The 63,508-nt window shown below is 44.2% G+C and overlaps 6 protein-coding genes across 10 annotated transcripts in view; 4 read left to right on the forward strand and 2 right to left on the reverse strand.

Annotated features, from left to right (window-relative positions):
• Positions 1-5,905, reverse strand: part of arih1 (ariadne ubiquitin-conjugating enzyme E2 binding protein homolog 1 (Drosophila)) — a 20,608-nt gene extending 14,703 nt beyond the window's left edge. Inside the window, exons 1-3 of the mRNA XM_031564819.2 lie at positions 5,411-5,905; positions 1,515-1,582; positions 1,130-1,274 (exon numbers count right to left, since the gene is read on the reverse strand). Of these exons, the coding sequence (XP_031420679.1) occupies positions 1,130-1,274; positions 1,515-1,582; positions 5,411-5,692 (495 nt within the window). The 5' untranslated portion in view covers positions 5,693-5,905. The remainder of the gene's footprint in view (positions 1-1,129; positions 1,275-1,514; positions 1,583-5,410) is intronic.
• A 505-nt stretch (positions 5,906-6,410) lies between these two features.
• On the forward strand, positions 6,411-17,216 carry hexa (hexosaminidase A (alpha polypeptide)). The gene is made up of 14 exons (XM_012818694.3): positions 6,411-6,839; positions 7,211-7,321; positions 7,518-7,583; positions 7,795-7,841; positions 7,952-8,062; positions 8,957-9,058; positions 10,047-10,179; positions 10,461-10,641; positions 11,015-11,101; positions 11,831-11,903; positions 14,766-14,946; positions 15,739-15,829; positions 16,242-16,349; positions 16,795-17,216. Exons 1-14 carry the CDS (start codon positions 6,563-6,565, stop codon positions 16,856-16,858), a joined length of 1,632 nt encoding a protein of 543 aa, XP_012674148.1. The 5' UTR covers positions 6,411-6,562; the 3' UTR covers positions 16,859-17,216.
• Positions 17,217-28,606: 11,390 nt separating this feature from the next.
• nr2e3 (nuclear receptor subfamily 2, group E, member 3) lies at positions 28,607-32,963 on the forward strand. The gene is made up of 8 exons (XM_012818737.3): positions 28,607-28,784; positions 29,147-29,297; positions 29,778-29,881; positions 30,380-30,637; positions 31,024-31,205; positions 31,598-31,838; positions 32,024-32,129; positions 32,441-32,963. Exons 1-8 carry the CDS (start codon positions 28,691-28,693, stop codon positions 32,571-32,573), a joined length of 1,269 nt encoding a protein of 422 aa, XP_012674191.2. The 5' UTR covers positions 28,607-28,690; the 3' UTR covers positions 32,574-32,963.
• Positions 32,964-32,966: 3 nt separating this feature from the next.
• On the forward strand, positions 32,967-36,971 carry stoml1 (stomatin (EPB72)-like 1). 4 transcript variants are annotated; one of them, XM_012818686.2, is made up of 7 exons: positions 32,967-33,431; positions 33,540-33,646; positions 33,755-33,904; positions 34,125-34,328; positions 34,776-35,031; positions 35,429-35,647; positions 35,906-36,971. In XM_012818686.2, exons 1-7 carry the CDS (start codon positions 33,254-33,256, stop codon positions 36,151-36,153), a joined length of 1,362 nt encoding a protein of 453 aa, XP_012674140.1. In that variant the 5' UTR covers positions 32,967-33,253; the 3' UTR covers positions 36,154-36,971. The 4 variants fall into 4 exon arrangements, with proteins under 4 accessions (XP_012674140.1, XP_012674143.1, XP_012674142.1 ...); XM_012818689.2 differs by having other exon boundaries at positions 35,933-36,971; XM_012818688.2 differs by having other exon boundaries at positions 35,447-35,647.
• A 969-nt stretch (positions 36,972-37,940) lies between these two features.
• Positions 37,941-47,687, forward strand: LOC105892393 (cholesterol side-chain cleavage enzyme, mitochondrial). Its single transcript, XM_031563038.2, has 9 exons — positions 37,941-38,375; positions 39,518-39,673; positions 40,592-40,791; positions 41,415-41,618; positions 42,557-42,726; positions 43,137-43,303; positions 45,912-45,990; positions 46,246-46,437; positions 47,367-47,687. The coding sequence occupies exons 1-9, from the start codon at positions 38,116-38,118 to the stop codon at positions 47,487-47,489; spliced, it is 1,551 nt and encodes a 516-aa protein (XP_031418898.1). The 5' UTR covers positions 37,941-38,115; the 3' UTR covers positions 47,490-47,687.
• Positions 47,688-48,743: 1,056 nt separating this feature from the next.
• ccdc33 (coiled-coil domain containing 33) lies at positions 48,744-60,675 on the reverse strand. Of its 2 annotated transcripts, none has more exons than XM_031564821.2 (11): positions 60,479-60,675; positions 59,617-59,804; positions 58,710-58,773; positions 53,970-54,165; positions 52,638-52,726; positions 51,741-51,869; positions 51,178-51,265; positions 50,730-50,854; positions 50,102-50,191; positions 49,306-49,422; positions 48,744-49,009 (listed from the first exon to the last, which is right to left on the reverse strand). In XM_031564821.2, the coding sequence occupies exons 1-11, from the start codon at positions 60,509-60,511 to the stop codon at positions 48,947-48,949; spliced, it is 1,182 nt and encodes a 393-aa protein (XP_031420681.1). In that variant the 5' UTR covers positions 60,512-60,675; the 3' UTR covers positions 48,744-48,946. The 2 variants fall into 2 exon arrangements, with proteins under 2 accessions (XP_031420681.1, XP_031420680.1); XM_031564820.2 differs by having other exon boundaries at positions 51,741-51,872.
• Positions 60,676-63,508: the final 2,833 nt, after the last annotated feature.

Below are 63,508 nucleotides of genomic sequence, written 5' to 3' on the forward strand. Positions count from 1 at the left end.
TACAGCAACTCTGACAAGAAGCCGAGATGACTGTCTCTCAGCAACCACACACAATGACAACGAAACTAGATTAGCATCAAACCGGGAAAAAAAAAATCATACAGTTAAATCCCAGACATGTATTAACCTGTATAAAAAGCGAAAGCAGTCCCATGTCAAGCACATATGAACCTCTAACAGAACCTGCCAGTCAGCTGAGCCCCCGCCTGCTTTTTCTACAAATTTAGTAATCCAGTGAAGAGATTAGCAGAGAAAGCAGCTCATTAGAAATCCCCTCTGACGGCCAAGGCTGAGTGGGAGCTAGCAGCTTACACCCATCCCACAATCCCACCCCCACGCTCAGACATGTACACACGGTGTCCATGTTTACCCCTCCGCACTGCCTACCCTCCCATACACACACAGTTCACTCACATGCACCTACGCATTTACACACACACACACACACACACACACACACACACACACACACACACAACTGCTCATGTTCGCATACGCACACACCCACACACAAAAATAAAATTACACATGCAAATGCATTAATACACAACTGCTCATAGGTGTGTACACACACACACACACCCACACTAAAATACAGTGACCCATCTCTGCCTTCCTTCTTATGAGCCACCATTCACCGGCACAGAGCCGGGCAGGCAGTAAACAAGCAGAGCGTGAGCGTGCAGACGATGGGTGCTATCGGGCTACACAGAGCTGATGGGCAGGGGAGCCTGGCCACATCCAAACAGAATCCATCTGACTGGGGGGGGGATTACACTACTGAGTGCAAAGTGCACCAGAGGACAAGCTGAGGGCCAGGCTGATCTGTGAGCTTTCGTGAGGGAACGACAGCGCCACATAGCACGGGGGTGGGGGGGTGGAGAAGAAATCAACTGAGCAGGACAGCAGGAGGGAAAAAAATGTTTATTTCCTCTTCTCAAGAAGAGAGGGAGAGAGAGAGAGAGAGTGTGCCTGTGTGTGTGTGTGTGTGTGTGTGTGTGTGTGTGTGTGTGTGTGTGACAGAGAGAGAGAGAAAATGAAAGACAAAGATCCAAAAGGGAAAGAGGACAACTCAGCGAGAGGAAGAGTGTTGGGAGCGGTGGGAGACAGCATGTAAACAGGCACTGACCGAGTTGGGGTAGTTGAGATAGCAGATCTGGCATGGCATGTCCTGTGCGGACGAGCGCGTGTTCACCGGGCGCGTCCGGGACTTCCTACTGGGGTTGATCACATGGCACTCCGAGAACAGCTTGTCCAGGTTACCATCAAAGTATCTGCAGGGAGGACAGAGGACAGGACACATCGCGGCTGAAGGGTCTCGAGCAGGTGCAGGGGTTTTCTGATGCAATCCTCGTACAACACACACACGCACAGATAAAAAAAAAAACACACACACTCACCGATAATCACACACATACACACACGCACATACATTCACAGATACACACACACACACAGGCACTACCACATACACTCACAGATAAACACACACACACACACACACACACACTTGCCTTTCCATCAGCTTCTCCTTGTCCCAGTTGAAGTGACTAAGAAGTATCCTAGTTATTGTTGCTGGATTCTGCGTGAGAGAAAAAGAACAAGCAGAGCTTTATTTTAATTCACTCATCCACACACACAATGATCAAAAGATTTCAAGTTTTCCTGATGGGGCGTATGCACACTTGTGTATTTCTTTCACTAAAAGCCAGCAGCGACAGTGGAATGCTTCTCTGCAAGGCCTTTTGTATGTGGAGAGGCCATCTTGGGCTGTAAGCAGAGGTAAGAACGCCCAGAAGAAGGCCCATCATGCCTGGCTAACTATTTGAGTTCCTCTGATAACTGTGCCACACTTCATTCACCTGACGCTCTACTCCACATCAGGGAATGGATTTACAAGCAAGATGACTGAACACAAAAATAACAAACAAACCAAAAAAAAAAAAAAACACCTACACACACATCTTTATTTCACAATACTACTCCCACACAGAGCACGAAGGCACCTTTCTTTGCGCAATGTCTTTGGAACGACAAGAGGCAGAGCCGGAACCATTCTCGTCTTGAAAACACAGAATGTGAAGCAGTGGCTGACCACACAAAGCCTGATTAAATGAGGTCACTCTTATCCGTCCTCGTGGACATGAGGCGCACAGAGGAGACACTTGAGGACACGTGAGGACTGGAGAAGAAACATGTCATTATATACCTTAGCATGGTCCTGCTCGACACGACCCCTTAGCACAAGGACAACGCTTAGCGTAAATGAGTCGTATTGTCCAGATCTCAGTTAGGGCATCATACATCCCCACCCTCGTGTCGGCTCAGCTTTATGAACTGTGAATGGAATGTGGTGAACTCCAGTGATATATCAGGACTTAGCGAAAGCAATTAGTCCTCCTTTTGTCCGTTAATGAATTTGATTCCAAGTCCGAGACAAATTGACCAGTGACGTGATGGTCATGAACACTAGTGCAAGAGTATCCCACAGAAGAGACATTTCTTCATCTACTAGACTAGACTATAAAGCCAGAAAACACATCCCTCTGTACACATACGGGAAACAAACATGTGTTGTGTTGGTTTCAGGTTTCTTTCCCCTCCAGTACACAGATCACAGATGTTTCTTCAGGATGATTTAGGCTAGTCATTCTAAGTAACTCTCAGAGTAATGGCCAGTAAGTCAGGAAAAGCTAAATTAATATATTTGTGTGGGCCAACAACTAGCCTAATGATTTGTGGAAGGACTCCCCAACACAGATCCTCTAAGCATAGAGGAATGGCAGAATCCTTCAGCATAAAGTAACGTTCATATCTGGCTGTTTAGGCGATGTGACTTGGCTTTTGCTAGTGTAGGTCTGTTTATTGGCTAATTGTCTTCTTGAATATTTTTTTAAATGGCAGGTCGCCCCAACAGCAATGCTGTAAACTCCCCACCCAGCATTCTGCGTTTGTTTTGAGTCCCGAAATCCCACGCAACACTCATCACTGAGGTCTCCAGGGACTGTCAATCACCAGAGGTTCATTGGCTGCCTCTATAAGCACACTGATAAGACTGCTGACAGCGCAGAAGACACAAAAGAGAGAACACCTACACTAAAAGACCGAAGCACCCTTGTCATGCCAGATGCTGTTTGCTGTCCGAGTTAGGGTGCATGAAATCTAAGCTTGCATTTTTCTTTGGCTTGGTTAAGTCCATAGCATTGATTGCAAATGGAGGTAGGGGCTGTGTGAACTTGAGAAAGGGAGTCAGTGTGGTGGTGGGGACTAGGTTAAGCCTGTTCAGAGGAGCAGGGCACGGCACATGGATAGGAAGCCAGCACACATGCTGATTGCCAGGATCGCTCAAGACAGCTCTGCAACAGCTGCTTCCACCTAGCTCAGCAGGGAGAGGATGGCGATGCAACTAGACACCCACACAGCACTGACAATGGATGGAGGAGGAGGAGGGCATGATCTCTTATACAGGCAGACTTGCCATTTCAATGCTGATAAAGACTCTTTGGTGTCGATATTGATTTGTTGTGATTTGGTTTCTATGGCTGTGATAAGCTACTGTTTGCATCCCCTCCTTCCTGGCATTGTTGTAACTATGAGTCATATCCAAATTCATAAAGCAGCACTAGTTGTGCGACCTACATTGGGAACATAATGAAAATGATCCCGGGGCATCACCAGTTAGGTCTTTTCGGAATATGCGAGTTGAATGCCAAGAGACTCAGCATGCAGGATTATGCAAGCTAGACAATTATTTGGTTGAACAGAATTTGGATTTTAGTAAGGGTGGTGGGGCATTTAAACTATTTGGGGGGGGGGGGGGGGGGGGCGGGGGCTTATATAATAAGAGAGAACAGGACAGGCTAACTGAACTGCAGTGGAGCTGCAAGCTAACTGAAGAAGGCCATCGGCATATGTCTCTGGCCAGAGCCCGACAGTTGACACTTATCTGTTCTTCACACTCTTGGCGGCTTTCTTTCCTTACAAAGCTTCTCTGACCAGCACAGTCGAGATGATTCAAAGTACAGGCTTGCCTGACAAGCAACCGGTCTTAATGAGTCATTTCCTCATCAGAAAGGATGGCTAGCTACTAAAGTGACCAAGACAACGATTTGCGGGTGTGTGCAATATTACTACGGTTTCGAAATTAAACAGTTCCTGGCTCAGAGGTGCACAACCCAGATATGTATCCCAAGCATAATTCCATATTTGGTACTAAAACCCTGACGGAAAAACCTTCTAGCCGAGTAGCCACAGCTTAAGGGTAGATGTCAAAGTTCCAGTCTGTCTAAATACACCAACAGACGACAGCAGCATGATCAGTTGACTGGACTACACATTTTAACAGGGTTGACAGCATCTGTATCAGGTCACTGGGTCATGAGGTTGCTAAAATTGATCACAAACTAATTTTGTAGATAGCATTACATGTCAGCTACCTAGCTTGACTATTAGCATAGCTGGCTAGCTAGCTGATGTTCACACTGCCCTTAGTTATGTGGTTGGTTGTTGAAGAGGTGCATCAAAATATATTTCTGATTAATACAACCAAATCTGATATAAACTACAAACTTTGAATTGTTTGCCACCTAAGAAATAGCGCAAACATCCATGATGAGGTTTTAGTTCCGCCATGTTGTTGAGAAGACAGGGCAGTCAGCTATCTAGGTTATCTAACATTATCACTTCGCTAATCATAACGTCGTGAAGTATATAGTTTCTGAATAACACCACCATACGCTATATATGGCTAAAAGCTATAATCGTAATCGTGGCAAAAAAAATTAAATAAATTGCTAAGCAAGCATACGATTGAAGGAGGTACCTAGCTGCCATGTTTTCATTATTGTCCCGCACTACTATGAACGGCTTGTCAATTTGATTCGAAAATGTAACTTGCTAGCAAGCTATTCTACAGGGTTGCCAAGCAAACGAACGAGAAAACAGGCTAGCTATCGCTAGCGAGATTATTTAAGTGCCGTTGACCATTTAGCTATCTATGTGTGTGTGCATCGTGCTGTTGCTCTAACTGATAGGCGAACTTGTAAAATAGCTTGCTAGCACTTTGAAGTTTGGCAGGTAGCTATCGGTGGCCTAATTATGCGCACAGCTGATGCATCACCGCGACATTAGCGAGATACTAATCTTGCCTGCTAGTTCGACGACATGTTTGAAATTTCTACTCATAAGACTATTTAAGATGGATAACCTGCGCTTTACTGACCAGCTAAGTTAGCCAAGTTTTTAATGCTAGCTTTAAGTGAACAAGGATAGCCCTGACCCCATTTTACAAATTCCTCACTTAGCCACCAGAGGCAAAAAATCAGTTTGCAATTCATTTCAAATACGTGGCTTGATAACTTTTTTGCATCCGTGGTCATACAAACTACTTATCTATCCCATACCCACTTACCTGTATGACCTCGTTGACCTCCCTGATACACTCCACCATATGTTGGAGGATCTGTTCGGCAGTGAGTACTTCGAATCGGTAGTCCTCTTCATCTTGACCAGGCCCGAGGCCGCTTCCCCCAGTTTCTCCACATTCATCTCGTTCACCACCGGCCACAACTGGATCGACTAGCTCCACATCCCCCAGCTCCAGGTTGTCGTCTTCAAGATCCTCTTCGGCGCTATCCTCGCTACATTCCTCGTCGTCGTCGTATTCATAGTTATAACCCTCGTCCGAGTCCATTACTAGGCTAACTTCGGATTATGACAAGCCGAGTTATAGTTGTTTGGTAGGTTAAAGCCCGATACAATGAGGTAACAAAACAAAACAAAACAGTAAAACTGTTTCGCTGAGTAGCCAGTACTTCAGCTTTTCAGCTGCAGAGAAAATAACAACACAAGCGTCTCTGCTGCTGAGCCAACAAAGAGACGCAGCGTCATGAACTGACGGCGCGACTACGTCATATGAGTGAAAATGTAGTTCAGCCAATGTTATCAACGGAGTTTAAAAACAGCAGATTGAAAACACATCTTTGCGCATGTTAATTTCTGTATTTGGTGAACGTATGTATAAAATAGAATTGGTTTGAGTCCAAGAAGATTACATTATTTCAGTAAAGGCTTTAACATAATTTACTTTGAAACGTTTTTCATTTTTGACAGAATAAATAAATCACCTATCTCTTTGTCACCATACCCCTCGCAATTGGCTTCATTTACAAAATAAATAGACTTGCTACTGTTATGAATGGCACTGTTTCGGTTATAAACTGGTAAAATTCTGTTGAGTGTCACTAGCGAACAAGATATTCATTCCAATGTCATAGATCAACAAGACCACATATGTGTAAAAGATGTAGCGTAATAGCCTACTATGATGATCTCATTGTATATTCTAGTACATACATTCTCATGCGCGCTTTCGCTTTTATCACTGATCGTGGGTCATTTTTTTATCTGTTTTTGGTCTATTCATAACCAGCGTTTTTTGTGTACTTCAGTCACGTGCTCTGTTGGCTGTTTGGATAATTGTAGGTCATATGACTATAATACACTTGCCTCAGCACTATTTCCGTGTTCTTCACGTTCAGCAGCAGTCCGAGCAACTTAAATCATGCTTCTTTGCTGTCTGTGTAAATCAAGGGAGTCTGTTCTGAATAAGCAACACATTTGGTTGTTTTTTTTCATAGCTGTCAACACCGTTTCAGTGAATGGAATATGGCCAATGCCTCAGAAGATAAGCAGTTCCATTGAGCGATACTGTGTCAAACCACAGTCTTTCGAATTTCAATACACGAATCTTTCGGTAGTAAAACCAGGATGTTCAGTTCTAGACGCAGCTTTCAAGAGATACTTCAAGCTCATCTTTCCCGACCTCCTCAAAGATCCAGGTAGGCTTCATGCCAATCGAACTGAACATTGAAGTCAATGGAAGTTCTCAACTTCTCATGCATGGGTCAAGCAATTTCAGGAAGTATAATATGTAAGCTTACCCCTCTCAAAGCTATACTGATATATATATATATATATATATATATGCTAGCCATAACACATTAGAAGTTAGAGCCAACACAGACCGAAATGTCCATGTTTTCCTAACATACTCAGGGCTTTGGAGGTAGGACCGTTCGTTTGAAGGCTTTCTCGGGCTTGAGGATGCAGCAGCAAATTGTCATTAAAAGTAGTCTTGGTTGTCATTATATTTCCCAATGTATACTGTGTGAGGTGTTTTGATGGTGATAATGTCTGTTGTGGTTTGCAGGTGAAAGACAGAGCGGCTATGACAGGCCCTTGGTGAAACCATTTACATTACAGGTGGGAGTGTCCGAGGGCGACTGCGATGGCTATCCCAGCGAGAGTTCCAGAGAGAGCTGTGAGTACTGCTGCGTCTTCCTCTTGATAGCTTGTTGTTCTCATATGTCCGCTCCACTCACATTCCAGGCTATTACCACAACCAACAAACACTCCACTTTGTCTCTGATGCGGCTGTCAATGTTATCGGTGTGTGGGAGTGTGGCTTAGGTGTGTGTATGTGTTGTGTGACCTTCGTTAACTGGTTTGTGTAACAGACAGGCTGAGTGTGGCATCTGGACAGGCGGTTCTGAGGGCAGAGACCGTGTGGGGAGCTCTGAGAGGTACGGTAGGCATGTGTCTCTGCTAATAAATAAAACTATATTAATACTATATATAGCTAATAGCTATTATTAGCTATTGTACTAACTAATAATACAACCACGTCCACTACATAGCTGGAGCTTTGATTTACTTACTGAAGTTGTTATTGATGCTGATTTTATCAGTTGTTATTGATGCTGATTTGATCAGTTGTTCAATTGATTATTTCAGGTTTGGAGTCTTTCAGTCAGCTAGTGTACCAAGATGGTTACGGAGCTGTAAGTACTGCATTATTCATTGCAGACAATTTTACGACTTTTATTTATTTTATGATTACTTGTTTTCTTAAGCATGGTAGTTTACAGTGTTGTTTTTTTGTCTTTCACAGCATTACATCAACAAAACCGAAATTGAGGACTTTCCCAGGTTTGCGTTTCGGGGGCTTTTATTGGATACCTCTCGACACTACTTACCTGTGAATGTCATCTTGGAAACTCTGGTAATGAAACATATAGCATACTTAAAGAAAGTTGTTGGCAAAAGCAGACTTTTTTTCCAGTAGTGTTTTTATTCACCCTGTCCTGCACCTGGGATGTGCACATTCACGTCCTCCTTTTTATTATGGTTATAATGTTTTAACTTAAATATCAATAGTGCAAATATGTAAAGGTGAAGTAAAGCATCGATAAAGTTCGATGAAGACTGCTGAAAGTCATTCCCCATGTTTTAGGAACAGATAATATCAATCAAGTAAAGTCATTGTGGGGGGCACTGTGGCGCAAGCAGTAGCCCCGACCATATACGGGCTTGAATGCCACGGGGACACGGGTTCGAATCCGACCCCTGTCATTTCCCGATCCCACTCCCTACCTCTTCTCTCCATCTCATTTCCTGTCCAAAACTGTCACTGTCCTATCTGATTAAAGGCAAAAAGCCCAAAAACAAATCTAAAAAAAAAAAAAAAAGTAGTCATTATGAAACGTTAGCACAGATTAGGAGCATACATACTTTTTTCTGATTGACCGAACATGGGGAACGTGGGGGTGTGATGTTGATTGGTAAGAGAGGAAAAGAGAATAACAATAGTTAGGTGTTGGCCATTCATGCCCACAATTTAGATATGAATTTACATGGAGGGGCACTTGGCTTGGCCTGTAGAGACTTCAAAAAGTGATTCATAGTTATAGTTTAGGATTAGTTTAAGAAGTGTATAATTGTTCTTTTTCAATTACATGAAGACCTGTCTTAAAACCTGCCTTTTCCTGGAGTAGTAGCACCTGGTGGTCTTCTCCTCTCATACCGGCCTGTAATTGTAAATGTTGTGTTTGATCATAGTGCATATCATGGTGTTATTAACTGTAACATGTCACAAATGATGTCCCCCCCCCCCCAGGATGCCATGTCATACACTAAGCTCAACGTGTTTCACTGGCACATTGTGGACGACCCGTCTTTCCCGTACCAAAGCAAGTTCTTCCCTGATCTGAGCAACAAGGTAGAGTCCTCCTCAACACTGATGTGGGGTATTACTGCATGTGGATACCTCCCAGATACCACTTGACTCTGGAGTGAATGCCTGATCTGGCCTCATCGCACTCTTCGTAGTGCTTGCTTGGCAGCCTTAAAGGAAAACAAAAACCTTATAAGTGAAAGCAGGTGAGGTGGGGACTGCAGCTGGAGGCTGATCTAAATAACTACTAAGGGACTACAATAAATCAAGGGAAGTATGTCAGGGAAGGGGTTATTCATTTCTATTCAAGTGCCAATCAGGGTAACCTTGACTACATAGCTCCAACAGAACCTACCAAGTAAGTCTAGATGCTATAAAAGACTCAATACAACCTTGAAAGTCATTATACCGACATCAAGTAGTAGAACAACATCAATCAGAATCGCATGGAAAAATAGCTGCCTTCTTATCTGACCAGAGTAGTCATGGCAACATCAAGTTGTGAAAAAGCAATTTTCTTCTCCCCCAATTATTGTGTATGCAAGAAGGTCTGCTATTGTGTGACAAAAGACCTGAGAAATGGGCATTGTTTGACAAAAGGCACTAAGTTGTATGTATGGATAGACTCCTGACCTTAACATGTCGCTTTCTTCAGTGTATTCATTTGATTATTGATTATTCAAACATGATCTGGCAGTATTTGTATTTCAGAAGAAAGAAAGCAGCCACCACAGTTGTGCTCAGGGCATTCTTTAACGAGTGTGCTTCGAGTGCCAGTGTGTACACAGCCTGCTAAGCAAGCATAGGCATATGGCTCACTCATGCCAATAATCACATTTTGTTCCTTTCTTTGCAAACATTAAAAAACAACTTGTTTGTGTTCATGCACATCTGTGGATGAGATTTTCTTTTTTTAACTATTGTTGATATCAAAGAAATCGGATTAATTGATCTGCACTTGGGGTTGGGGTTGCTATCAATCAGATTAGGAGATTGCCCTGAATTGCAGGATGCTGCTCTCTGATTGGTTTAGGGGGCGTTCCACCCGATGACCCACGTGTATACCCAGACCGATGTGAGGAGGGTGATCGAGCACGCCAGGCTACGGGGGATCCGCGTGGTGCCGGAGTTTGACTCCCCGGGGCACACCCAGTCCTGGGGTAAAGGTACGGCACACACACACCTGGGCAAGTCACAGCACACACACACACCTGGGCAAGCCACAGCACACACACACCTGGGCAAGCCACAGCACACGCAGCCAACTCCCAAAACACAGGCTGCCGCGTGTGTGTGCACTCAGTTTTGACCGTGATTGCTTTGTGTGTGTGTTCTGCTCCATGTTAATTTCTATCACTCCTAAACAAAAACACAAAGTAGGAAGCGGCAGGTGTAAACCTTAGGAGAAGGTCAGGTGCTAGCCAGTGCTTTTGCTTCTCTCTCCCAGGGCAGCCTGACCTCTTGACCCCTTGTTACCGTGGCCCTGTACCCTCTGGAACTTTTGGGCCTGTGAACCCCACTCTGCGCTCCAGTTACACGTTCATGGCCAAGCTATTCAAGGAAGTGACATCAGTCTTTCCTGACTCCTTCCTGCATCTGGGGGGGGATGAAGTCGACTTCACCTGCTGGTAATAAGTCACCTCTCAGTGTGTGTGTGTGTGTGTGTGTGTGTGCTGTGCTGTGCTCTTGACAAGCCATTGATTTCAAGGTTATTTGTACTTGACACATTCATGTAGAAATAATGTATTGGTTCAAGTCTTAATTGATTTTAAGCTTTTAAATTCAGTTGTAATTTGATTTAATAAAGGTACACCTTAATGAAATTACTAGTGAGGAGTGGTTCATTAAGTTGTCAAGAATATTAAGTGAAATATAGCATAAATTAAAGTACATCTGAAAAGGTGACATTTTCTTTGAGAAAAGCACACAGAAATATTTGCTTCAAAAGCTTTGTGTCATTCCCCAGACAAACCAAAGCATGTCCGCCTCTCTGTTGTACAGGAAGTCAAACCCAGATGTGAGGTCCTTCATGAAGCAGAAGGGTTTTGGCACAGACTTCTACAAACTGGAGGCGCTCTACGTGGAGAAGTAAGAACCGTGCCTTACTAGATTTAGCTCTAACACAATATAGAATCCACGTATAGATTAAGCTCTAACACAATATAGGATTCACGTATAGATTTAGCTCTAACACATTATAGGTGCCACATATAGATTTAGCTCTAACACAATATAGAATCCACATATAGATTTAGCTCTAACACAATATAGGATTCACGTATAGATTTAGCTCTAACACATTATAGGTGCCACATATAGATTTAGCTCTAACACAATATAGAATCCACGTATAGATTTAGCTCTAACACATTATAGGTGCCACGTATAGATTTAGCTCTAACACAATATAGGATCCACGTATAGATTTAGCACATCTCTCAGTTGTTAAACCTTTGATGGGCATGAGTGTGGTCACAGTGCCGAGGACAAGAAAGGCTTATTAAACTGTGTGTAACATGCAGCTCTTTTGAGATGATGGAAACCAAATGGACCGTTTCTGAAAGTGACAGGGAAAGTGACAAGTGCTCAGCATCCCCATCTAAAATGTCCGCTCTACAGCGACAGACACAGCCCTGCGTGTAGAAGCAGCCAGAGTGTTTATAAAAGTGTTTATAGACACCCCTTAGTGTAGGCGAGGCGAGGTGAGGTGATTATTCATAGGGTACCTATGTTGAATATCTGCCCAGCCTGCACTGAGGAAGCATGCTGTGGTGCTTTGACCGTTGACCTTTGACCTTCTCTCGTCCTCTCCCTCAGTATAGTGAACATCACCAGCGCACTCAACAGGACCTCCATTGTGTGGCAGGACGTGTTTGACTACCACGAGAAAGTAAGACCTGTCTGCACCATACGACACTGATTAAGAGCTCCATGGTGTTAACTAGCCTTTGTTGTCTTTGCTGACCTTTCAAACACACACACACAGACACGGTCTCTCTCTCTGTTCCTCTCTCTCTCTCTCACTCACTCATTCATACACTCTCTCTCTCTCTCTCTCTCTCTCTCTCTCTCTCTCTCTCCTCCACACACATACCTATACTAGTCTGATGGCAAAGAGATACCTGTGTGTTGCAGCACAGGCCTAACTATGTGGTGGAGGTGTGGAAGATGGAATGCTACCGGTGTAAGATGCGTAAGGTGACCAAAGCTGGCCTTAGGGCCATTCTGGCAGCACCTTGGTACCTGGACCTTCCCGGACCCACCCACGAATGGGCACGTTACTACAACGTTCAGCCCCTTGCCTTCAAGGGTCAGAGCTGGTGTTGAGTGAACTGATTGCCGTGATGCTGTGTGTGTGTGTGTGTGTGTGTGTGTGTGTGTGTGTGTGTGTGTGCGCCGTGATAAGGGGGGGCCCTGCACCACGCCGTCCTTGCCAAATGTTCTTGACTCCACCCATTTTACATGTGCAGGGAGATATTCTCTAATCCAGTGGCATCCGGCAGAGAGGGTGTTTAAGGTTAACGCTGTTAAAATGCAGAGCAATGGGGAACTGTCATAACAGCCCTATTTGACTGTTTGATTCCAAGGAGAATGCAAGGAGACTTTCTAAAGCAGTGCACTGCCTTGGGACTTCCCTCTGTCGTTGTAGTGACGTATTTTACCGCTAGATGGCAGCGCACACCATTCTGTTGCAGGAGTGAGCAGGATGTTAAGCCCATCATCATCTCATGAAGACTTCTTTGTGACATAGAAGATGCTAGAAATTATGAATAATAATAAGTGTATAAAGTAATGTGATATTTTTATATAGAAAAAATCTCTACAGCCAACAACAACGTTAAATGTAATTCAAAACACACAACTATACCAACAACCACGATCATATAAATGTATATATATGTACAGGTGCATCTCAATAAATTAGAATATCATCAAAAAGTTGATTTATTTCAGTAATTCTATTCAAAAAGTGAAACTCATATATTACATAGATTCATTACACACAGACTGATATATTTCAAGTGTTTATTTATTTTAATTTTGATGATTATAACTGACAGCTAAAGAAAACTCAAAATTCAGTATCTCAGAAAATTAGAATATTACATAAGACCAATAAAAAAAAAGGATTTTTAATGCAGAAATGTTGGACTACTGAAAAGTATGAACATGTACAGCACTCAATACTTGGTCGGGGCTCCTTTTGCATGAATTACTGCAGCAATGCGGCGTGGCATGGAGGCGATCAGTCTGTGGCACTGCTGAGGTGTTATGGAAGCCCAGGTTGCTCTGATAGCGGCCTTCAGCTCTTCTGCGTTGTTGGGTCGGGTGTCTCGCATCTTCCTCTTCACAATACTCCATAGATTGTGTATGGGTTTTAGGTCAGGCGAGTTTGCTGGCCAATCAAGCACAGGGATACCATGGTCCTTAAACCAGGTACTGGTACCTTTGGCAGTGTGTGCAGGTGCCAAGTCCTGCTGGTAAATGAAATCCGCATCTCCATAAACCTGGTCAGCAGAGGGAAGCATGAAGTGCTCTAAAACTTCCTGGTAGATGGCTGCGCTGACCTTGGACCTGAGAAAACACAGTTGACCAACACCAGCAGATGACATGGCACCCCAAACCATCACTGACTGTGGAAACTTTACATTGGACCTCAAGCAAATTGGATTCTGTGCCTCTCCTCTCTTCCTCCAGACTCTTGGACCTTGATTTTCAAAGGAAATGCAAAATGTACTTTCATCTGAGAAGAGAACTTTGGACCACTGAGAAACAGTCCAGTCCTTTTTGTCCTTATCCCAGGTAAGATGCCTCTGATGTTGTCTCTGGTTCAAGAGTGGCTTGACACAAGGAATGCGACAGTTGAAGCCCATGTCCTGGACACGTCTGTGCGTGGTGGCTCTTGAAGCACTGACTCCAGCTGCAGTCCACTCCTTGTGAATCTCCCCCAAATTCTTGAATGGGCTTCGTTTCACAATCCTCTCAAGGCTGCAGTTATCCCTGTTGCTTGTGCACCTTTTTCTACCACATTTTTTCTTTCCATTCAACTTTCCAAACGTTCTGCTTGGATATAGCACTCTGTGAACAGCCAACTTCTTTAGCAATGACCTTTTGTGTCTTACCCTCCTTGTGCATGGTGTCAATGATCGTCTTCTGGACAATCGACAAGTCAGCAGTCTTCCCCATGATTGTGTAGCCTACTGAACCAGACTGAGAGACCATTTAAAGGCTCAGGACACCTTTGAAGGTGTTTTGAGTTAATTAGCTGATTAGAGTGAGACACCATGAGTCTTCAATATTGAACTTTTTCACAATATTCTAATTTTCTGAGATACTGAATTTGGGGTTTTCATTAGCTGTCAGTTATAATCATCAAAATTACAAGAAATGAACACTTGAAATATATCAGTCTGTGTGTAATGAATCTATATAATATATGAGTTTCACTTTTTGAATCGAATTACTGAAAAAAATCAACTTTTTGATGATATTCTAATTTATTGAGATGCACCTGTATATATTTAGCAAAACACGGTTTTAAATGGCACCTTTTAAAACAAGCCGTAAATATAGCAAGCTTAGCTTGTTTAAGAGCAGGCATATTTTCAGACAGACCCCTGGGACAGACAGACAGAGGGACGGACGGAGGGAGGGAGGGAGGGTTGATGCCGGTGCCAGTGGTGGTTGATGGCGGTGCCAGTGGTGGTCACGGCTTGTGTTGTGCCTGCTGTTCCTTTGTGCCCCTGGCCAGATCCCTAAGGACGCGGTTGTGGAGATCTGGAAGGGGCTTCCCCCAGCTTACGCCCAGGAGCTGAGCAGCATCACCAAGGCAGGGCACAGAGCCCTGCTGTCCGCCCCCTGGTACATCAACCACATCCGCTACGGCCAGGACTGGCGAGACTCCTACATGGTGAAGCCGCTGAACTTCTCCGGTGTGTGGAGCGGGCGGGCGGTCTCTGCTGAGTACACAGGAATGCTTATAGGCACTGAAGTGTTACTGTAAAGTGTTACTGACTGCTCTCTCTAGTGTGTGGTCTCACCACTGGACAGCCACATTGATGGACAATCACAGTGTCACAGGAAGCACACTTTCCAGTCAGTCAGGATAATTTTATTTTTAATCTATAGACTGTTCAATAATGAAATTGTTTTGTAGCTAGGTGGTATGAGTGAAAAACTTAATGTTGAATTCAGTGGTAACAATTTGATCATCAACTCTCTACTATTCAGTGGGTGTTTGGGTTTGTGAAAGCCTGCGTTGGAGTTTGCTGTGAGGTTGCTGTGTTGCTGTGGTGTGAGGTGCAGTAAGGAAATAGAATAGAATAGAAAAGCCTTTATTGTCATTGTATTTGCATACAACGACATTTGGAAACACCCAACTGGAGAGCAAGGAGCCGCTGCACCCGTGTGCGCCGCCATCTTGGATCAACTATGCAAATGAGGCCTCACAATGCAAAGTTATTATTATCTCAATTTATAGCATTTATGAACTGTAATTAGTAACATTATAGTGTAAGTCATTGCATTATATTGGTATTTAAAGCCTTTAAAATTTTAAAACATACTTACCTAACATTCATCACACTGTGAAAGTCACTATTCTCATTGTTCAGGATGTAGTTTGACCTGTCTCTCGGCATAAGACAAGGACAGGAAACTCCTCCTTATTTGGTTATGACAGTTTGAGATCTTGCCCATGCGCTGATTGGTTGTTTTTTGTGCAGGCACGGAGGAGCAGAAGAAGCTGGTGATTGGTGGAGAGGTGTGCATGTGGGGGGAGTATGTAGACGCCACCAACCTCAGTCCCCGCCTGTGGTAAGAGCACCCCATCAGTGCAGCATGTAGCCTCTAGCACTGCGTACCAGTTTAACTACCTGTAGAACCTGCCATTTAGATGCATGTGTGCGTACTGTATGTCAGTGTATATGCATCTGTTTACACATGTGTTGGATATAAATGTGTACTCACAAGTGTGTGTGTGTGTTGGTTGTAAATGAAACACGTGTGTGTGTGTGTGTGTGTGTTTTTATGTACATGCATATACATGTGTGTGTGTTTTGGATGTAAATACATATACGTGTGTGTGTGTATGTTGGATGTAAATGCACATACGTGTGTGTGTGTGTGTGTGTGTGTGTGTGTGTGTGTGTGTGTGTGTGTGTGTGTGTGTGTGTGGGATGTAAATGTATATACGTGTGTGTGTATGTGTGTGTGTGTGTGTGTGTAGGCCCCGAGCCTGTGCTGCTGCAGAGCGTCTGTGGAGCGATGAAGAACAGACCCTCAGCACAGATGCAGCTCTTCCTCGCCTGACGGACTTCCGCTGTCGCCTTCTGAGGTACTGCAGCGTCGACACAACGGAGTTTTTCCCATAATGCTTTACTTTAAAATGTTTTAGGCCCATAAAAGTAGTTTTTTCCCATAATGCTTTACTTTAAAAAATGTTAGGCCCATAAAAGTAGTTTTTCCCATAATGCTTTACTTTTAAATGTTTTAGGACCATAAAAGTAGTTTTTCCCATAATGCTTTACTTTTAGGCCCATAAAGTTGTTTTTCTCATAAATACAATACTTTTCAATCTATAAGTGCACATTGCCCTGAAAAGTCCCAGTGATTTGCTCTTTTTTCCTGAATTCATCATCCATCCTATGTACTGTCTTTTCTCTTGCTTGTTTGCCCTTATTTACTCTTGTTTACCATTGATTTGATCTCCATGCCTTTGCCTCCATTTCTTCTGTTCATTTGATCTCTCTCAAACCTCTGCTCTCTGTCCCTCTCTCCAGGCGTGGTATTCGGGCAGAGCCTCTGGATGTGGGCTACTGTCCGCATGAGTTCCAGGGCGTATGAGAGGTTGCGTGAGAAGATGATTTTGGTGCACTGGATGTTTCTCCTTTAAAAGAGATTTAATATAGAGTTAGCAAATAAAATTATATTTTTATACGAGAGTCATTCCATGTCAAGTGGGACAATGGCTCCCACTCGCCCGTCTCACTCCCCCCTAAAACATCTTTTTGTGACAAAACTATTGCGAGTAGAGAGCTAATATTTGGGACTATAACTATTAAGAAGTGTATGAACAACCTTGAATTTTTTCAGCCAAATCTGAGACGATCGAGTGGGAGCCATTGTCACACTTGCTCACAAGCCAAATGTGTGACAATTTACAATTTAACATGAATCAAATAAAGCATTTTGTGCAGTTTAAGCTCTGTGTCATAAACTTACCTTTGTTACCATTTTACTATGCTTCCATAGGCCATTGAATGCTGGCCGTGTACAAGAATCCCATATTTTCAAAAAAATCACCATCACACATTTTTTATATGTTAAGAACAAATATCTAATCTTTCTAAAACAATTTGTTTCATGTTGATAAATGCTGTCATTATTTTGCTATAGCATGCCAAAAATTGCACAAAATGGGTTTTCATCCATTTTCAAGCTTTAATATCTTCCAGACCATTCATCAAATAGGGACAGTTTTTTAATACAATATACATAGGAAGGTATGTGTATAATATCAAGTCTATAGCTTTAACATTGAGCTTTCCACAGGCCCAAAATTTTCGAGCAAATTCAAGCACCCCGAATACTATGATAGACCCAAGCCACACCCTTGGAAGTCCATATTCTTCAAGTAATGATATCATATTTTAAGCTTAGAAAGTTTGAAGGAGCTAGCTTAAATACTTTTCTAGTAATAGCAATTTGAAAATGGCTCTTCAGAAAATGCTGCTAAAAAAGCGTCTTAAGTACAGGCACCTCCTCCCCCCTAAAACAGCTTTTTGTGAAAAAACTATTGGGAGTAGAGAGCTAATATTTGGGACTATACCTTTTAAGAACTGTATGAACAACCTTGAATTCTTTCAGCCAAATCTGAGACGGTCGAGTGGGGACATTTCCTTTAATTGTCACGTTTGGCGTGGAATGACTCACGACTGAATACTGATTAGAATAGTTCCATTGGTTGACTAATGGTGCCCCACCAATCTAACCCTCATCTGTAATAACTATATCAGCTGTATAGTGGTTTTATGTCATTTAACCCTCATCTGTAAAAATGATATCAGCTGTGTAGTGGTTTAATGTCATTTTACATTTCGTCTCATCTGAGACAGATTCAAAGTGTATGAAGGGCAGCATGAGGCTTCCAAAGAGCAGAGGTCCAAGTTCTCCTTTCTCCATTGGACGGGACACGTTGGCGTAGAGAAAATCTCCATCAGCTCGCTTGCGCTGAGATTGTTGAAATCATTCCAAGACTCGTTCACTTGGGCTGTGTCCCAGTATTACCCCCATCTTCCAACAAGTCAGTGCCTACACACGCCTGTGAGCGGGTGTGAGGAGGATTGGCGACCTGCACGCTCCTGTGTAAGAACGTCCACGTTTAATGAAACACAAACACACTGTCACACACACACACACCCTGGTTGCTAGGCCAATCCTGTCTCACCGGGCGCATCATGGCAGATCCTATTATCTCCCAGGGGTTTTCTACCTGAGCTCCCCAGACAAAGCAGCACGGACATCAAGATGATACGGCCCTGACCTGGGGATAAAGCTGAAGGTTCAGGTGTCTGTTACACGTCCACAGAGCCGCGCTCTTCATTAAACTAATGAGTTGATTTGCTGTAGTCAGTATTTCAGCACGAAAGCACTGCTGTGATTCATGTCTTAAACAACATCATTTCAAAATATTCAATTTATTTTTAATGGATTTATTTGAATAAAATGATGAATGGCTGAAGAAGCCATTTTTAAATATGCATTTTATTTATGAATTAATTTGTATCTATTTGCACATTTTCTGTGAACCTACTTGAATCTTGAATCGAATTGTTTGTTTGTAAGATCACCAATAAATAGTTCGTTCTGCACTGATTGAAATCTTTCTGATATGTTCCTCCACGTCTCCAGCACAAATCACCCATAAATCCATGATGTGTCTGTTCAGCAGCTTCTCCCTGGTCCACACAATGGAAGGCCTTGTTCAGCAGTTACATGGGCCTTTAACTCCAATCTGACCAATGTTTAATTGTTGAAATGAGCTTACGTGTCTTTGATATTGACTTAGACAATTGATTTTTCTCATTGCTGGGATTACTGTGCTGGCAGCAGATGGTAGTGGATGGATAATCTCTGGAGGCACTAGTGGTGGTACCCCAACACACACACACACACACACACACACACACACACACACACACACACACTTCTACTCGTGCCTCTGTCCATTCTTGGAAGTGAAGGGGGCAGTGTGTTGACCAGTCTGGAAGCCCCCACTAGAGCAGGTAATGCCAGCTCAGCAATCACAGGGGCCAGGGAAGGGGGGTGACCTCTTAGTGACCCATGTGTTTGTGTCTGTGTGTGCACGAATGCTTTTAGCTGTAGGTGTGTGTGTGTGTGTGTGTGTGCTCGCGGAAATGTACACAAGTGTGTGAGAGACGTGGGGCAAAAATGAGGAAAGGGGACGTGTGTGTTCCCTTTCTTTTTGACTTGTTCTGGTGCCACAGAACAAGGGGACTGTTAGACATTTCTCTAGCATCTGTACCCAGCAGCTCCACCATTTTGTGTCTGTCTGTTCTAGAAAAAAAAACAATCTTGTAAGATAAAAAAAATAAATTGGGCACGCCTTAGCTACTTTTAACTCCATCAAGCATCATATGAAATACAGATAAAATGGGATTCAGGGTTTCACCTGTAAATCTTCCTGGCAAAGCAGGCGCCTTATTCTTCTTCTTTTTTTAATACCACATACTGATCATAAAGTGAGGGCGGGGGAGATAATGATCTAATTGGTTTTGCATACTTGCCAAGAGGATGGTGTTGTTATTCCACTGACCTGTGTTAAAGATAGCTTAATCCACACATATGATACCTTATGTGCTGGGAGGCTGCTAATCCAAAACACACAGATGCATAATACTGCGTTACCCATTATTCATGGAAGCATTCGACTGCCATCTGGTTCCCAACCGCATAATTAACTATTAGTACACAGATTACAGCAAGAGCTAATTAAAGTTTAAATCGTAGTGCCAGGGAGCAGATGATCGACAAAACAGATGATTCAGTTGAATTTCATTGATGATGATTGCTCTTCTCAATCATAAATCTACTTATTTTCTTTTTGGAACACTCAGTTATTGCCGCCCTAACTGAAATGAGCGGAATGGTATAAGCAAGAAGACTATAACATACTAGCCTTTAGGGAAGCACATAAAATATATGAAATGTATTTATATAAATATAATATAAATAAATATGTATTGGTTCATTGTAATGCTTAAATATCCATGTTGAGAATATTAAATAAAGTAAATAAATTACTATATTGACAACAATGAGATATGGTCCAATACACGGTTTCTAAATACATATTTTATTTCCGTCTGAAACGGTCATAATGATAAAATATAAACACATATTTCTGCACGGTAGCACAATAAAAATATAAAGCACATTTTAATCTGCGGTTGTTTTGAAGTTCTCCATATTTCCACGCAGCTCACCATGTGTCTGTGCTCCTCCTGAGCACGAGGGAAGCAACCTGCAACGCATCTTAAAAAGTTAATCTCACTCTTTGACAATAGCTGACATTCAAAGAGATTATACAGAAAGAGGCTTAGGGCCGCTGCTGCACGGAGATGTGAACTTATGGCAACGTGCCTTCAAGGACATCTCAACGTCGACACAATTCTTTCATTGTTTTTCTGTATGCTGTATAAAAGTATGTTTTACTTTCGTTTGTATTTTTCGGCGATGGTGCTGATTTTACATTCTATTTATGAATACCATACGGTTATGCATGATACATTTTTTTCTTCCCCAATCGCTTACACACTATAACTGTGCCTGTCATCTAAACATCCCAAAACATGACGCCATCTACCAAAAGACAGATACATTTCCCACAATTACATACATTTACATTTTTAATACTTATAAAATACTTTGTGCAAAACTCTACTCACAAATCCCTTCATAAATCACTGGCTGTACCATGTGTAAGCACTGAGATTCAATATTATTAACTCAAGTCATCAATGCTCAAACCCAACTAACACACAGTTCCTCAGGTGGAAATACTAAGAGTGAAAACTGGTTACACACCAATCAGAACTTCAGAATAGACAGATAAAAGGTCCATGGGTCAGTTCACTTGTTTTGGAACAAGGGATGCACAAAGACCTTTCTTTAAGTACAAACAGTTTTTTAGGTTTATATTGGTAAATACACAGAGATTTTTTTATTGTATTGTATTACATATTTTTACAGGACATTTACATTTTCTATACATTTCCGTTTCTTTTACCACAGTACGCTGAGGAATTAGCTGTGTTTTAAAATGTATATATATATATATCTGTTGTGTATATAGCGTTCATCATGTAAAGAGGTTGGTTTGGGGGAAAACCATGAGCGCTGTTACTCATTGCATTGATCTCACCCGTGTGTAGTGGCTATTTTGTAGTGTATTTGATGGCTTTTGTGGGGTGTCTGAAGGCAACGGTTTGGATGTAAGATCACATGGTTTTAAGTGGAGAGTTTGGTTTTGCCATGGAAGTTTGAAGTGTGCAACGATGAGAGTGCAGTTATGCATTTGTGTTTAGAGTTTTGGGAAATGGAGCATCATTACAAGAACTGTGTCTTGGCAATCAGGAAAAATCATAATTGTGACAAGATATTTTTGTAGGTATTGTTCTCACAGAAAGCCTATAGCTGTGTTTAATCTCCATTGATAGTTTTCTTCCCTGGCCCTCTCCCACTCTCTCCCTCTCTTAGATCACTTTAACTTGTGGAAAGCTAATATCCTTAGTGGACCTGTGTCTGACCTGAAAAATTTCGATTGACTAGACACACCGAGGTGTGCTTTAATTGTGCCACTTGTGGTGGCTGCCGTATTGTGTGTGTTTGTGTTTGTGTGTGTTTGTGTGTGTTTGTGTGCGTGGGTGTGTGTGTGATACCTGGGATCTCCTAAACAATCTTATGCCCAATGAGTCCCGTCAAGAGACTCAAGAGAGGAGCAATCTGACACTTATCCTCCCCGCCCTGCCCCCCCCTCCACCCGAGCCCCACCCTCCCTACACACATTCTGCTGATGGAAGCACCACTTCAGCCGGGGCAGCACCTGTTTACTATCAGAGATCTAGGTCAGGGTGTGGCAGAGAGGGGAGGGTGTGTGTGTGTGTGTGTGTGTGTGTGTGTGTGTGTGTGTGTGTGTGTATGTGCGTGTGCGGGGAGAGGATGAGTAGGAGTGAGGAGAGGCATGAGGGATGAATGATGTGTGTACGTGTGTGTGTGTGTGTGTGTGTGTGTGTGTGTGTGCGTGTGTGGAGAGGATGAGCAGGAGTGAGGAGAAACAGGAGGGGTGATGTGTGTGTGTGTGTGTGTGTGTGTGTGTGTGTGTGTGTGTGTGTGTGTGTGTGTGTGTGTGTGTGTGTGTGTGTGTGTGTGTGTGTGTGTGTAGAGGATGAGTGGTGGAAGATGAGTGTGTGGAAAGACAGGAGGCATGGCGCGTGCTGCTTTTACACCCCATGGGGACTCAAGACTATGGGCACAACTTACACACTTGGGATTTCAGTTTCAATTTCAATCCAGTTCGTTCTGCAAAAACTGAAAAATCATCACACAGAACATTAGAACTAAATTAAAAAACTTTTAAAATCAGTTTTCTATATTTAAAATCAGTCAAGCGTTTTAACAGGATGATTCTCAGTGACTCTCTACTCACCCATCCTCTTTGTGCTCCAAAGTCTCTCCCTATCTCAACACATCCCTCTCTCTACGTTCAATATTCTTCATACCTACATTACTTTCACACTGGACTGTTACTCCATGGCTTTCACATATACAGTATATGGAAACTTTAATGTTGATTAACATTGATCATCGTGTTCCTGTTAAATGCATGGACCTCTGGACGGACGGACAGACAGAACACTTGGGGGAGACATGCTTCCAAACACTTGGGGGAGAGTAGGCCCACGCCTAATCTATGTCCCCTCCTGGGGGAGAGTAGGCCCACGCCTAATCTATGTCCCCTCCTGGGGGAGAGTAGGCCCAGACCTAATCTATGTCCCCTCCTGGGGGGCTTTTTGCCTGAGGATGTGAGTGCTGGTGAGGCATCATGCGGGGGCTGGCATCAACAGCATCTCGAGCTGACGTGGGGGCTGCTGTAAGAGGCTAATCCCGGTTGCTGCTGCTGGTGGCTCTCTGGCGTGGCCGTGCTAAGAGGGCCGGCTTTAGCGCGGCTGGTTATGTAACACAGGCTGAAGAGGAAGCCTCAGGGCTACCCAGTCAGCACTGCACAGATCAGAGCCTAAACACCTTAGGGCCTCTTTTCGTCTGGGAGGTATTGGAGGAGGGTGGGGGGTGGGGGCTGAGGAGGGTGGAGCGGTTGTGCCTTCAAAGCATCAGGTTGATGATTATACTGTATATTGACATATCACTAGTAATGAAATATATTTCCAATATATCCAATATCCATTTCCAATAAGTTTTATGACTGTCTAAACCTCACCACCACCCGGAGGACACTGAAAAATGTTTTATAAACCTGAAAGATTCTGTTTTGCATTGGAAACATAAGGACCATAGGAAGGACCCCGCATCAAGTAATGCCCGACTAACTAATTAAATTCACCCCTCCCTTCCTTCCCTCTGCCCAGTCCATCTTTCTTCTTGCAAACATCAAGATTTTCAAGAGGCATAAGTGGCCAATAATGAATATCTGATGGGAAGCTGCTGCTGTTCTCACACACACACACACACTCTTCATGAAGAGTTCCCCTGTCTGAGCCTATGCACCTTATATACGCAGATTCCCTGGGTGTGCAGAGGACCAAGGTGTTTGCCAGAGGTGGATCAAGAATATTCACAGAAAGGACTTTGTTCCCAATAACAACCATACTCTTGAATACCTATAAAGAAGAACGGAACACTGAGTCACTACAACTTGCCACCTCAGTAATGGCAGTGTCGCAAGATGGCAGAACACACAAATTGGTCGCCCTTTCAGGTTTCATCTTTTAAATGTACGTTTAACTTCATAACTTCCTGTTCCTCTTTACAATTGTCCCTTACTTATTAGGTTAATATGGACATTTAACATCTGGTGAGCATGTATAATCATTCTAATTCCAGGGCAAACCCCCACTTCTAATCTCATTGTTTCGCCATAATCTCTGCCCTGCCGCTCTAAGCAAGTCTTGTCCTAAAAATGCAGTGGGGACATTATGCATCAGAGCCACCTGCCTGTTACATAAACGCAGGTAATACACACCTGATCTGCCTGTCACCAAGCTAAATAACAGGTGAGCTGTGATAGGTGGCACTTACACAGTGCAGCCATTAGGGGTGCTTCTTCTGCCAGAGTACCTGATGCAGATTGCCTAAGGTCACACAATTATCACGACTCCCATACATCTATCGATGTATCATGTCTGATTTAAATGACTCTGTATTTCCTCAGAATCACAAAACGAGAGCAGGCGTATTAGTTTGAAAACAGAGAAAAGAAGAAGGGAAGAAAGAATGAAAAGAAAAAAACTCATGTCCGTCAGTTCATTCCCGGCAGACAGTGCTATTGCCTGCACATAGCTTTCAAACAATCACAAAACAGTATTTTCAGTTCTTCATAGACTTTTTATATCTATATCATAGACTTTTTTATTTATTTTAATTTTCCTGGCGTTCCTGCAAGAACCTAAAATGAAATTAGTTAAATGAGTGAATGAATAAGTATACCATTTTTTCCAATCAGCTTTTAGGTCAAATATATGCAGATTCTCATGAATTCCTGGGGTTCACAAACCTGCTAGCATCAGTGTACTTGGAAACTGAAGTCGAATTAGTTTTAGCTTTAATATGATACTTTTGTTTTGCATTATACCTATGGTTTACTTCACGCAATGTTGTTTTTACTCTATTTCTATAAGTGGCTTTGGACGAGTGTCTGCTAAATACCTTAACTGTAACTGTAAAATATCAGTGTTATTGTGACCATTCCTGTCCAGTGGTTCTGTAATTAAATCAACATGCTGACAAAAGCATGCTTTGAGTGTCGTCAATGTATGGGAAAAAAGCGGAGGGATATCTTCACTCCTTCCCTTCCCAATTAGAAGCAGAGATTAGCGTGTGTGTGTGTGTGTGTGTGTGTGTGTGTGTGTGTGTGTGAGGACCCAGGCCTCTGGGAACCCGCCGTTCAGTTCAGGTCCCTGCGTGGAGCCTTAGGGTTGCGGAGCTGCTAATGCGGGCCTCCAGTTCAGAGTTCAAATGACTGTCTGCCAAACCAGACGCCCCCCCCACCCTCCCAAACCCACCCCCCACTAAAACCACTAGAAGCACCAGCAGCAACTCCCTCTTAAGCAGGATTTCTAATCTTTTTACACACCAGTTTAGGCCAACAGAGAGGGGTCTGTTAAAGGCACTAAGCACCAAGAGATACAATGAAGCGAGTATTAACAGGGGGTCGGGGGGAAGAGCGGTGAATGCCTGAGTCTCAAGGCAAACTAAACCAGCGACTGAAGGTTTGACTTGGTGACGAGCAAACCGGTGGATGTTTGACTACAGACTGCAAAAGGCAATCATCACGAGTACAACCAAAACTATAAACCCCTGGCCATCTATGAAAGCGTTATGGGTTAGCTCCAACCCTCTGTGACACAGTGGCGTTAGTGACGTTATTTGTCGATGTTTTGAGACCAGAGTCAAAGTTTGACACGAGGCACCATAGCATCACCCTGACCAGAGAGGAGAGCACAGTGAGGTGGGGGTGGGGTGGGGGGGTGGGGGGGTACAGAAGGCATGTGTTGCTGTCTGGCTTTTGTGTGTGACTTGGCACTGCATAAGTTCCTAATAGGATAGAAGCACGAATCAAAAGAAAAAAGCAAATCACTGACTTCAGCCCTCTAATTACCAGTGAATCACACAGAGGTCACTAATTAGGCAGCCTGAGATCTCTAACCCGAGACAGCAGCAGCCACCATATGGCTCGGTGGGGGGGGGGCCCTTGGTGCTCTCTCCAGCCCGTGGCTAATTGTTTTTCTTGCCCCTCCTCCTTCCCTGACCCCCCCCCCACTATCATCCAAGTGCTCCTGGACTCTTTGTTAACTTAGCAGAACACATTTTGTGGCAACCTAAGCCTATTAGCTGATTGGAGATGGTTGTTGTTTTTTTTGCCCCTGTCTTTTCAGTGCCTAAGAGGAACAAGGGTATTTACCCACAGGCACTGAAAAGACATCTTTCCATTGTTTTAACACCTAGGAGAAGATGGGAATAAAGACAAAAGCAAAGGATAACCACAATGACAATGTCCAGAAAAATGCTTAGACTGTAGCATGCATTCAATGCAGTGAGCAAATAATTTCATTAGGAAGCTGTTAGCATAAGGCAGGTGAATGTGACACACAGGGCAGAGTTTGAATACTCTATCCATTTGCAGTAGAGTTGATGTAGATTAGCATGACTCATAGCATCCTCTGGCCGCTCCAGCGGATTAAACAATGATGAAATAGGAGAAAGAAGGCTCAACATGTGAATGGAATCTAAAGTTAGCACGACATGGTTAGCACGACACTGTTAGCACTGCAGACAATGTTGTGATTGGAATAAGACTACAAAAGTAATGTCAGTTTAAGAGCAAATATTTATAAAACTAAATCATAATGCACTGGAAATGTCTTTACTTTTGTCATTTGTCTTAGTCACTTTAGTACATTTCTCAGATCAGAACTGAAATTACACAGAACTACTTGTTGTCTGGGGTTGTGTGTGTCTGTATGTGTGTGTGTGTGTGTGTGTGTGTGGGTTTGGGACTAGAGGGATGATGAGGACATAAAGATAGATAGATAGATAGAGAGAGAGAGTGAGAGAGATAGATAGATAGAAGAGAAGAAAAATAATAATAAAATAAAAAAGATTTATGAGAAAAAGCCCAGGAAGAAGTGTTCTACACTCTACTAAAAATATCATATTTTTATATTCGTAAAACACACTTTTAGAAGGATATGAAGAATTCCAGGGGGACATTTATATGCCAAGAAGAAAGTATCAAAGTAATAGTTCCCGTTCCAGATTGAAAAACTAAAAGCCATCAGCTCAGAACTGGCAGAAACCAGTGTAACTAGGGATTACATGAAGAGACAAAAGGAATCAAGACAGTCTGAATCCACCAAAGAACTGTGGCTAATTCTCCAAAAAACCTTGAAACAACCTACCTGTCTAAGTCCTTTAAAAAACGACTTTACCTTTAGCCATGCCATTTTGAAGACAAAGTGAGGTCTTCAAAATATTGATTTGATTTTGTTTTGTTTTATGTTCTTTTGCTTTACTACACTTTGTTTGTTGTACATTTAATGAGTAAAAACTAGTTAAGCCACTATTTTTGAAAGCATTCTCTTACTACAGCACTTTTCCAAAAGTGCCTAAAACATTTGCACCGTATTGTGTATCGAAGTATTTAGTTGCTACTACTACAGAGGTGCAGCATGTAAACTAATTTTACATTTCTATAGATGTATCTATGTCTATGGATGAATCTATGTCTATGGATGTATCTATTTCTATGGATGTATCTATATCTATGGATATTATGCATGCAAGCATCTGTTCATCTTCACGGCTTCCTCTTAAGAGAGCATTGAGGTTATCCAGTCAACCTGACATAAAAGCATTTGCCATAGAATTTTTTAACAAACGTTTGATTGTTCGACATTTTGCTGGTGTTTAAGACTGAGATCACTGTCAGAAATTACTCTTTGTTTGTTGATGTGGTTTTTGGCCTTCAGAGACAAGGAGTCAAAATATACCTACATATCTTTTTCTTTGTGCTTTGTATGTAAAAATAAATATAAAAAAATATATAAAACATACATGGGCCTAATCATTGTTTGCCCTCAGAAAGTAATGAGACATCTGATGAGCACACAGAGCCTTCTCCATTACCCCACCCCACCCCACCTATCCTCTATTCGTTAGCTCCTCTGTTTTTCCACTTGTTGAGGATGTGGCCTAGCTGTGTGTGTGTGTGTGTGTGTGTGTGTGTGTGTGTGTGTGTGTGTGTGTGTGTGTGTGTGTGTGTGACTGATTGATCCACCCCTAGATGGACAGTAAAGATTAAGAGGATGACAAATAGGCATGTGCTTACACAGCGTTTGGTGCTAATCTCCTTGTCTTCCTCCTTTAGGGAGCCCCAACCAGTCTCAGCCTCTCAGACTCACTCGGACATCACAGGGCACAGGACCCCCTCCACCACAACACAAGAGAACACAACACACCAGACTCAGCCTCTCAGACTCACTCGGACATCATACGGCACCAGGGACCCAGAGGACAGCCGCCGGCCAGGAGCCCACAACAGGGATACAAGTCTACATCGGACCTCGGGTAGCTGCTGTCAGGACCCCCAACTTTACCGAACCGACTGATGAACTTGTCTTTTTTTCAGAGAAGCAAAGCACTGTTGCACTCGGACTCCTTTTCCCTAGTTTGTGTTCTTCGTCTGGATGGGCAATAGTTTTGCGAACGAACTGTGAAGACAAAAAAGGATTTTTTTTTGTTAAGTTTGCAACTGAAGAGGAGACCAAGATATACACACGAGATCGTTGGCTTCATAGCTTTAGCAGGACGGCTGAAAAGAGCTTCCAGAGCTATCTGCCAGAAATCAACATTCTCCTCCAGATGATGGATGAGCACATGTCCAAGATCGCCATGGTGCAGTCTACCTCCCCAGGAGACTCCCCTCGGAGCTGCCTAACGGACGACAGCCTGCGAGGTGAGACGAACACAAGGCGTATGCACTAGGGAGCACGCTGGTCAAACTAATATGTATCATTACCATATTTATTTGTGTTGCAGTTGTTTGTTTACTTTAGGCAAAGAAAGATGTTGGAAATTGACATGTGAGATGTTTAACGACTTTCAGATGTTTTGTGGTGATTCAAAAAATGTTAACCTAGACATTTAAAGTTTAAAACACCTCACTGATAACTTCTCATGTTTAGTATTTTTTAAAGGATGATCATATTCTAGACCTCTAGACAACTGAGGGCATGTCTAGCCGACTGTCTGTGACGATCACTACTAGACTTGGTGGTTCATTGCCATGTCTCTAATGCCTTCCCACCTGTGTTACAGGTAAGAGTCCAGCGCCAGGTAAAGTCCTGAGCTCAGGCCTCATGTGTAAAGTGTGCGCCGACACCAGCAGTGGGAAACACTACGGCATCTACGCCTGCAACGGCTGCAGCGGCTTCTTCAAGCGCAGCGTCAGGAGGAAGCTCATCTACAGGTGAGGAGGACGAGTTTGGTGCAAATCTTTTTCACCAGGAGGTGGCAGTGGAGTCATTTCTGACAGAAAAAAGAGCTTCTATCTTGTTAAAAAATCCTCAGCTTTAACAAAGCAATTATGTATTCTTTGATTTGTCCGTGTGGATTTCTTAAAAGTAGCATGTCTTGAATAAACTACAAAGTCTTGAATTCATGGTGCATAATCCCTTCAAATACAGTGTCATCTTCCCACACATATGCATGTTGGTCAAACTGTTGCTCCAGAACACAACATCTGCATATGTATACATGTGAACATAAACAGATTTGACTGAGAGTGTGTTATGACAATTTGCAGCCACTGATGGCTCAATGAGATCAAGGTCATTATGTGCTTCAGGGGGTTCCAAACAGCTTTGAATCAGAGCTTATGTTAGCCTTCTCTTCCACTGCATGAAGCACATTGCTGGTTATGTCACCGTGTCCTTGTTCACCCTTGCAGATGTCAGGCGGGTACAGGTATGTGCCCTGTGGACAAAGCCCACCGCAACCAGTGCCAAGCCTGCCGCCTAAAGAAGTGCCTCCAGGCTGGAATGAACAAGGATGGTGAGTTTTTTGGCAAAATTATTTCTTTCTTCCCTCTCTGTCCTCTTCTCCCCATCTCCACCCATGCAGGCTTTGGTTTGGGTTTGAGTCTCAGCTATTTCCCAAGAGGTCAAATAATGAAATCTCGGAAATGCATAAAGTTACAAAACTCTTCTACTCATCTATACTATACTATCCGCTCTACTAATAATCTACCCATCTATACTATACTATCCGCTCTACTAATAATCTACTCATCTATACTATACTATCCTGTCTACTAATAATCTACGCACCTATACTATACTATCCGCTCTACTAATAATCTACTCATCTATACTATACTATCCGCTCTACTAATAATCTCGCTTCCTTACTTGCGTGCTCTCAATTATACATTTATTGTTTGTTCTCCATGACTGACTCTCCTGTTCTCTCTCTCTCTCCGTCCTTCTCTCTCTCTCTCTCCTGTTCTCTCTCTCTCTCTCCTGTTGTCTCTCTCCGTCCTCTCCGCCTCAGCTGTGCAGAACGAGCGGCAGCCACGCAGCACGGCTCAGGTGCGTCTGGACTCGCTGGACGTGGACCCGGAGAAGGAGCACCTGGCCACCACGCGCGAGCCCACCTCCGCCTGCTCCGTCATCAGCCGGGCACACCTGCCCTCCTCGGGCATCAGCGCCACCGTGCCCACCCAGCGATGCCCCAGTCCCCCGAACGGGCACCGCTTCATGGCCAGCCTCATGACCGCCGAGACCTGCGCCAAGCTGGAGCCGGAGGACGGTGAGGAGAGGGGACAGGAAGGGATTGGAGGGGAGGGAGAGGGCCTTGACAAGCTCATGTGGCTGGAGTTAAAAAGAAAAGGGGTTAAAAAGAAAGTCTATGTTTATCTTCACTGCATTGTTGTTTATAGAGGGATTGCGCTGTCAAAGGAATTCATGCTTATGTGAATGCTTGTTTGTGTAAACACACATAAAACTATTGACTTGATGACTTCATTATCAACGGCTACAACAGATTTATTTTTTATTTGCTCTGAAGGGGAAATATTAAGAACCATGTAAATAATATCATAGTAATGAAATAATTTGCTAGCACCCTGTATCATCAATTTAAAAACAAGAAAGAACAATATTTATTCTTGTTCTAACCTGTTCATATTTCCACAGTGGATGAGAACATTGATGTGACCAGCGACGAGCCTGAGAGGAGCTCCCCGGACTACAACAGCTCCCTGTACCCCTCCAGCAGCCCTGAGAGTGTGTACGAGACCTCGGCCCGGCTGCTCTTCATGTCCGTCAAGTGGGCCAAGAACCTTCCGGTCTTCTCTCACCTTCCTTTCAGAGACCAGGTGAGATGGCATCAGCGTTTATAATCAGAGCTCAGTGCACTGCCATTAGCCACATGAACCCTATACACATGAAGCAGAATGTCTTCTTTAATCATAATCTCTGCACTTTGTTAATAAATACATAATTTTCTATATAATAGTTAGTAATACGTCTTTTACATTAGAGCATGTGTTACACTGGGTGGATCTATTTTTTAATTTTAATTTATACCCCTCAGTACTGAGTTCCCCTTCGTGACTCATGACTCATCTGTATACAGTCTGGACAACTAGGTAGCCATTGATTTGGAGACCATGAACGATGAATGTATACATAAGTGGAGACGATGACCAATGAATGTATACATAAGTGGATTAACCTGAGCCTGGTCTCATCTCTCCTATGGTCTTAGGTGATCCTATTGGAGGAGGCGTGGAGCGAGCTCTTCCTGCTGTGTGCCATCCAGTGGTCCATGCCTCTGGACACCTGCCCCCTGCTCTCCCTGCCCGACCTGTCCTCCCCCCAGCAGGGCAAGACCAGCCCCTCAGCCTCCGACCTCAGGGTGCTGCAGGAGGTCTTCACCCGCTTCAAGAACCTGGCCGTGGACCCCACAGAGTTCGCCTGCCTCAAGGCTATCGTCCTCTTCAAACCAGGTGTGTGTGTGTGTGTGTGTGTGTACATATGTGTGTGTGTGTTTATTTGTGTGCACATATGCATTTGTGTATATGTGTGTGTCTGTTTTAGTGAACAAGTGTGTTTGTGCTTTGTCTATGGAGCTTATGTCGTTGTTGCACACATCTAACCTTTTGTGTTCTTGCTGAATCTCTCTGGTATCCAGAGACCAGAGGACTGAAAGACCCAGAGCAGGTGGAGAACCTGCAGGACCAGGCTCAGGTGATGCTGGGGCAGCACATCCACACTCTCTACCCCAACCAGGCAGCCAGGTGAGTGGGGTGTTAGAGACAGATGAACCCACTGAAGGCAGACAAAACCCTTTAGATAAGAGATCATATATGACTGCTTGGTATAGAGTATAAATTAGTGGTAAAAGCAAAAATGTCTAATATTAAGATTTAAATTCCTGCTCGTTGTTGTATTTGAAAAATATAAAAAAAACATTCAAAAATATATAACAACACTAAAACAACACTTTTATACTAAATGAATAAAAAATGTTCTTCTGTGATGTTCTATCATGAATTGCAAAGATATGAAAAGATTGTAATTTTTCTTTTGCGTCCGTTTATCTGTGCAGGTTTGGGAGACTGCTGCTCCTCCTGCCTGCTCTGCACTTTGTGAGCTCGGAGCGGATTGAGCTGCTCTTCTTCCACCGCACCATCGGAAACACACCCATGGAGAAACTCCTCTGTGACATGTTCAAGAACTGAAGAGGACACAGTCTGAGAGAGACACGTCTCTCTTTCATGGACATCACTACGAATGAAGATGGACAAGGAACAGAGTCGGGACATTTTGACGAGGGAGTGAATACAATGTGACATTTGAATGTTGGATTTGTTCATTTAGTTGATTTTGTTTATCTTTTTGTCTAAAAAAACTGGGAGAAACAGCAGTATTGGCCAAATTATTGCTTGCTTAATGCAAATAAGTATAGACTGTGAGTAGCTATTGTACAGTATAATTAATATATTTTATAGAAAATACAAATATTACTTTTCATTTGCCTTTACATTTGATACTTTTTGCTATTGAAGAAAAATCTGCACAGCAGCATGCTTATTCATTTTCTGTAAATAACAATAAAAACCTTTATCGTGCGTTTTGAATGTTGTGAGTTATTAAGAGGTACAACATTATAGGTACAAAACGGTATAACATCATTTCAATGACACCATGTTGCGACTGCAGGTAAAACAAAGTATTGCTGCAATAAGTCGCCGATCCGGTAGATGGCAGTCATGAATTACCTCTTTGCGGGTATGTTTGCGGACTCGTTTCAAAACACGGAAGTGAGACAAGTCAAGGCAACGCACATAACGACGAGTTTTATTTTGGAAATATGTCGGGGACATAAACATTGGATAACTGACTCTCAAACCCGACAATTATGTTTGGGAATTCATCTCGATATGAGTACAACGCTCTTCCTCAGAAAGACTCGGCTCATGTAACATTAACAGGACCTGGTTTGTTCGCATCGTCAAGTAACCTCGAGCGAACCCACTATGGCCAAAAGGGTCACTCTTTTGATTACGTTCCCAGAGTTACTGACAATGACTTCACAGGTAATAATCCGCAATATTTTGGCCATGTAATATAATAATACCTTGAGCTATAACGCAAATACGAATACACATCTGACATTAATTACCATGTAATGTGTTGTTCTACAGACAGAAGTCAAGGATGCTTGTCTCGAATATGTCACTTGATTGTCATTTTCCTGGTGTCATTGTTGACCTTCATAACCTTTCCTGTGTCGGGATGGTTTATCTTTAAAGTAAGTTGAAATCCTTCATTCTCACCTGCCACGAGTGCTTTGTAACGACATTCTACAAATTCCAAAGTCCGAAGGGGTGGTTACCTTTTCATGCAACTCTATGCGTAGGTAGTGCCCAACTACGAGAGGATTGTTTTCTTCCGTCTGGGTCGAATTCGCGCCCCCAAAGGTCCCGGTGTAGTTCTGATTCTGCCTCTGATTGATCAGTGGCGACGGGTAGACCTGCGAACCAGAGCATTCAACATACCGCCATGCAAGGTGCGTCCTCTCTTTACTGCCACGCTCGTCCCAGTTTAGTTCCTAGTGTAATCTGAAATAAATAACTCATGAATTAGGACAGGAAAGGACGTGTTTGCAGTTAGGGTAAAAGTAATAGAACTTGTAACTGCATTCATCTTGTGAAAACTACAATGTAGTAACTTATTAATGACAGGGTATTGAGTGACCTGATGTGAGCCCCACCTTCTGCCTTTGTCAGGTAAGTACTAAAGATGGAGGACTGGTGTCAGTGGGTGCTGACATCCAGTTTCGAATCTGGAGTCCCGTCATGTCCGTAGTGGCGGTGCAGGACCTGAACTCCTCCACCCGGCTCACAGCGCAGAACGCCATGATGCAGAGCCTCAGCAAGAAGACGGTCAGGGAGGTCCAGACTGAGAGGGTCAAGCTGGGGGACTACCTCGGGGTGAGTTAGAACCGGCCTGCCTGCATGTGACCTCCAGACACAAACAGGCAACTTCCTTTCTCGATCGACGGAGAAAATATACTTCTGAAATTTCTCAATGAAGATTTAAAAAAAAAAAAATCTGAAGTTTTGATAAGGAAGTGTATGCCCACTGGTTTTCTTGTGTGAATTACGGTGGGACGTCACTTTTTAGAGTCTTTGCTGTAAACTGCTGACTACTCTCAGAGCACTCAGGTCAGTCCACTCTTCACAGCCATGGGGTACTTTCAGAGAAGCACTCGGTGCTCTCACCATAGCCATGGGGTTAGATTAAGGAGTTTATGGCCAGACAGTGAAGTCCTGTGGAAATAAAGTTCTATGAATACCACGAAATATCTAAATCAACATAAATACAAACATGAATAGTCTCTTGTGTTAATCCCCTCTCTATCATCTCTCATTTCACAGATGGACATCAATGAGATGACAAAGCCATGGGGCCTGGAGGTGGACCGCGTGGAGCTCACGCTGGAGGCTGTGCTGAAAGGCCCAGATGGGGTTACCCTCCCAGGCCCCCCCTCAGCTCCTTCCCCTGCTGCTGTGCCAGGGCTGGAGGGCTTCGCTGGGCTGGAGGGCATCGCTGGGCTGGAGGGCATCGCTGGGCCCATGCAGCAGCTAGCCATGCACTTCCTAGGCAACATGAAGACGGCCCAGTCCCACACAGGTAACCCCCTCTACATGCACAGGGTAAAGGGCAGGTATTTAGCGGACGGTTTTATCCAAAGAGACTTCCAGACAACCTGGTCACTGGCAAAGCAGCGACACTAACCACTGCTCCACCACGCCCTCATGTGGACGAGAAGCATTTAGCTGATCTGTTTCATCGGTCACTGTGCAGGAAGATTATACACGGTCCTTCATTCTCATATCTACTGTTGTATCTATTCAGTTGAGTAGGTCTCTCTACCACTGGGATGGGTAAACGTCTGCTGAAGGAACAGCCCCCAGGGACTCGTGCAGCGTGGTTATAACATCCAGCGGCATTTTCTGCTGTATTGGAGAGGTTTTTAACCAGATGAATCCCATTGTAAAAAGTAGCTGAATGTGCTAATATGCCTTAGTCCCTGTGTATTCATCAGGCAGTACAGTTACCGTGGTGGATGAGGTGGCGTCGTCTGAGCACCTTGCTCTGGGGCAGGTGACCAGTGGCGAGGAGCTGCTGTCCGCTATGAAGCCGGTGCTGTGTGAGAGACTGGTCCATGCGGTGGGGGCCCACTACCAGTTTAACATCACCGCTCACAGCGGCCACACCAGCACCTACTACCTGGACCTGAGCCAAGGTGAGACCTGAGAGAGCAACCCTCGTGGAGGTGTGGAATGAAGGGTTTGGAATTGAAACACACGAGAGTTCACCCATAGTTCTCTCTGACAGGGGGAAATGTCTTTTAAGTTCACCCATAGTTTTCTCTGAAAATGGGAATTGGATTGTTGATATTCTTGACTTTTCTATTTAAATCAACCAAAGCTGTAATAGATGTGAAAACATACTGTATTTCCTGTACGGTCTGTGTAGTGCAGTTGACATCCTTCCTCACTAGATGGCGCTGTTCCTCGGTCCTGTGCAGGCAGTGGTGCGTGCGGAGCGGGTTCGTTGGCACAGGCGGCAGATGTCACCCTCACCCTCAGCGAGGCGGACCTGCTGGCCATGTTCCAGGGCAGCCTGAAGCCCATGGCAGCCTACGCCTGCGGGAGGCTGAGGGTGGAGGGCGACTTGAACGTGGCCATGAGGCTGGAGGAGCTCGTCAAAGCCGTGAGAGGAGAGACACCATCAGCCCCACACAGCTGAGGAACATCCAGCCTGATTACACACAGGAGAAACACATCAATAATGTGTGGGAATTAATCATAATAATAATAATAATAATAATAATAAAACAGTCCTAGGATTATCAATTTATTTATATTAGCACCTTTCTGGCAAAGTTCCCAAGGTGTCTGGATATCACGACATTGAGCACCTTTGGAGTATCGGTGTGTAATTCCATGTGAGCAGCACACTCTCTCTCCCAGACAGATTGTTCTCATGCATAATCAACAGGAATGTGGTTTGTATGTGTTGCCTAAGGACTTTGAGCACCTATTATGGCCAAAAGGTCAATACACTCCAGAGAGTCTCAGTGGTTTATCAAATCTACCATGGAGGCTGAAGCTGATAAAATATCTGTTGAACTTTGACAGCATCAGCTACTTCAGATCAGAGGGTGCAGATATTCTCTGACTTCTCAGCATCTTCAGGCTGTAAATTATATCAAATGAGTGGGAACATCAGGATGCTGAGGTCCTCCAGAGTAGCTGAGCTGAAAGGGCTTCTGCTTCAGTTGTTGAAGGGGAAGAGACGGTTCCGAGACTCCGAGTGCCTCTCAGTTAGTTAGAAGGTATTACAGGCATAATGCGCAATGCATTTTCAATTTCCTGACAGCGTTCTTTTAGTCTATATTGTGTTTCAGTGTCAGTGTTGTCCTTGACTGATTTGTGTGTGTATTTATTGATTACGACTAATGTAGCCTTCACTCTGGGCACCTTGCTTTTGTACTGCGCTGTTTTACATGTGAGTGTTCTCTGTCTATTTTAATGATTTTAATAAAAAAAAAATACTGAAAAGAACAGCAATGAGTGAGATATCTCTGTTCATAATCGCTAGAGCATTTTAGTTTTTAACATTGAGAGTCATAAATACAGAACTGGGGTGTCGTGCTTAGTGACCTTTGCTTGTTGGAAAGCAACCGGCCTTAGAGATAAGCCATCATCAGCCCCCCCCCCCCCCCCCACTTCATAAACCTTGAGCTAGTTTTCATAACCCTTGGACACATGGAAAACATTCATCAGCGAAGGAGGTGTCCTAAATGTGGCCCGTAATAAAGTGTTTTAAGAACTTAACCAGCTGCAGAAGACATGACGTGAGTAGCCTTGAGTGAGTAGCCTTGAGGCTGAATGTGCTGGGTTTCATGTCGACAGCATCAGAAGTAGAGTGGACGTTTAGTGTAGTGATAGAATCGAAATGAGCACGCCAAAGTTGAAGAACGGATCGGAAGACGCAGTTATGATTTCTGGAGTTTATTTCAGCGTGGAGACCCCCTCTAAGCTGGTGCTCAGACAATGGCCTCCCTCATTGTATGGCATTTATACCATTCAGTCAGGTAGAATACAGGAGGGGAGGGGAGACCACACCCTATAGGTGATGGCAGGAAGGGGAGGGAAGAGCACACCCTACAGGTGATGGCAGGAAGGGAGGGGAGACCCTATAGGTGATGGCAGGAAGGGGAGACAGTGGGGTGGAGAGCTTCACATCTCCACAGAGCCCCTTACTTTACACCTTAAATTATCCTTAAAAACTAGGCATAAAGTGAGAGAATGAACAAGAATTAGGCGTTGAAACCAATTTTCTGTGTTGATATGTCATAAAACTTCCAATAATATGCCTGTACATGCACGTTTAAAATCATACCTATGTTTACTTTTGTCATTGTACCAGTAAATCAGGCAACATATTTCCATTGAATTCTTCACCACCCCACCCCACCCCACCCCAAATTTAAATATTCAAATCCAAATGTTGTCACTCCCTTTAGTTGGTGATGATGCTGGCCGACTGGGGTGGCGAACAGATCAGCTAAAAACTCAGGACTGTCAGACAGACAAGAAAAGTAGAGTTCGACAGCAGGGGAGAGAGAGGGAGAGAGTGTTCCAAAACATTCATGCCAATAAAGCTTCTTTGATCTTGAACTTGAGAGGTGAGAGGAGTTTGCCAATGGCCCGGTGGAGTGTGTGTTTGCGGGCACGGTCGCTCGTGGAGAGTGCCAGGGTGAGGGCATGCCACAGCGGCAGCATGCCAGCGGCCAGGGAGGCGGCGTACCCCCAGCTCACCTCCGCCATCAGGCCCTTCAAGGAAATCCCCGGCTCCTGGAAGAATGAGGTGGCCACCCTGTACAACTTTTGGAAACAGGATGGCTTCAAGAACATCCATAACATAATGGTTAACAACTTTAATACTTTTGGGCCCATATACAGGTATGTACGCTGCTTGTTGTTTCTTTTTGGGAAAAAAACAAACAAACTAAATAACACGTTTGCTGGCAGCTGCTAGGGGACTGTTCAAGTCGGTTCAAGTAAATCAGGTCATTTTCATCAATCTCATATTACATTTTGTGCCGGTTGTTTCTCATAAATGACAGTAAAAGTAAAATAAAAAAGAGTAAAATATGAGAAAGGGTGAAAATAAATAGCAACATTTTGCCTTGAATTAACACACATATCACAGGCTACACATTTTTATCTAATTTTATTCTCATCAAAGATGTATCTATGTGTGTATATGTTATGAGGTAATGAGTGGTCTTAATGTATCTGTTAAAATCATCTCACCAAACCAAATCATGACTGCATAATGCTTTTCAGTTATGCACCGTGCTATGTTTGTATTTGGTCTAACTTGGTGGAATATAGGACAAAAGATTTTTTATAAAACTATTTCTCGAGTTGTGACTTACTTCCAGTCTTTTTTTTCTCTGCATCGCTGGTGTATGAGGTTATCTTGGCTCCAAGCTAACCTAATCAAAATTACACGTATTTTAAGATTTAGCTTCTTTTAAATGCAGTTTGCTTGAGGACATGTTCATCGGGCTTCTTTAGGCCAAGGCGAGTAATAAGCACCCGATGTTCTGAAACATCCATCCTCAAAACGGCGATAACATCATTTATTTAGCGATAGTTAAAAGCCGAACAATGGCAGAAAACACGTTCCAGTGCGATTTCAATATATGATGGCTAGATCGATATTACAATACCACTGAGTCATACTCTTTATTTGCTAATTAAGTCACAAGTGGCAATTGTTGCCAAGATAAGCCATGCATTTCACCCACAGTGCCATAGAAGTTGGTTCAAAGTGTGGGAGACGTAAAAATACGTGGATTTAATTGAAAACCGAGCCATTTGTATGGACCTGACGCTCAAGACTTAGAACTGAAAATTCACTTCTCAAAAAAGTAATGAAGTGAAAACATACCTTGAATTCATTGAATCCTTCATTCATTGACTCCAGCCTTAACCAAAAAGGTCTCATAAGCATGTCTGTGTTTTGTCTTATGTTTGCTTACTTCTCAAGACATCTTTCTTTTAGGAAATGCTGACTCTTCTTCCCATTTATTCAGGGAGAAAATTGGTTACTATGACAGTGTAAACATTATCAATCCGGAGGATGCAGCCATTTTGTTCAAAGCTGAAGGCCATTATCCAGAGAGGTTTCGAGTTGAGCCCTGGATAGCCTACAGAGACTTCAGGCATCGTGAACGTGGAGTTCTATTGAAGTATGTGGCTTATTACCATTCTCTACAGTCAAACCAGGTCCATGTCTGTGTGCTGTATTTTTGTTTTCAGTCTTTTATAATAGCAAATACAATCTTGTGACATGGAATAAATACATAATATTAAGTTGCCTGTATTTCCAAAGTATTGAAAAACATGTATGGTTATACTATCTACACACCCTCTGTCATAACACTGACATAACCACCTTAAAACATGTCATGTTATGTCATGTCATTGTACATCATAAAGTTAATGGCCAAACAGTGTAATTTGGTAATTTGCATGATCGCTTAAACGTCGCTTAAGTACTAAAAAGCTGTTATTGCATACAAATTTGTGAGAGCTGTTATGACAAAAAACAATAATAATGATGCTTCTCACTGAAAAAAGCTGTCAGGAAAACCACGGGTAAGGGAGAGTGGGGGTTAAATGAGGGTTTTTTCACTATAAGCCTTAATAATCCCCCATTCTGCTCATTTTATTGGGGTTCATTGAACAAATATTACAACCAATATGTCTACAGTTTTGACACCTGAAGATGGTTTGCCAGGTCTCTAGAACTAAGAAATAGACATGGAAGTTTAAAATGTAATTAAACCATTATTCTTTTGAGGAACATCCACAGATGCAATGTTTGGCAAAATAACAAACTTTTTAGCCTATAAACATAGCATAACTACTAACATGTCACATAATGTGTTGAATATCCGTACCATCGCAAAATTTGACAGGCAAAAAATATGCTTATCACTTCATCCACATGGTACCCAAATCTAGGGTCACATGACAAAAAGGTCAACATACCCACTGGCTCGTCTCACCAACTCTCCCCGAGTATAAAACGTCTGTCATGAAATGTTTTAGGCGTGTTTACGGTTTTGTTAGCCTTCTGATTGGAGCACCATGTTTGTGTCCAGGGATGGAGAAGACTGGCGATCCAACAGGGTGGTGCTGAACAAGGAAGTGATCGCTCCGAGGGTTCAGGGCAACTTTGTGCCGCTTCTGGACGAGGTTGGCCAGGACTTTGTGGCCCGTATCTATAAAAAGATTGAGAGGAGTGGACAGAACAAATGGACCGTAGACCTGCACCAAGAACTCTTCAAATACGCACTTGAATGTAAGGTCTGGCACTGGATGTCTCCATCAGTTCATATATATTGTAGAGTGACTGAGGTCTCCAAAGTGACTGTACTGAATTCTAGTCATTTTTATTTTTACAATATGGAAATAAATAGCAGCATTCGTGGTTTCACTTCTGGGGACAAGCTATTCACTAAATAATGTAAGCATAATGAAATATAATCTAAAATAATAATAATAATAATATACTAATAAGCTTATATGTATAAGTATCAGTGGTGGACGAAGTACCTAAATCTTGTCCTTTAGTTAAAGTCCTCCATTTTTATTTCCACAAGTATGGAAATTATTATTAACTCATATTTATTATGGCTCCAATGTAATATTATAATAATAGTCCCTCAAAATGGAAACACTTAAAAACAGATTACATTTACGTATTTACTGTCGACCACTGAGAAATATACATATGTCAACATGTAGAATATAGTATAGTACACATATAGTACATATCTGAAAATGTAAATATGAAAGATTAGATGAGAAGCCTGTGTGAATACTTCCCTATAATGGGAGTTCAGTGTGAATGAGTGTCTGGTTCTGTGTTGGTACCAGCTGTGGGCTCGTGTGAATGAGTGTCTGGTTCTGTGTTGGTACCAGCTGTGGGCTCGGTGCTGTACGGTGAGCGTTTCGGGCTGCTGCAGGACCACATCGACCCGGATGCCCAGCGCTTCATCGACTCCATCACGGTTATGTTCAAGACCACCACGCCCATGCTGTACATCCCGCCCGCCCTGCTGCGCCGCCTGGGCTCCAGGGTGTGGAGGGATCATATGGAGGCCTGGGACGTCATCTTCAACCAGGGTAAGACCCGCACGCTGGGGTTGGGACGTCATCTTCAACCAGGGTAAGACCCGCACGCTGGGGTTGGGACGTCATGTTCAACCAGGGTAAGACCCGCACGCTGGGGTTGGGACGTCATGTTCAACCAGGGTAAGACCCGCACGGTGGGGTTGGGACGTCATGTTCAACCAGGGTAAGACCCGCACGGTGGGGTTGGGACGTCATGTTCAACCAGGGTGAGGCCCACTGGGATAGTTCACAAGAGCCTACCAGGAAAACAGCACACCAACATTTTTACACCGCCATTTTCCTTACATGTATTTAAAATTCGGCAGGAGCCTTCATTAGATCAACGAAGAGAAGTGATTGACAGTTCACACAGAGTATAATAGGGCTGGTGCCATGGGTGGGGCGGGGTCGTCATCTTCAGGCAGGGTAGGGCCCACTCAGGGGGGTAGGGCCCACTCACGGGGGTAGCCCAGAAACGTGCAGAGTGCTGGTCTAACGTGGTGGCCATCGGGGACGGAGCAGGTCCTCAACTAAACCCCTTACCCCCTAATGCCTGAAGAGGCAGATGAAGATGAGTCTTAGAATCCTTCTAAACATGCCCGGCCTCCTAGTCTTAGAACGCTTTTAAACATGCCTGCCTCCCAGGAAGAGTCTTAGAACCCTTGTCCCGCCCCGAGTCCAGTGCAAGTCCTCATGTGCTTCCTACCATGCAGGTTACAGGCCTGCAGAAAACATGGCTATGGTATAGAGATAAGTTCTCTTTATTTGTCTCGTATTTTCTTAAGAGAAAATAGAGCTTTATTTAGTAAGAATCGAGCCGTACTGACGCAGTGTGTGTTTGGGTCTCTCTCTAGTAAGAATCGAGCCGTACTGACGCAATGTGTGTTTGGGTCTCTCTCTAGTGAGAATCGAGCCGTACTGACGCAGTGTGTGTTTGGGTCTCTCTCTAGCGGACCGCTGCATCCAGAACATCTACAGACAGCTGAGGGCGGGGAAGGAGGACACTCTGGACCAGAACAAATACCCCGGAGTTCTGGCCAACCTGCTCATGCTGGATAAGCTGTCCATTGAGGACATCAAGGCCAGTGTCACAGAACTCATGGCTGGAGGGGTGGACACAGTAAGACTCAGAGTTTTATACAGGTTATAACTCCTTCCCTTTGAGGCGAAGGAGAACATGTGTGTGTGTGTGTGTGTGTGTGTGTGTGTGTGTGTGTGTGTCTGTGTGTGTGTGTGTGTGTGTGTGTGTGTGTGTGTGTGTGTGTGTGGCGCACTTCAAAGTGTACACATTCATCACATTCATACAAACTCACAAATTCACATATGCAGCATGCAGTCAGACATACATACTTTTAACAAAAATGAGTTCATTATGTTGTGTGTATATGTTGTGATATGGTATATTTGTGTGTATGTGTGTGTATGTGTGTGTGTGTGTGTGTGTGTGTGTGTGTTGTGATATGGTGTATGTGTGCATGTGTGTGTGTGTGTGTGTGTGTGTGTGTGTGTGTGTATGTGTGTGTGTATCAGACGTCCACCACGCTGCTATGGACACTGTATGAGTTGTCCAGGAACCCCGACCTCCAGGAGGAGCTGAGGGCTGAGGTGTTATCAGCACAGCAGACATCGCAGGGAGACATCCTTCTCATGCTCAAGAGCTTGCCCCTGCTCAAAGCAGCCATCAAGGAAACACTCAGGTAGAGGACACACAAACACACACACACAAACACGCACGCGCATGCACACGTGCTGTTGATCTTGCAGTTTTGTGCCAAAGAGCAAGCAAGGTTTTTTTTTTTCTTTGACACTGTCCATAGAGGTAGATGTCCTTGTTGTCTGAGCTGTCATAGGAACGACAATTTCCATCGACAACCCCTGTGCCAAATCAGAAGCAGAATCAGAACCATCTGTTTTGCACAGCTGTGTAAGAAGCGCACTGCACGGCTCCCTGACACGTAAGCCTGCCGGGCCCAGCATAGTTTACAGGTAGTAAAGCTGCACATGAAAGCCTGGGATTATGATTATGATTAGCTTTTAGTTGGTCAAAGATTTTCCTGCATCCTTTTCCATCTTTTTGAAGCCTGACAATCAGATTTCTCAATTCCTCTGACATTTCCTTTCGGTGTGGAGCCATGATGCTGACGTGCAGATAGACACAGACCATAGGTCCAAAATTACGAATTTTCTGGTGTCATTTTCTAATCATGTTCATGCAATTATTGATGGGAAATCATAGGTGTCATTTTGTTTCAGTGATCACACGTTTTGTTACTTGTGTGTCAGTGATCACACGTTTTGTTACTTGTGTGTCATTGGTCACACGTTTTGTTACTTGTGTGTCATTGGTCACAGGTGTTTTCACTTTTGATGCAATGAGTTTCTACTTTGTGGCCTGTATTTTCAGTATAGTCTCACTGAAGTAGAAAATACTCTACTTCAGAATAATGCAATTATTGAGAGGCGATACAATTTTGAATCATTTGACATTTAAGTAATATTGCACTGGTGTGTACTCACTTCTGTTATACAGTGTACGAACAGGCACAGCAAATTGTCTGGATCCTTTACATGTAGAGTTCTACCCATCGAAATAGTGATTTACTTTTCTATTAAAGAGTAACAAAGATGTTCTGACATTCTCACACAGACGTTATTGCAGTGTGGATGTGTGAACGTGTGATACTGGCTTGTCTACTCGCTAGCACGCACGCCTCCCACGCTGGAGGTGTGCAGGTGCTGGACTGACTTGTCCACACAACGCAAGTTAAACACACACATCTTTGGTGATAAGGAGCCAAATGTATGAGGATGTTTTCCTCTCAGATGCTTCCAACTTGGCTAATCTCATGATGACCAGGTGTTCAAAATGAGTCACAAAATTACAATAGGGTAAAATGCAATGGTTGAGAATCATGGCAGTTGTGCCTCGGGCAGGCTGAACCACACTGGGATTCAGGGAGGCTTTCTTCAGTGAATTCCTCAGACCTCAGAATGCCTCAGACCGCACGCACGCACACACACACACACGGTGCACAAAACCCTGCCCATATATGAGAAGGTGCCGAAATAGTGATTTACTTTTCTATTAAAGAGTAACAAAGATCTTCTGACATTCTCACGCAGACGTTATTGCAGTGTGGATGTGTGGACGTGTGATACTGGCTTGCCTTAGCTGAGCTAGTCGTACTGACTTGTCCACACAACGCAACGCAAGTGTTTAACACACACATCTTTGGTGATAGGGAGCCAAATGTATGAGGATGTTTTTCTCTCAGATGCATCCAACTTGGCTAATCGGATGATGACCAGGTGTTCAAAATGAGTCACAAAATTACAATAGGGTGATTGCAATGGTTGCGTTGGAAATACTTGAGTTTGCTCAAGAGGAGATAGGCAAACATCGGTGCAGCCAACAGGAATTCACAATATTCACCGGCAGGCTTGGCTTTGAGAATCATGGCAGTTGTGCCTCGGGCAGGCTGAACCACACTGGGATTCAGGGAGGGTTTCTTCAGTGAAGAAAAACGCCCCGACTCTGTCTTGTGTTTAAAGGGGTGCCAGTGAGTGCATCTTTGGCCTCTTCATCCCAGATCTTCAAAATGAGGGTAAATCATAGAGCACTCAAAGCGCTTCACAAATGAATGCCTCAGACCTCAGAATACCTCAGGCCTCAGAATGTCTCAGACCTCAGAATGCCTCAGACCTCAGAATGCCTCAGACCTCAGAATGTCTCAGGCCTCAGAATGCCTCAGACCTCAGAATGCCTCAGACCTCAGAATGCCTCACACCTCAGAATGCCTCAGACTTTAGAATGCCTCACACCTCAGAATGCCTCACACCTCAGAATGCCTCACACCTCAGAATGCCTCAGACCCTCAGAATGCCTCTGAACCACTATTGCCCTGAACGAGACCAAATGATGGGATGGATATGCTGAATATGACGGCCTACAGGATCTCAGCTGGAATGCCACCTAGGTCGGGAGCTTTGTTTTTCCGCATCCATAAGATGGCAAGACAGACGTGTGTGTGTGTGTGTGTGTGTGTGTGTACACACACGTGCACACGCACGCACACACACACACACACATGGTGCACAAGACCCTGCCCATATATGAGAATGTGCCATCTGCTGCAGCTATATTCATATCATATAGAGTAAGTGATTTGTTTAGAAGCATGACGATGGCGTGAACATGACAAATACATTTAATAAAGACCCTTATTGCTTGTGAGACACCAGTTACTTAATGGTAAAAACCTTTTAACATTAAGGCCCAGTAAAACATGCCTTTTATTCTTGTAGGTTACACCCTGTTGCAGTGAGCCTGCAGAGATACATCACAGAAGATACCGTGATGCAGAACTACCAGATTCCTGCTGGGGTATGTGAAGTGCTTCAAGCTCACATACGCACGCACACAAATATATTCACTAATTAAACATTTGCACACAGATGGAACAATCCGCAAATCAATCTACTAACTATCCAACAATCTTTCTACAGTCTATCTATCCCTGAAGAAGTGTATGTGTATACTAGAATAAATGGTTCTCCCTGTATGCACACATAAACATAGATTTTTATTTACATAGATATTTATGACTGTGTGTGTGTGCACGCGTGTGTGTTTCATCAGACTCTGGTCCAGTTGGGCCTATACGCCATGGGCCGGAACCACCGGATCTTCCCTCATCCGGAGACGTACCAGCCGTCTCGCTGGCTCAAGAGAGACACGGCGTACTTCAAGAGCCTGGGCTTTGGGTTCGGACCGCGCCAGTGTCTGGGTCGGCGCATCGCTGAGACGGAGATGCAGCTCTTCCTCATCCACGTAAGAACCAGAACCAGAACCGGAACCAGAGACAGGTCCAGTTCACCACACTATCATAGGGACATTGTATAGAGACAGGTCCAGTTCACCACACTATCACTATCATTGGGACATCGTATAGAGACAGTTAAATGCTAGTCAGTGTCCTCTTCCACCTGCCCATTACTCCCAGGCCACTGTTAGCTTGACTCACATGAAGGGACCATGTGATTGGTTAGACCAGGCCACTGTTAGCTTGGCTCACATGAAGGGACAGTGTGTCTGGTTAGACCAGGCCACTGTTAGCTTGACTCTGATGAAGGGACTGTGTGTCTGGTTAGACCAGGCCACTGTTAGCTTGACTCTGATGAAGGGACTGTGTGTCTGGTTAGACCAGGCCACTGTTAGCTTGGCTCACATGAAGGGACTATGTGATTGGTTAGACCAGGCCACTGTTAGCTTGGCTCACATGAAGGGACTATGTGATTGGTTAGACCAGGCCACTGTTAGCTTGGCTCACATGAAGGGACTTTGTGATTGGTTAGACCAGGCCACTGTTAGCTTGGCTCACATGAAGGGACTATGTGATTGGTTAGACCAGGCCACTGTTAGCTTGGCTCACATGAAGGGACTTTGTGATTGGTTAGACCGGGCCACTGTTAGCTTGACTAACATGAAGGGGCTGTGTGTCTGGTCAGACCAGGCCACTGTTAGCTTGACTACCATGAAGGGACTATGTGATGGGTTAGACCAGGCCACTGAAAATCACTCGTACCTTCAATCCAATCAGTATCGATTTGAATGAAGAGAGTAAAGCAGAGAGCAAAACACTGGAGATGCAAAGTGGATGAGACGTGCTTGGATATAACACATCTTTCTGTGTAAAGCATTCTTCCTTTCTTAGTCTGCAACGAGAAGTTGGAGTGAAACTTGTGTCTTGTTGTCCACAGATGCTGCAAAACTTCCGCATAGAGAGGCAGAACAAGGTGAAGGTGAAGAGTAAGTTTGAGCTGATCCTAGTGCCAGATAAGCCCATAGTGCTGACCATTAGACCTCTGAGCAGTGGTCAATAACAACAACACAACATACCACAGCACCACACAGAGTAGTAGTCAATAACAACACAACATACCACAGCACCACACAGAGAGTAGTAGTCAATAACAACACATACCACAGCACCACACGGAGAGTAGTAGTCAATAACAACACAACATACCACAGCACCACACAGAGAGTAGTAGTCAATAACAACACAACATACCACAGCACCACACAGAGAGTAGTAGTCAATAACAACACAACATACCACAGCACCACACAGAGAGTAGTAGTCAATAACAACACAACATACCACAGCACCACACAGAGTAGTAGTCAATAACAACAACACAACATACCACAGCACAACAGAGAGTAGTAGTCAATAACAACACAACATACCACAGCACAACAGAGAGTAGTAGTCAATAACAACACAACATACCACAGCACAACAGAGAGTAGTAGTCAATAACAACAACACAACATACCACAGCACCACACAGAGAGTAGTAGTCAATAACAACACATACCACAGCACCACACAGAGAGTAGTAGTCAATAACAACAACACAACATACCACAGCACAACAGAGAGTAGTAGTCAATAACAACACAACATACAACAGCACCACACAGAGTAGTAGTCAATAACAACACAACATACCACAGCACAACAGAGAGTAGTAGTCAATAACAACACAACATACCACAGCACCACAGAGTAGTAGTCAATAACAACAACACAACATACCACAGCACAACAGAGAGTAGTAGTCAATAACAACAACACAACATACCACAGCACCACACAGAGAGTAGTAGTCAATAACAACACAACATACCACAGAGAGTAGTAGTCAATAACAACACAACATACAACAGCACCACACTGGGGGGGCTGGGAGGTGGGACTGCTGTGTATCCTGAGTACTATGGCTGAAACACAAAACACACACACACTAAGACTTGTGGAAGTACTCAGGCAAATCTCCATTTCCACGTGTTCATTGGGCAAAGGCGTTCATCCAGAGCAACTCCCAAGGAATGCAAAAAGCAAAGCAAGCCTTCTGCCAGCCCAAACTCACCCAGCCCTTAGCTCATCCAGCACATAGCTCACACAAGTTCATAACCAATCCAGACCAAATGTCAAGTCATTGGCTTGCAGGTGCTGGACAGCTGGTTGAGATCAGATAGTGAGCAACGTTCTACTATTCTGGTCAAATACCATTCTATATATTTGCCAGTAAAAATGGCTGATTAAATAAATACAAATTTTAATTCAAAATGTTTTACCGTTTATTTTTCAAATGTATTGCCATATTTTCAATGGAAAATAAACAAACAAACAACCCCATAAACAATGACTAGCATGTTTGATGTGTGAAGGAAATAAACTCCTGATTGGTTCTTGTGCATTTATTTATGAATGGTTCATTGCAGAGATGAACTGCCTCTAAACCAGTCCGTGTGTTGATGACAGGGCGGCTCATTTGAGAGGGTCCAGCTGCCTGTGTCTGATACGGCCAAGCACAGACTCCGTCACACTGCTCTGCAAGAAGCACACAAGGAAACACAAAAAAAGTCACCGTAACAAGTTACTCAAATACTAAAACAGGGAAGTTCTTCATGGGATTAAAGTTGCAAGGTGATTTGAGTGGAGTGATTAGTGATTAGTGAAGCGCTGGAATGATTTGAGGATCATAGCTATCAACACGGAAATAATGGCATCGCTTAGCTTGCAGAATTCCAACTTTCATTCCACTGGCCTTCATTTGCTCTATGGTTGCATTCAAATGGCCTTCATGTGCTCTATGGTTGTTTGTTTTGATGGCGGTGCACACTGACCGTGGGGAGGTCGTGGAGGATCATGGTTGATGTGCGAGTGAAACCTTGCTCATGCTCAGCGAGTTTGGTGGTCAAGGCCTGCTTCTCTCTTCCCCACTCTCTGCAGTTAGCCTTCAGCTAAGAGACAACACATGCTGACATTTAGATACACACACACACACACACACACATTTGAGAGGCCGTCAAGGCCATTATTCATGTGTGTGTGTTCTTACACATGTCTATAATCTGTGTGAACTAAATGTACAGAGTTTATTTACATAACTACATATGACTACATAACTACAGAACTGACCGTATGAATGTATTGGGAAGGCTATATAAATAATAATAATGTATTTAATTTATAGCGCACTCTACATTCAGCTGAATCTCAGAGTGCCACAGTACATAGTAAGAACATAGTTAAAACAAACTATAATAAAATAAATGTAAAAAACAAACTAGTAAAAGAAATAGCTGACAGCGATTTAACATAATGTAAGAAACGCCTTCCTGAATAGAAAAGTTTTTAGGCCAGTCTTAAAAGAGTCCAGTGTCTGTGTTGCCCTTAGGCAGTCAGGGAGGCTGTTCCATAGGTGCGGCGCTGCCGAGCAAAAGGCCCGGTCGCCCATGGTGCGGAGCTTGGTGTTGGGGACCCGGAGGAGTGAGCTGTCTATGTCTATAAGGCTGTAGTGGTTCCGGTACCTGGTTCTCCAGTGTGTGTATGTCTATAAGGCTGTAGTGGTTCTGGTCAGCTAGAGGTACCTGGTTCTCCAGTGTGTATATGTCTATGAGGCTGTAGTGGTTCTGGTACCTGGTTCTCCAGTGAGCGTATGCGGGCCTCTGCCCTCTCCAGTTGACTCAACAAGCTGAGCTTCTCTCTGTCAGCAAAGAGTTGGAGAGTCTATGGGGAGGGATCACACACAGGACCACACACAGGAACACACAGGAACACACACACACACACACACACACAGGAACACACACACACACACACACAGATTAGTAAGTGCACAGATGAATGGGTGTGTGTCTATTCTGTGTGTGTGTGTGTGTGTGTGTGTGTGTGTGTGTGTGTGTGTGTGTGTGTGTGTGTGTAACTTATACGAGTTATAAGGTGTTTGTAAATAAATGTTTTTGTGAGTATATGTGATGATGACAGGAGGGGGCTGTGTGTGTGTGTGAGATGCATCAGATGCACCTGTGCTTTTTGCTGGATGATAACAGGAGGGGGCTGTGTGTGTGTGTGTGTGTGTGTGTGTGTGTGTGTGTGTGTGTGTGTGTGTGTGTGAGATGCATCAGATGCACCCGTGCTTTTTGCTGGATGATGACAGGAGGGGCTGTGTGTGTGTGTGTGTGTGTGTGTGTGTGTGTGTGAGAGATGCACCTGTGCTTTTTGCTGGATGATGACAGGAGGGGCTGTGTGTGTGTGTGAGATGCACCTGTGCTTTTTGCTGGATGATGACAGGAGGGGGCTGATGTCTCATCTTCTCCAGCTCCTCTCTAAGACGAGCATTCTCAGCAGCCAGGACACATTCAATCTCTTTCCTTCTGCTCTCTGCCTCATCTACACACACACACACACACACACAGACGCACGCACGCACGCACGCACGCACACACACACACACACACACACACACACACACACACACACACACACACACACACACACACACACACACACACACACACACACACACACACACACACACATAGTATGTGCATACACACAGAGGCAGTGGAAGATGCATATGTGCTAACAGAAGCATGTGTTGTTTTATACTTTAGCGGGTATACACGGTACCTATGGTTTGATAGTGTGTTTTTGGGAGGCCTTCTCTTGTGTGTTGTGTTGTGTGTGTGTGTGTGTGTGGGTGTGTTGTGTACCTTTGTCATTCAGCTTCTTCCTCTCAGTATTTTCCTTATTTCTTTCTCTAAGCTTTGTGTCCAGGACCTTCTCCATCTTCTCAATAACCTAAGGGAGAAAACACCACTTACCAATGTTGCACAAACGTTGTACACAGACACACACACGCATGCACATGCACAAACACATACACACACACACACACAATTACCAATGTTGCGTTGCACAAACGTTGTACACACACGCACGCACACACACACACACACTCACACACACGCACACAATTACCAACATTGTACATTGTACGAATGTTGTTTTCACCTGTGTAACAGATTTACACAGACATAATCTCGTTCTAGGCTGCATGCAATCAGAGTATACACACATACTGAGAAGGACAATTATACTCCAGGCAATAGAAACTTCTCTTTCGATTGCATGATGGATATGTACATGCACTACAAAAGATAACTTTGTGAGGCACCATGTGCTGATGTCACTGCATGTCAGCATTATTCAATGAAACTGACACTGTATGATGACACTGTGAGTGGTATGGCTGCCATTTTGGATCAAAGCTCACCTTCTCTTGCTGGCGCACTGTGGACTCCAGGCCGGCCATTTTGGCCCCGTGGCTCTGGTAGCGCTGCAGCACAGCCTGCTGCTGCTGGTGGGCTCTCCTCAGTCTCTCCAGCTCCTTCTCACTGTCGTTCTTCTGACCAGGGACAACACAGCACAGAGTATCTCACATGCAACTGGGCCTGACCTCCATGTGACTTTGGGAAGAGGGGGGGTGAGCAGTAGCTGACTGCGAGGGAAACGTCTTCCATGTGGTGCCGTGCCACACCAGGGCTGGATGCGCTACAGACTCAGTCATCCTCAGTGATGGCAGAAGTGTCAGATGAACAGGGCAGGGCTGTGGGTATTCCTGCTGCTCTCTTTGAACTTCAAATGGCAGTGGACTTATCACATGTAAGGACATTATACTGGTCCACTGTAGTGGATCAATCACTTGATCACTCTAATTGAGTCTAATATGAAGTATGTGATGTGTGTGGCAGGGGACTGATAACGTGATGATGAAGACAGGTAGTTCATGTTTGCTACTGTGCTAAGGAAGACAAGTTTATAGGTACTAATTACCCTAATTAGCTCATTCTGAAGACTAGTTTAAGGGGCTAACCGCCCTAATTAGCTCATTCTGAAGACTAGTTTAAGGGACTGATTAGCTAATTAGCTTATTCTGAAGACTAGTTTAAGGGGCTAATTGCACTAATTAGCTCATTCTGAAGACTAGTTTAAGGGGCTAGCTGCCCCAATCAACTCATTCTGGAAACTAGTTTAAGGGGCTAATTGCCCTAATTAGCTCATTCTGAAGACTAGTTTAAGGAGCTAATTACCCTAATTAGCTCATTCTGAAAACTAGTTGAAGGGGCTTACCCTAATTAGCTCTTTCTGAAAACTAGTTGAAGGGGCTTACCCTAATTAGCTCATTCTGAAGCTGCTGAAGTTTGTCTCGTTGTGATGCCGCTTTGTTGGTCTCACTGGCCAGCTTGACCTTTAGGGAGGCTGTTAGAGAAACACAACAAGGACCTCAGAGAGTTTATTCACTATTAGTGAAATTACCTTTTTTGATAAAGCTTTTAAAACACAACAAGCAGCTCAGAGAGTTTATTCACTATTAGTGAAACAACCTTTTTTGATAAAGCTTTTAAAACACATGGACTTAAAAAGACCTGATGCTACAACCAACAAGTACCACTTAACCAGGTCTCAGAAACGAACCAGTTCTCAACAACAACTTGTATCAACTGGAAACTTCTTCTGGTTGTCAGCGTGGTTGACGATTACGTCTCCTATGGGGCTACCTAAAGGTGTCTCAACCAGAACCTGGAGACCAAAGTGTTGCAGAAAGTTGTGATAGTTTTCCAAGTTTGTGTAGATAGCAGTAAATGTCATGGTTGCTTGAATAGTCAAATATTTATGCAGCAAACTTTGCCAGCGTGCTCACGGTTAGCGTTATCTACGCATCAGAGATGGCCTTGACTCCTGAGCGGAAATTAAACCTCCCTCTCTACTTTGATCGACTCGTTTGAGGTATGTCCTTTCAGCAATGCTCAGTGTGTGTGTGTGTGTGTGTGTGTGTGTTTATGTGTGTGTGTGTGTGAGGGTCACACACTGTCCTTCGGTAGATAAGGCAGCGTGTGCCTTTCAGGGAGCAGATGCTAAATGAGAAGGCTTATCACACTGAGGCACAAACCTGCGGCTACAGAGGGGATTAGACACCACGCCGGAAGAACGGCTCTCCTGAGGTGAACTCACACCGCCAAACTTCTCTGACATTCTCACGGAACATTCTTATTCTCACAGAATGTTTCTTACCAATTCTGATGAAGGTTGATGTTGGGCATGACAGAGTCTGAACATGTGTCTGCACACATCACCACTGACATAATAAATGCGACATTCTTCAAACGAATTCAAATGACTAATTAATGATATTTAACGAAAATTCAAAAGTGATATCCTCCACCTGAAAAGTAATCATGTGGTTCATGGAGCAAGTGTGTCACTGACACCACATGTGAAACAGGGAAGTGGCCACAGACAGTGCATTAAAGGCCACAGACAGTGCATTAAAGGCCACAGACAGTGCATTAAAAGCCACAGACAGTGCATTAAAGGCCACAGACAGTGCATTAAAGGCCACAGACAGTGCATTAAAGGCAACAGACAGTGAATTAAAGGCCACAGACAGTGAATTAAAGGCCACAGACAGTGCATTAAAGGCCACAGACATGACAGGCATTACCAATTCGGTCAGCAATCTCGGCCTTGGTCATGACATCCACGTCGGTATCCTGTAGCAGGGTGCGGCCAACCTCCTGGTGCTGGCTCAGGTCGCTACGGAGATGACTGTTCTCCGCTTCCAAAGCACCTAGCTGTGTGCGCAGGGCAATGATGTCCTCCGCCATCTTACACATGGCTGTGCGATAGTTCTCCAGCTCCTGAGAGAGAGAGACAGAGAGAGAGACAGAGAGAGGGAGAGAGAGAGAGAGAGACAGAGAGAGAGAGAGAGGGAGAGAGAGACAGCCAGAGAAAAGATATGAAAAGAAAAGAGAGAAATGGGGGTAGAGAGAGTGGAGGAGAATACAAGAAAAATAGATAGAATAGAAGCCAGAGTGAGAGAGAGAGAGAGAGAGAGAGAGAGAGAGAGAGAGAGAGAGCGAGAGAGAGTTAGCAAAGTAAATCCATGCCCCTGTGCTATCTCAGTTACTATGGTTAGTTTATCTGTCACCGTGTATATTCCTCTGCCCACACTACCTGTCTGATGGTAAACTACCACAGGATCCTTTCAAAACTAGGAGCTGACAGTCTTCACAACGTAAACTACCACAGGATCATGTCAAAACTAGGAGCTGACAGTCTTCACAACTATTTGTCTTCTCATGCTGACTAGAGTTCTGCTGGGAGCCCCACTGTTTCAAGAATATCCTTGATTCAGGCCCTCTGATAGGTACGCTGTATATGGCTAAGAAGCACAACTGGATGTGTTGAAAATGTAACAAAAAACCTCTGCACACATTTTTATAAAATGACCAAAAAAAGTAGAAATGGTAGTTGATTTCTTGGACCCCTCGATGTGTCTGTTGCTGCTGTAGAACAGAACAGCAGCTGGGAATATGTGCCTAGTTGAGGGAAGTGGTTGTTCCAAGAATCTCCACCAGATGGCGCCTCAGTCCTACATGTGTGCCGTACATCGCCATCAGCTCCAGCAAACAGCAGGTGAACATGCCTCTCCGCACCAGGGTAGGATTAGCCCCAATCTCACTCCATGCCTTATTTGCCTGAGCTGTTTGTCCCTGGGCTCAGTGTGACTGTATGACTGCTATTTCCTCCCCACACCTCCCCACCCCAGCTCCCCCCATCTGTCCCTGGGTGAGGAGGGAGGTGTGGGAAGAATGGGAGAGGTGCCCCGCCAGACAAGGGGATTTGGCATGAACGCCCGCGCCGGTGGATGAGCCTGTAATCGATTCTGTGTGGTTGGAGGTGTAATGCTATTGATCCCCAGCAGCCTGGCTCTGGGGGAGAAGCACAGGCCCCCTGCCCCGTCTGAGCGCTCTCTGTCTGGGGGACGTTTGAGCAGCGGCGCCCTCAACAAGAGTCATTATGCCCCCCTCAATTACTGCAACCCCACACTGACTGAATACTATAATAACAATAATAAGTTACAACATGAAGACATCATATGGGTAGGATGGTATAAGCAAAAATAGGAATACAATTCCCATGAATAATCAGACCAGCCTCCTTCCTGACAGCTTTTGGTAAACATCCTTAAAGGAACAAAAGGTTCCTCCATTTTTGTGGCCAGGATCCTGCTACACAAAGGCCTGGAATTCCAGAGCGGGAGACACAGCCGTTGCCGTGGAGCCGCACTGAATGGGGAGAATTCCGGAATGTTGTCGGGCACACTTCCATTGTTGTGCTCCTTTGTGCAGTCTGTGTTCCGTCCTACACCACCGCGTCATGGGGCACTGCGCACAGATGTCAGACGGCTGCTTCAGAATTCATTCCACTCGGACGCCGCCATAACAAGTGTGTGAACGGGGCAGGGGTGGGGGGTGGGGTAAGAGAGGGGTTGGTCTGGGATGGGGGACCTCATGTATGTGTGTGTGTGTGTGTGTGTGTGTGTGTGTGTGTGTGTGTGTGTGTGTGTGTGTGTGTGTGTGTGTGTGTGTGTGTGTGTGTGTGTGTGTGTGTGTGTGTGTGTGTGTGTGTGTTGGGAGGGGGTAACACAAGCGATTAGGAGATTCCAATCTGGGCCAGTGAAGATGTGGCTCCTTGGGGACCTCTGTATGAAATTGAGCGTCTAATTGAAAGGGCACAAGCACAAGGTGACAATCATGACTACTGATGAAAAGGGAGACTGGGGAGTTGGCACAGGAGAGGAAGGGAGAGAGGGAGGGAGGGAGAGAGAGAGAGAGAGAGAGAGAGGGATGGGGAACAGGGGATAGAGGAGAGGGACAGAGAGAAATGGAGCGATGAGGGGAGGGGAGGGGGGAGGTATGGTATAGTCAGGAGTATATGGAAGGTACAATCATGAGGGTGAAATAGAGGTGTCTCAGATGCTGTGTGTGTGTGTGTGTGTGTGTGTGTGTGTGTGTGTGTGTGTGTGTGTGTGTGTGTGTGTGTGTGTATGTGTGGGTTGCGTCTCCCATGAATGTGTTCTGAAGCAGAAGAGACAGCCTCATGACAGCCACTGTCCAACAACTGCAATACACACACACACATACACACACACACACACAAACACACACACACAAATGACAAAATGTGTTTGTGTGTGTGTGCTAGGTTACTACATGTAACTTGTGTGTGTCTATTGTCTGTGTATAGGACACATTTCCCTTGATAAAGCAACATGGCGTCTGCAGCCTACAAACTGCTCACACTGCCATACTGTATGTTCACATGAGCAACATGGCTCCTCTCCATAGGTTTCCCAACATATGGAAAACACAACCTGCGGTACTGTTCATTAATGCAGAGACAGAAGTGCTGTTTGAGATTCCTGTCACACCGCCTACGAGCAACAAGTATGCAGACACTCAGAATGAAACACAAGGGGAAAAAAATCACATTAACTAAAGCAGAGCGTGGCGATTCTAGCCGGAGAGATTCATATTCCCCGCATGTAGTCCATACAAACACACACACACACACACACACACACACACACACACACACACACACATGTAGTCCATTCCCTCGTGTATGGAGAAGCCACTGAGGATGGAGCGCAAATGTTAATCTATTCCTGCTGAGTTGGAGCGCTCCTCCCAGAGACTGCTGATGAGAGAGAGAGGGATGGAACGAGGGAGGAGGGAAAGAAAAGGAGAAAGAGAAAATGGGGGGACATAAAGAGAAGGAGACAGAGAAGGATGGAGAGAGAGAGGGAGAGAGAGAGAGAGAGAGAGAAAGAGGGATCAGGAAAGCTAGGGATTGAAAGGAGGGAGAGTGAGAGAGTGAACAGAGAGATGGAGAGAGAGAGGTAGAGAGAAAGAGAGACAGGGTGTCCTGTGGGAAAATAACACCATCAGCAGATTGCGTAGGCAGGCAGGGTGACAACAAGCTTCAGGCTTTTTTAATGGGATTTAATAACAATAACATCAGCATGAGGTCTCCAATTGACCTTCAAGGCTTTAACCCCACACAGCATACTGGCACGCACACACACACACACACACACACATACAAACACACACACACACACACACACGCAAGCACACACACACGCAAGCACACACACACGCAAGCACACGCAAGCACACACACGCGCACACGCACACACACACACACACACACACACAAACGCCACATGCACACACACACACACACTCTGCAGGCTGGCAGTGGCAGTGTACCCAGGGGTGGCAGCCAGCAGACTCCCTGAGTCTGGCTTCATCGGGAGAAGAAGATAAACAAGTGGCGCGACACACAGACCAACACATGAGGACAGACAGCACACAGTCCAGTCCAGTTCGGTCCAGTCCAGTCCGGTCCAGTCCGGTCCAGTCCGGTCCAGTCCAGTCAGTGGCCACGGACCAGACCATATGCCACACTTCACTTCAGTGACAGAACACGATGGTCACAGTACCGCAGACATGCTTCCCTGGACAGATACCCTGCTGACTATACTGCCCCTCTACATGATGCTATCCTGGGAGTGTGACCCTGGACAGATACCCTGCTGACTATACTGCCCCTCTACATGATGCTCTACCCAGAGACACAGCATGATGGCCATGTTCATTAAAGCCACTATGGCATACTAAGCTGTACAGCACACAGCAAACAGTATGCCATTGAATAAGTGACTAATGAGTTATGAGAGGTCGTATAAGCCATACTTCAAACTTTACCTCTCATACACACAAAATATGCTCCTACACCACTTATTGGGCCGGTCATGTTATTATCAATCACATCCCCCTTTTATACACTCCTCTGCACTATGCTCACAATACTGCATGTGAGGGAAAACTGTGTATGTGAAACAGTGTGTGAGAGAGGTATAATATTGTGTGTGAGAGGTGAAACAGTGTGTGTGAGAGAGATGGAACAGTGTGTGTGAGAGATGGAACAGTGTGTGTGAGAGATGGAACAGTGTGTGTGAGAGGTGAAACAGTGTGTGAGAGAGAGATGAAACAGTGTGTGTGAGAAATGGAACAGTGTGTGTGAGAGATGAAACAGTGTGTGTGTGAGAGATGAAACAGTATGTGTGAGAGATGAAACAGTGTGTGAGAGAGAGATTGAACAGTGTGTGTGAGAGATGGAACAGCGTGTGTGTGAGATGAAACAGTGTGTGTGAGAGGTGAAACAGTGTGTGTGAGAGATGAAACAGTGTGTGTGAGAGAGGTATAATATTGTGTGTGAGATATACAATGGTGTATTTGAGACGTAAAAAATTGTGTCAGTTCACATAAATGGACAAAATTATGACATGTGTGAATATACTGTGTGAAGATGAAGGGATGCAGACACTCACTTTATCCTGGTGCTCAGTGACCTCCGCAGTGTGGGGGTCGTCCTGAAAGTCAGGGAGGGGTGGTCTGGTAGGGAGATGATCATTAGTACAGACTGCATGAGTGCATCCTATCTAGCCATCAGATTAGGACATAAGTATTATATGTTATGTTATATTATATGTGAAAAGCTAGTCTTAGATGCATGTGCATAGCTGCAAGAATGCATATTAAAATGTCCATGGACAACGCTTAACTCTGTAGAGTTTTTATCTAATCATCTGTTGCTCCGTTTGCTTGTTTTCCAGCCTAAAGATATGATTCCAAAGAGCCGCAGACTCTTCAATGGATCAGACCAGAGTCTGGTACTGAACTGGGTCCATCCAGAGGCTGGTACTGAACTGGATCCATCCAGAGGCTGGTACTGAACTGGATCAGACCAGAGTCTGGTACTGAACTGGGTCCATCCAGAGTCTGGTACTGAACTGGATCCATCCAGAGTCTGGTACTGAACTGGGTCCATCCAGAATCTGGTACTGAACTGGGTCCATCCAGAGTCTGGTACTGAACTGGGTCCATTTCAGATCAGTACCCAATCCACTCCACATTCAGCAAACCTAACCCCCAGTTTATTATTGTTAATGTTCTACATTTTAAATATGATTGATAAGTCACTTTGGACAAAATAATCTGTCAACTACCTTAACCTTAACTGCAACCCCAGTGGGGCTTAATTTGCTGTGGTGGCCAGGGAAAAACAAAATCATATGTATGTAAATATATATATAAACATATGTCTATATTAAAAAAAAGTATATATATATATATATATATATATATATATATATATATATACATCACTATTTGCTATCAAGTTGGACCACACAAATACTTAAAGGATTTGCACACAGCTTCGTTGCGAACCCATACCGTTTGTGAGGGCTGTGGGTTTCATAGGTGTGGTTGATCTGAGCCGGGTCTTTCTTCTTGTTCTGGGCTCCATCTGTCTTTCCCTGGTCCTGCTTCTCCGGCCTGCCGGTCCTGAAGACATGCTGGTAGTCTGGGAGGATCTGGGCCAAGGCGTTGTACGATGGCAGCCCAAAGGACTCCGTCTGCAACTGTGGGTTAAACCAGAGAGGACAGTCACCGGACAGGGTCGGACTGGTGGCGAGAGGCTGAATGTTTCCCTTGAGTATCACAGAAAACATTCTGAGAGTCCAGTATTTGATTCTGGCACACTCAGGGTGAGGGGACATTCTGTTTTGGATACCATTACGGGAAAGATTTACACATGTTTGATTTGGAAGATATCCAATATTGGGTAAAAAGTGTTTCTGTGAGAGGCTATGTAAACACCAGACACTTAGCATTAGCTTAGCATCTCTAATCCACAAAGGCAGGGCATGTATAGGGAAACAGAGCCTTAGTGTAACGGCATGGGAACGCGCACACACACACACACACACACACACACACACACACAGACACACACACACACACACACACACACACACACAACAAACAACATTATTTATTGGCAAAGCTAAACACAGAAAAGCATATTTCAGAGACAACGAACAACCACACTGACCCAGTATGCATTATCTCACACAAACCAATTTCTCAATTCTCAGAAAATCTGTTCTCAGTCAGTGTTATTCATCTGAAGTAATTGGCACATAACCCCTCTGAACCACAGAGCTCCACATGCATGATGATGGCTTTACATAAGATCGGCCCAAACCCATTACATAAAAGAGCGTCTGAGCCGTGACCCATTCCCCATACTTACAGTGCTTGTGTGGGGCCTGTAATACCTCTTCATGCTGCCGACCCACAGACAGCAACTCAATTACAGCAAATCTCCATGGTAAACCCAGCTCTGAGTCACTCTCGCTCTCGCTCTCTCTCTCTCTCTCTCGCCTGCCCAGTCCCACTCCACAGCCAGCAGTACCTCTTGCTGTCCAACTACTACACACACACACACACACACACACACACACACACACACTACTACCCAGCCAAACCACGCATGCTAATACAAGCCAATAGCTCGCCCAGGGTAGGCAAACTGTTGTTGCTGTGGTATGTGATGGATGAGGCTAGGGTATTGCCCTGTCGCTATGCGCTAGGCTGCAGCCGGTGTCTGGTCGGGTAAACAAACAGAGATCCGGTGTTTTACCTACAGTTGTCACTGAGACCTATGCAGCCTGGCAAAGCTCACTGGGCTAGGTGGGACTGGGTGTGTCCTCAGTGCCCTGTTAAAAACCAGGACTGCGTGGACCAGGTGGAGCTCTGAGAGCTTCTAAAGTGATCTGGAGACCTGGAAAGAAAGAATATTAGAGAAAGAGAGATAGAGAAAGAAAATGAGTGTGAGGGAGAAATATAGACTGAAGAAATAATGGAAGAAAGAAAAGAAAGAAAGAAAGAAAGAGAGAGAATGAAAGGACAGAGAACTCTGCGCTTAAGGCGGTTGCCACAACAAATGTCTCCCATGACAACTTTTGTGTTGGGAGTGTTGTATGGTTTTCATAGCATGTCATCGACTTTTATGGTGTAAGGGTGTCAAAGAGTCCCTAACCCTAACCGCACCTACATGACAACACGGAACATCTCAGTCATATACACCCAGAGCGTAGGGAAGACATGAACTTATTTAACAATAAGAATAAGAGCCAAGATTAGTTCCTGGAACCAAATCAATACCATCAATCAAAGCGAGTCTTTGGCTCACAAGAATGATTCAGAGGGTGTTGACCAGATGGGAATACTCAGTAGCATACCTGTGTAATGCACATATGAACATGAAGGAATACATTAACTTTTATAAAAGAACAAACAGAAGACAGAATCGATGCCTGCGTTGGAATCAATAGCATGAATCAAAGAGAGAGCCTGAGAGAGAGCCTTGCGTCGTGTGAAAATGCCAGCCGTTAAAAGAAAGAGGTCTGAGAGAGAGCCTTGCGTCGTGTGAAAATGGCAGCCGTTAAAAGAGAGAGGTCTGAGAAGACTGATGGGGAGGCATGCTGAGACCATGCTGTCAAGGAGGAGCGTGTGTGTGTGTGTGTGTGTGTGTGTGTGTGTGTGTGTGTGTGTGTGTGTGTGCCAGAGAGAGAGAGAGGGCCGTCTGAGCAATGCTTTGTCCAGCGAGGGACCCAATAATCAAACACGAACATCTCTCTCTCTCTCTCTCTCTCTCTCTCTCTCTCTCTCTCTCTCTCATTTAGGCAGAGAATCCATAAATCTCTGCCATTTTTAAATGGAGATGTTGACAATAATTGTCCACATAAATACCATTCATTCACGGAGGTACCAAGGCAGTTACAACAAAGATGAACACAGAAAAGTCCTTCCTGGTGCTCTGGAATCAGGCCTCCTCCATGACAGCTGAGTCCAGCCCTGGGCAGACTGCATGTGTGTTCATGGAGAGAGGGAGAGCGGGACGCAAACACCACCATGACTCCACTTTCCTGGAGAACAACAGTTCTGCCCACGCCAGGCCTTATTAGAGACAATTACGTGCCACCATCCTCTCTGACCTCATCTGACATCTGTGACATAGAATACAGCAAATTCTGTGTACAGAATACAGCTACCAATTCCATCATTTTATCATTGTTCATTGTTTGAAAGGAAAAATGGGCAGTTTTGTTGTAAAAAAAAAAAATGTCTAGACCAGTGAACCAGTTTCGCAATGTTTATGTACATTCTGTTTACCTTGACTTTTTTGATGCTTTTGTTTACCGGGGCAGGCCAAAATGTAAACAATGGCCAAAAAAGGCATAAACCCGGCAAACAGTATGCAGATAATGAAGAAGAATAGTGGGAAACATCACATTCATAGTGGGAGCAACATAACTATCATTAAGAAACAATGAATAAGCATTCATTTAATATTAATTACATACCTTAAGTCTCAAGGAATGTTTGTTAATTACAAAAACATATTGCAAGACATTGGTCTAACAAATTCGCAGGAGGAATTTTAAAACAGTGAAATGAAGAACAGTTTTCATACCTGCAGGATATATTGATTGAAATATGTCCACTCCTAGACAAGCCTACTGACAAATATCACCATGGCAACAGTTGGCAAAGAACCAATGAAGAGATCCCATGCCACCCACACAGTTGTCCTGCGCATTAGAGAATGTAATTCAATGCCAAGCCTCAATTAAGCACTGGCTGAGAAACATGTTGCAAATGCAAGCCACCAAATATAAAGCACACACACAATACATCAATATAATCACATCTGAATTACTGTGATATCAAATATGAACCTTAATATCATGTTAATATTAAAGTAATATATGTTAATTCTACAGAATGCCATGCATCTTGAGTAAACTGAAAAAACAGACTGAGCCACACATGCCTGCATACAGACGCAAAACACTTTTGTTGTCCCCACCACACCTGCAATCACTGAAGGTATAGTGTGTACTGCACTGGTGAAGCGTCAGGATCATATACATCCACACATAAAGCTTTTTGTCGTTGCACGGTGAATCAGACACAGCCACAGGAGGAAGGCTGGCGTGCAGTTACACGGCTTTAGAAAGGAACATAATGCATTCAAAGCCATTCAACTGTGAGCCATCTCATCTTCACCAAAGTGAAAAACATGATTGCATGACTTATTCATCTGCAGGTGATTATGCGTGTTTAGAGCTGTGTCTCTGTGTGTGTGTGTGTGTGTGTGTGTGTGTGTGTGTGTGAGTGTGAGTGTGAGTGTGAGAGAGAGAGACAGTGCGTGTGTGTGTGCGTGTGTGTGAGAAAGAGAGAGAGAGAGAGTGAGTGAGTGTGTGTGTGTGTGAGA

Source organism: Clupea harengus, chromosome 3 (assembly GCF_900700415.2).
Source record: "Clupea harengus chromosome 3, Ch_v2.0.2, whole genome shotgun sequence".
Lineage (NCBI taxonomy): Eukaryota > Metazoa > Chordata > Actinopteri > Clupeiformes > Clupeidae > Clupea > Clupea harengus.

What these genes read in the sequence shown, in the direction of transcription:
- ccdc33 (XM_031564820.2), bottom strand. Translation starts at nt 60,511, where the DNA reads ATGAAGAGGTATTACAGGCCCCACACAAGCACT. An exon ending in ACCCACAGCCCTCACAAACG is followed by an intron (nt 58,774 to 59,616) that starts GTATGGGTTCGC and finishes TCTCCCTACCAG; the next exon opens with ACCACCCCTCCCTGACTTTC. An exon ending in CAGTGCGCCAGCAAGAGAAG is followed by an intron (nt 51,266 to 51,740) that starts GTGAGCTTTGAT and finishes TTTCTCCCTTAG; the next exon opens with GTTATTGAGAAGATGGAGAA.
- stoml1 (XM_012818686.2), top strand. Translation starts at nt 33,254, where the DNA reads ATGTTTGGGAATTCATCTCGATATGAGTACAACGCTCTTCCTCAGAAA. An exon ending in TACTGACAATGACTTCACAG is followed by an intron (nt 33,432 to 33,539) that starts GTAATAATCCGC and finishes GTTGTTCTACAG; the next exon opens with ACAGAAGTCAAGGATGCTTG. An exon ending in TCAACATACCGCCATGCAAG is followed by an intron (nt 33,905 to 34,124) that starts GTGCGTCCTCTC and finishes TGCCTTTGTCAG; the next exon opens with GTAAGTACTAAAGATGGAGG.
- nr2e3 (XM_012818737.3), top strand. Translation starts at nt 28,691, where the DNA reads ATGATGGATGAGCACATGTCCAAGATCGCCATGGTGCAGTCTACCTCC. An exon ending in AGGAGGAAGCTCATCTACAG is followed by an intron (nt 29,298 to 29,777) that starts GTGAGGAGGACG and finishes TCACCCTTGCAG; the next exon opens with ATGTCAGGCGGGTACAGGTA. An exon ending in CAAGCTGGAGCCGGAGGACG is followed by an intron (nt 30,638 to 31,023) that starts GTGAGGAGAGGG and finishes ATATTTCCACAG; the next exon opens with TGGATGAGAACATTGATGTG.
- LOC105892393 (XM_031563038.2), top strand. Translation starts at nt 38,116, where the DNA reads ATGGCCCGGTGGAGTGTGTGTTTGCGGGCACGGTCGCTCGTGGAGAGT. An exon ending in GGACGTCATCTTCAACCAGG is followed by an intron (nt 41,619 to 42,556) that starts GTAAGACCCGCA and finishes GTCTCTCTCTAG; the next exon opens with CGGACCGCTGCATCCAGAAC. An exon ending in ACTACCAGATTCCTGCTGGG is followed by an intron (nt 45,991 to 46,245) that starts GTATGTGAAGTG and finishes GTGTTTCATCAG; the next exon opens with ACTCTGGTCCAGTTGGGCCT.
- hexa (XM_012818694.3), top strand. Translation starts at nt 6,563, where the DNA reads ATGCTTCTTTGCTGTCTGTGTAAATCAAGGGAGTCTGTTCTGAATAAG. An exon ending in CGACCTCCTCAAAGATCCAG is followed by an intron (nt 6,840 to 7,210) that starts GTAGGCTTCATG and finishes TGTGGTTTGCAG; the next exon opens with GTGAAAGACAGAGCGGCTAT. An exon ending in TTCCGCTGTCGCCTTCTGAG is followed by an intron (nt 16,350 to 16,794) that starts GTACTGCAGCGT and finishes CCCTCTCTCCAG; the next exon opens with GCGTGGTATTCGGGCAGAGC.